This window comes from Dromiciops gliroides, chromosome 3, assembly GCF_019393635.1.
Source record: "Dromiciops gliroides isolate mDroGli1 chromosome 3, mDroGli1.pri, whole genome shotgun sequence".
Lineage (NCBI taxonomy): Eukaryota > Metazoa > Chordata > Mammalia > Microbiotheria > Microbiotheriidae > Dromiciops > Dromiciops gliroides.
In genome coordinates, this window is record NC_057863.1 from 534,397,203 (window position 1) to 534,469,291 (window position 72,089).

At 40.8% G+C, this 72,089-nt stretch overlaps 1 protein-coding gene and 1 long non-coding RNA gene across 2 annotated transcripts; one reads left to right on the top strand and one right to left on the bottom strand.

The window, feature by feature from the left end:
- Positions 1–19,712: 19,712 nt before the first annotated feature.
- On the bottom strand, positions 19,713–34,652 carry PLET1 (placenta expressed transcript 1). The gene is made up of 4 exons (XM_043990423.1): positions 34,457–34,652; positions 27,843–28,044; positions 24,186–24,247; positions 19,713–19,834 (listed from the first exon to the last, which is right to left on the bottom strand). The coding sequence occupies exons 1-4, from the start codon at positions 34,650–34,652 to the stop codon at positions 19,719–19,721; spliced, it is 576 nt and encodes a 191-aa protein (XP_043846358.1). The 3' UTR covers positions 19,713–19,718.
- Positions 23,144–39,680, top strand: LOC122745259. Its single transcript, XR_006355444.1, has 4 exons — positions 23,144–23,401; positions 23,644–23,764; positions 34,535–34,846; positions 39,220–39,680. It is a non-coding gene; the product is annotated as an uncharacterized LOC122745259 (long non-coding RNA).
- Positions 39,681–72,089: the final 32,409 nt, after the last annotated feature.

The following is a 72,089-nucleotide window of genomic DNA, read 5'->3' on the forward strand; positions in this document are numbered from 1 at the left end:
GCTGAGCCTAAACTCAGGATGACTCATCTTCCTGAGTTTAAATCTAGTCTGAGACACTAGCTGTGTGACCCCAGGCAAGCCACTTAACCCTGTTTGCCTCAGTTTCCTTATCTGTAAAATGAACTGGGGAAAGAAATGGCAAACCACTCCAGTATCTTTGCCATCTCCAAATGGGATGGCCATGAAGAGTTAGACATGACTGAAGATGAACAACAAATTCTCATCTATCAGCCTAGAAACCATATCAAAGAAAAAAATGAAATTAGTCTGGCATGACTTCTTAAGGAATCCCTTCTGGTTCCTATTGATCACCACTTTCTTTTCTAAACTTCTTATAAACCATTCACTTAACAGTCAGTTTGAAAAATCTGGTTCATCCACTTCTTTAGAAAACTGAGGCAACATTTCACTCATCTCCAGATCATCATTCCATAGAGATCACCAGCAGTGAGCAACAGTCATGCAATAATAATAGACATTTACAAAATGGTCAACGTATATTTTTTTCATTAGAATCTTATGCAACCCCATGAAACATGTATTATAGGTATTGTGATGTCCATTTTTTGGATGAGGAAACAAAGGCACAAAAAAAATGAAATAACTTGTCTATTAGGGTCACATAGCCAGTTGTCAGTGGTGAGATTTCAACCCAGGTCTTCTGACTGCAAATCCAGTGCTATAGTTACTATACAGTTGTCTCACATTTTGCTAGATTCCTCCCCCAACCCACACCCATCATACTTATGTACCTATATCACAGGGCTGTGAGGATAAAATGAGCTTATACACGTAAAGTTCTCTGGGCCTTTGATTTTTTTTTTTTTTGATGGGGCAATGAGGGTTAAGTGACTTGCCCAGGGTCACACAGCAAGTAAGTGTCAAGTGTCTGAGGCCAGCTTAGAACTCAGGTCCTCCTGAATCCAGGGCTGGTGCTTTATCCACTGCACCACCTAGCTGCCCCTCCTTTGATTTTTTTTTTTTTTTTAGTGAGGCAATTGGGGTTAAGTGACTTGCCCAGGGTCACACAGCTAGTAAGTGTGTTAAGTGTCTGAGGCCGGATTTGAACTCAGGTACTCCTGACTCCAGGTCCAGTGCTCTATCCACTGTGCCACCTAGCTGCCCCCTCCTTTGATTTTACTAGTATAGGGAACTGCTAGGAGAATGTGGCTCTGTGGCTACTTCCCAGCCATCATTCAAACCATCAACCTGAGTGCCCAGAAGGTGACTAATTATTTTTCCTCTGAAGGTTTAAGGGCTAACCCTGAGGGATCAAGCAGAAGTGGGGGGATTTCTTTACTTTTGTTCCTAAGCCCTCATCCACTGTGCTCCCCACTAATTATCAATTAGCCAACCAGAGTTAATTAGCTTTTTGGAACGGGTATTTACTGAGGTGGTACAGGAAACAATTTTTATGGAAACAACACCCCCTCCCCAGAATGTCTGGGGCATATTCTCTACTTGTACAGTTAAGGCCACTGGGGAAAATGGGCTCAAGCTGAGACAGAACATGTGACAAATAGGTAACATAGCTAAGGGTTCTGGAAGTCCTTTTGTCCCTTTATGGAGTCCTCATGAAGTTTCTTTTTGGTGGGTATAGTTCTCTTCAGGGATCCTGAGGGTCAGCACCTTTACAGAGTCCTGAAGCTGCCTTTCTTCTAGCTCGTCCTTGGTTCCTGAGGAAGATGCTGCTATTTTCAGCCCAGTGCTGTTCTGGGAACACTACTACCAACATTGATGGGAAGTTTAGGTCTTTCAGAGCTTACACGGTTACTCCTTACTCAAGGTTGGTGGGAGACAGAGATTCTCCCCTCATATCTCTTTCCCTCCCCCAAGGGAGTCCCTTTCTGAGGTTTGGCTGGAGCTGCTCTACCACTATTATGGTCTGCTACTTGAATACTGGATTCTAAAATGGTTTGCTGGGGCCGCTAGTTGGCACTGTGGATATAATACCAGCCCTGGAGTCAGGAGAACCTGAGTTCAAATCAGTCTCAGATACTTACTGGCTATGTGACCCTGGGCAAGTCACTTAACTCCAATTGAAAAAAAAAATGGAAAATGGCTTACTATTTTATCCAAGCCTCTCAAGGAATCATGCCTGATTTTCTTCTACCAAATACAAGATAGTTTCTATGTGGGCTCATGTGATTTCATTCAATTTGTACCTGGTTTATACTTTTGATTGATTGATTCAGTAGAGGTATCTAGGAATTCCTCACACCTAAGTTATGCCTTTAAGATTATGCCACAGTTAAAGACATGTTCTCACCTGATAAAGGTATGTAGAGCATCTTGTTAGTTACATTAATGGGGGATGAGGAGTATGGCATACACTTCTTATGAAAGGAAACTCCTCTTACCAATGCAATTACCTTCTTTGCAATTTATTATCTTAGATAATTGACTAGAGCATTGAATGGTGAATTTAATTGCCCAAAGTCACATACATAACTAGTATGTGTCAGAGGTGTGTCTTGAACCTTTGCTTTCTTGGCTTTAAGGCCAATTTTTTTATTCACTATGCTCTGTGTATCTGTGCATGTGTGCATATATTTGTGTCTGTGTATGCAACCATATTTATGCACACATATATGTACATGCATATACACATACACATATGTACATATTTATTAGTTATTATTCTGGTACCAGAAACATGAACTCAAGAGAAACTATCCATTGTTTCTTATTTCTATCTCCTTTAGCTTGACCTTCATTTCTCATTTGATAAACTAGCCACTCATGGGTAGATTTTTTTTCTCCTACTTTCTCCAGTATGAAATGAAGAGGGTAGATGTAGGAAAGAACAAATTAAATTCTGCGTTCTTTCCTGTCTGCTGAATTACAGTGTCTGCCCTAAGCAGTGGAGTTATCCTTTTCTTGTGTTTCTTTCCTGGAAGATAATGTAAAAAGACACAGTTCTTGTGGCTCCTTGTCACCTTTTCATATTTGCCTTTGTTTATATGGCCCTGTTTCCATTATTCCATAGTTTTTGTTTAAAAAAATCTGAGTTCATGGAGCATTCCTGAAATCACATTGGTCCCTTTAACTGCCTCCCCTATTTCTTTCTTATTATAGCAATCAATTAACAAGGATCTGTTATGTGCCTGTGTCTATGCTCAGCATTGGGGATACAAAGTCAGAATTCATTAGTATATAGTTAGAAAATTTTTTTGAGCTGTGTGATTATAACTTGTATTTTCTTTAAGTTGTCTCATCTCTGAAATACCAGCTGAAGTTTCAGCCTCATTCTACCATTTCTTTCCTTAATTGATTAACTGATAATTTCCTTAATTGATTCCTCTAGAATCTCACCTTGAACCTGATTACTAGTCTGTGAGATGTTTTCTTGTACTTTTCACTTCCTCCTCTGTCCAGAGGTCCACTTGTACAGAACAAGCTGATGGAGGACTGACAGTGTTGGGGCTGCCTTCGGTCTCACTACTAAAGGAACCGTTGACTGATATTGATGGGCGGTGGAACCTAGTTTGAGCCTTGTTTTGTAAATTTGATAAGATTCAAAATGAAAAGCTTCTCTGTGGGAAAATTGGAACACTAATCCATTGTTGGTGGAGCTGTGAACTGATCCAACCATTCTGGAGAGCAATTTGGAATTATGCCCAAAGGGCGATAAAGCTGTGCATACCCTTTGACCCAGCAATACCACTTTTGGGTCTTTTTCCCAAAGAAATCATGGAAAGGGGAAAGGGACCCACATGTACAAAAATATTTATAGCTGCTCTTTACGTGGTGGCAAGGAATTGGAAGTTGAGGGGGTGCCCATCAATTGGGGAATGGCTGGACAAGTTGTGGTATATGAATACAATGGAATACTATTGTGCTGTAAGAAATGATGAGCAGGAGGAGTTCAGAGAAACCTGGAGGGTCTTGCGTGAGCTGATGATGAGTGAGATGAGCAGAACCAGAAGAACATTGTACACAGTATCATCAACATTGAGTGTTGATCTACTATGATGGACTATATTCTTCTCACCAATGCAATGGCACAGAAGAGTTCCAGGGAACTTGTGATGGAAGAGGATCTCCAAATCCAGGGGGAAAAAAAAAAAAGAACTGCGGAGTATAGATGCTGAATGAACCATACTATTTCTTTTGTTTTTGATGCTGTTGTTTTTTTTTCTATTTTGAGGTTTTTCATCATTGCTCTGATTTTTTTCTCTTATAACATGACTAATGCAGAAATATGTTCAATGTTATTATGTGTGTATATATAAATATATATATATATATATATATATATATATATATATATATATATATATATATATATATATATATATATAACCTATATCAGATTACCTGCTGTCTAGGGGAGGGGAGAGGGAGGGGAGGGAGGGAGAAAAATCTGAAATTGTAAAGCTTGTATAAACAAAAGTTGAGAATTATCTTTACATGTAATGGAAAAAAAATAAAATACTTTATTAATTAAAAAAAAAAAGAAAAGCTTCTACTCAAATTTTGACCAGCTGTCCTTTGGTGTGGGAACAACTCCTTCTAAAGAATGAACTCTAACATGTAATTGGGGAAAAAATATATTAAAAAAAGAATGAACTCAACTCTTGATGTAATGTTCTCATTTTGCAGTCTGGTGAAGCTATGCACCCTTTTTCCAGAATAATCTTTGTAAATGCATAAAATAAAATGTATAAGATTACACAGGAAACCAGTTGTGTTAGAATATTAGAAAATATTAAAATGTTTAATTATTACATTATTTATTTGTATATTTTTAAAAGTTCACAGATACTATGTTAAGAATCCTTGCTTTACTGGGCCTTTTTTCACAAATGTTGGTGAGCAATTCTTCTGTTTTATAGAGTTGCCTGGGGGAATTGAGAATTTAAATGATTTGCCTAGGATGTGTCAGAGGAAGGACTTGAATCCCTGTTTCTCTTGACTAGAAAATTGGATCTGTCTATTAGGCCATGCTGCCTCTCCATTATGACTTGCCTAGGGGGACATAATTTCTAAGTGTCTGAGGCCAGATTTGAACTGAGGTCTTCCTGACTCCAGGCTGTGCACTCTATCCACTATGCCATCTAGCTACCCCCCACCCCCAATGAGAAGGCTGGCCCTAGATAACTTCTGCAGGCGTTCTTAACTTTTTTTGTGTTCTGGACCACTTCTGAAAAATGTTTGTAAATATATAATGCAAAATGTAAATGCAAAATGAAAACTCCAAGCCCTTACCGTTTTCCAAAACAACACACCGCATTCCTTTCCATGGATACTAACATGAGTAGATAGATTGGTAGGTAGGTAGATAAATGGATCCTTTATTCAGCACTTATTACATGCCAGGATCTATGCTAAATCCTGGAGACAAGAATAAAAACAAGCAGCAGAGCAGTCTGTGTCTTCAAGAATCTTACATTTGAAAGGAGGAAGACAATAGATACAAGGTAGTTTGGAAAGAGGGGTAAAGACTGGAGATGTCTAAGAAGTTCAGGGGAGCCCTGGAATGGAACAAGATAATGTCCAGGGTGACTCTAGGGGTGGAGTTCCATTTTTAGGTGGGGAGTTTAGATATAATGACCCAGAGACAGCCTAGAGAAATCCTAAAGTGACATAATCTGATTGGAAAGAACAGTTGACCTAGAAGTCTGGGACCTGGCTTCTAATCCTAGTTTTGTGACCTTATACAAATCACTTAAACATTCTGGGCCCCAGTTTCCTTATCTGTAAGATTAAAAGGTCTTTGTTGTTTAGTCTTTTTCAATCCTGCCCCCATTTCATCCATGACCCCATTTTGGGTTTTCTTGGCAAAGATAGCTGGAGTGGTTTGTCATTTCCTTCTCCAGCTAATTTTGCAGATGAGAAAACTGAGGCAAACTGGGTGAAGTGCCCTGCCTATGGGCTAGTAAATGTCTGAGTTTGAATTTGAACACAGGTTTTCCTGAATCTAGGCCTGGAGCTCTATCCATTGTGGCAAGTAGCTGCTCCCCAAAACGAGGGTGCCCTTTGGTAACTTTTTCAGGGGTTCTTAACTTATTTGTGTCATGGACCCCTTCTAAAATGTTTTTAAATGCATAAAAAAATACATAGGATTGCAAAGGAAAACGATTAGTTATCCCTTCCACATTGCAATTTTCCCAGTCATGGTTTTGCTGTATCACAGGTCAGCATAAGAAATCAAATGGGTATTTTTTGGGAGTTTTGTAGAAGCCCCAGATGATACTCTTATGACCAAATTACTTGACCCAAATTTGACAATAAAGTACTGTAAACACCCCATAAAAGAAAAAAGAAAAAAAAATCAGACTTCTCTGCTACCAAGGGAGGGCCAAAAAATTTTATATGAATTTTCCAAATCGCAGGGACACCACGTTGATAACCACTTCCCCCCTCTCCCCTGCTGATGTGGGATAACTGTAGACTGAAATAGTTATCAAAATATTTGTTTTAAAAACCAAATTCACATAGCCCAGTTTCAGAACCTCTAGAAGATCTCTCTTAGTTGGAAAGTCTGCTTTCCATTTCCACAGCTAAATGAGTTGCATTTTGTACAGCCCCTGGGGGCTAATCTAATTAAGGATTAGAAGCTAGAACTCTGCTCCTTTATCTCCTGGGTAGACAAATGCCCCATTATAAAAATACCAGGTGGCTGCTGCTTATTTGTCCAGCTTTCCTGGCAAATAGCCTGTTTTCAGGCTATCTTACTGACCAGGTGTCCATGCAGAACCATAAACACTGTTCTGTGCTTGAAGTTTGCATCCCTTCTCCATCTACTGACTTCCTGTAGAGGGTCTAGCCCAGGTAGGGCTTCAGAGGAACTTACAAAGAACTTTTTTTTTTTTAAAGAAAACCACTCCCATTTGTTTGGCTCCCCCTGAACATTCTGCCTTGTGGACAGTATAACAGAACTGATCAGCACTAGCTCTCAACCAATACATGTTATTCAGCAAACATGAGTTTGGACTGATTTGTTACCAAAATAATACTCAGTAATATTTGAGATGAGTGGGGGATGGCAGGAGGACTCCTTTTCCTGAAGGAGAAAATAGTGCCAAGAAAGGGGAGAGTGAGAAAGAGAGAGACATAAAGAGACAGAGAGACAGACAGACACAGAGAGACAGAATGAGGCAAAGAGACACAGACAGAAAGGAACAGAGACACAGAGGGAGACAGAAACAGAGAGAGAGAGAGACAGAGGGAGAGAGACAGACAGACAGAGATAGACACAGAGAGAGGAAGAGAGAGACAGAGACAAAAGGACACAGAGGGAGAGACAGACAGGAAGGGACAGAAAGAGAGAGAGAGAGAGAGAGAGAGAGAGATATGAAGGAGAAGGAAAGAAGGAAGAAAAAAGGGAAATAAGGAAAGGAGCTTTTGTTCTTTTTTCTTTCTTGCCACTATTTTCTCCAGGAAAAAGAGTCCTCCACTTACCTGAGAAATAAGAAAGGAAAGACTTAAGTGATTGAAAACCAAAGAAAAAGATCTGTTGTAAATGAAAAAAAGGTACCCTCCCCCCAACACAGCATATAATTTTACATTATTGATTTGTTGCAGAAGGAAAGGGGCTGAACTTGATGGACTTTAAGGTCTTAATTATTCATCCCATGAAAACAAAACCAAGAGGCAGAAGACCTGAGTCCCAGCGATGGCCCTGTGACTTTCCAGCCCTCATTAACCTTTCTGTACCTCTGTGTTCATGTGGGTAAAATGAGAGCTAACAGTATTTGAACAACCTCCTTAAAAGTTGTTGTAAGGATCAAACAAGCTAATTTATATAAAATTATCCTGTAAATTGTAAAGGGTGACCCAATAGGGAAAGAACTGGAGGTTAGAGCTAGGAAGGTCAAAGTTCAAGTCCAGTCCCCCACAGACTTGTGGAACCTCTCAGATTCCAGGCAACTGTGATAATTTTCATTTTTGAAATATATTGTTTGATGTTGTAATTAAAAGTGATAAGACTCCAATATGGAGTCATTTAAGCTAAGTGATCCTAATGACCACAGACATATAAGCAATGACAGACAGACAGACATCCTGTACTTTTCCACTATCCTGACTCCTTCTGACCCAATGTCAAACATATAAACAATTGTGGCTCCTCATTGGGTGAGGCTCCCAGATGACTGCAATAGCTTTGTGCTGACTGACTCCCAGGTCTGGTATCTACAGTTACAGATTTAGACCCTCACCCAGTTTCTGGTCCTGAGTAGGAAACTCCCTCACCCTAGTATGGTGTTGATAAGTGACCTGGGGAATTTCCCTTTCACATTTAGGTTTGATTAGGAATCCCCTCCCACCCCCAATTCATATCTGTCATCCAAAATCTGTTCTCAACTAAGTTCATCTTTAAGGTATAAAACTTTCCCACTCAAAAATCCAGCCTCAGATACTTCTTAGCTGTGTGACCCCGGGGAAGTCATCTAACCTCTGTCTGCTTCAGTTGTCTCATCTTTAAAATGAGAGTAATAATATCACCTACCTCCTAGGATTCTTGTGAGGAACAAATGGAATAATAATTGTAAAAGTCCTTAGCACAGTGCATGGCACGTAGTAAGCACTTTATAAATGTTAGCTAGTATTATTTTGAGTTACCATGGGCCTGTGTGACTGAATTTCTGTCTGTGTTGCCATATAGCATGTATGTGTGTGCTTTTGTTTTTACCCACTTGCTGCTTCTGTGTGAGCTTCACGAGTTCTAGTTTTCTCAAACCCAGGTCTTTGTTCTAACCCGAGTTGTGAGGCTAAATAGAGTAGCAACTCTTAAAGTCTTAAAGCCCCTAGAGAGGGCTACCATAAGACACTATGTAAAATTATTCTATACATACTTTTATTTATCAGTTTTTTTAATCTGGAAAAATGACTTATTTTCTCACAGTTGTTCTTAAAACTATTGCTGTTACTGGATAACATTCTCTTGGTTCTGCTCATTTCACTCTTCATTATTTGTGAAAGTCTTTCCATGTTTTTCTAAGATCATTGAACTCATCATTTCTTATAACACAGTAGTATTTCATTACCATCATATACCACAACTTGTTCAGCCGTTTCCTAAGTGATGGGCATCGTTGGAAGTCTTTATTTCAGTGAAACCACCAGTCCCAGTCCCTATCCCTAAATAAAAATGTTATATTCCTACCTTTCCCTAAGAGGGAATAGAGGTCACATGACTTCCAACAAACCCTAAGGGCCTGTCCAAGTTCTTTGGTCCTATTGAGCTTTTGGCTATGTTGAATATTGTTCTGAAACAACTAATCAATTCGAGTTTAAAAATCTTTGTATTCTGTGGAGACCTTTGTAGTAAAAATATTTGAGCCCTTAAAGAAATCAGTTTTCTTTTCCACTTTCTAGGTGTAATTCATACACCTTCAGTGAAGAAACAAAAAAGATATTTCCATTGTGCCAAATGCTGTCTGAATGTTAATTGAAATTTGCAAATGGAGGATTGGAAAAGGAAGACTGGGTGTGTGGGAGTTGGAGACTGCTCTTCTATTGTTTATCAGGTGGAGACCAGTTTATGAAAAGGCTTCTATTTATTTATTCATTTATTTTAAGGCAATCTGGGTTAAGTGACTTGCCCAGGTTCACACAGTCAGTAAGTATCTGAGGCTGGATTTCAACTCAGGCCCTGCTGACTTCAGGACCTGTGCTTTATCCACTTTGATACCTACCTGCCCCCAAAACGCTTCTATATAATAACAGTTGGCATTTATCTCAGAGCCTCACACGCCTGTAAAGAAGGTAACTTCATTCCAGTTTTACAGCTCAGGAATCTAAGGCATATAATAGTGAGGTAATTTGCCCATAGCTAGTAAATGTTAGTCAGTATCTGAACTCAGGTCTTCTTGACTTTAAGTCCAACTCTGTATTTATTATACTATTCTACTTCTCAAGGAATTTCTTTTCAACACTTCAGATTCATAAAATTAGTTATAAGGGACCTTGGGGGAGTTATCTCATCCAACTTTCCCATTTTACAGATGTAGAAACTGCTACTCTTGGGGTTAAGTGACTTGTCCACAATTCTGCAGATCCCTTTCAAATTCAGCTCTTTCTTCACTGCATTGTGTTATCTATTCACCCCTCCCCCATTTTGTATCAGAAAAGAAAACCCTGCAGAAAGGTAAAACTATAAAAAAATCCAAAACCTAGAAAAGTAAAAGTAACTTGTTCAAGGCCACTGAGCTAGCTACTGCTGCACCCTAACTCCTAATCCATTTGTTTTTATACTAAACATTCTGCTTCTCTACTTTCTATTCAAACTGAGCCACCCAGTTCCCTTTATCCTCCTAAAAATGCCTAACTTCAAAGAGTAGCAAGCAACACCTCAAAGGACCTTGCTTTGTGGCCAAATTCTGATGGTTGGGTGATTTCTTTGAAAAGTATGATGCTGGGTCTTGCCAGACTGAACCAGTTCTGATTTATTGCAGGATGACATCTGAAAGGAGAATCAGTGTCCAACACCCCCCTCCCCCCCATCCCCAACTATTTGTTGTGTAAGCCTGGGAAAGCCAGACTCTGTCCTTGTAACATAGGAGTAGTCAGTTAACAAGGGTGTCTCTGGGAAATGAAGCTGCCACATAGTTAGCATGTATATAGCTAGGGAGGTGGGCTTGCGTTATTAAGAAGTTTCAATAACAGCATTCACTCGCTATCACTTTGTATTAACAAGGATCATAGATTCAGAAGTGAGGCCCAGGGAGGTTTAAATCCAAGATCTCTGACTCCAGAACCAGGGCTCTTTCCAATCTACCATGTGGCCTAAGTTTTTGTTTATTTATTAGGTTGAATTTCGGTGGGGTGTGATAACTCACCATCCAGGTTCTTTCTCTTTCCCTTATTATTTTCTTGAAAGGAACTATACTATTTTAGCCACTAGTAGGCAGCTAGGTGTTGCAGTGGATAGAGTGCTTTGCCTGGAGTCAGGAAGGCTCATCTTCCTAATTTCAAATCTAGCCTCTGATACTTAATAGTTCTGACTCACGGCAAATTACTTAACCCTTTGCAAGTCACTTAACCCTGCTTGCTTCAGTTTCCTCATCTGTAAAATGAGCTGGAGAAGGAAATGGCAAACCACTCCAGTATATTTGCCAAGAAAATCCAAAATAGAGTCACAAAGAGTCAGACACAACTGAAGATGACTAAAACAAGGCTCATCAGACTCCTCCACAAGATTTGCTTACACCAAATATACTTTTCAATTTCAATGAATGTGTACTATGTTCTGATGATATACAAAGCACCGTGTTACATACTTTTTTCACACTATCTTGTGAGATGTACAATATAAGTCGTGCTAATCACTATTTTACAGACATGGAAACTGAGGCTTAGAAAAGTTAAATGACTTATCCAAGGTTACATAATTAGTAAGCATTCGAGCCAGAAGCCAGATCCATCTTGTAATCTAGTGCTCTTCCTACCATTCATCCCCTCTCCAATCAGTTAATCACCATGTTCCAGGCACTGTGCTAAATCCTGGGCTACAAAGAAAGATTAAAAACAAAACCAACCAACCAAACAAATAAAAACCAAAACAGTTCCTGCTCTCAAAAAGCTCATAGTCTAAGGAATTAACTTTTGCTTTCTTACTACTGTAATGAGATAGTAGAAAACCCAGAAATATCCTATCCTGCTTCAGTTTCTCACTCTGTAAAACAGGGAAGAAAAATTCCTACCTTCCTCTGACTTCCTAGAGTTGCAGCAGACTCACAGCATAATGGAACTGACTAGAGGCAATGGAAAGAGCACTGGATTTGGAATGAGATGCCCAAAGTCTGACTCCCAGCTCCAGCCCTTATTGCTTCTATGGTCCTAGGCAAATCACTCCATCTTTCTTTGACTCAGTTTCCTTATGTGTACAATAAGGGAGTTAGATAAAATTATTTCTAAGGTCTATTCTAGCTCATGAAACGTGAAAGGATGTGATCTTCCAAGAAAAAGATTCACATAAATTACCATCACCATTATGAATTGTGGCGTCTCTCTGCTAGCCTGTGCTGGACCCTGTGGCTATGCTCTAGCTCCTGGGTGGTGAAGTCCTCTCAGATTCTGTTTAGATGCTGCAATGTTTGTTCCCCCGAGGCAGAAAACAATAAACTTGGATTTCACAGGAACCATCATGGGGCCAAAGTAATTTGTAGCTCTATGGGGTATCAATTATATTTGAAGTTATCAACCTCCATGCTGCTCTAAGTGGTGTGTTATTACTGGTCAGCCAGCATTTTAAAAGTTTTCCTGGTGAACCCGATGCTAAGAGCTCAAGCCTTCAGCTATCTAAGCTCTTTAAGTAGAAAGGCACGACCTATTTATGTATTTATTAAAGTTTTATTATTGCCTTTTGCTCCTATCTCACTGTTCTTCTTCCTCTGCTCCAACCCTCCCTCCTCACACTGAGCTGTCTCATGGAATTAAGAAACACATTTAGAAACATAAAACTGACAGATCCTATTGTGTAGACCACATCCATTTGCTCCACCACCGCTGAGAGGAGGGGAGGTGGGTTTCATTCTCTATTCACCCAGGCTGAAATAAGTCATTAGCTATTACAACTATCCATCAATCATCAACAAGCATTTATTAAACTCCTACTAGGTTCCAGGTTCTAGGCAAGCCCTCTGGATATTAATAAAAAGAATAAATTGATTTCTCTTAGTGGAGAGCTTACATTCTAATTGATGGAGTGGGAGGTATAGATAACAAGTACAGATGTAAGGATATGCATCACAAATAGAAAGGGAATAAATACAAGTATATACACAGTAGTTAAATAGGAGATAGTTTGGGAGGAAGAGTACTAACAGTTGAGGGGAATTCGGAAAGGATCTCTGCAGAACATGGTGCTTGAGATGTGTATTAAAGGAAGAGTTGAGGAAGGGATCCATTCCACCTGTGGGGAATAGTCAGGGCAAAGACACGGGTAAGGGCATGGCACATGTGAGGAACAGAGAGAAGGCCAATTTGGCTGAATTTTAGAATTCTAGAGAGGAAATGATGTCTCAGGAAGCTGGAAAGAGAGATTGGGGCAAAGTTGTGAAGGGCTTTAAAGGAAGGCATTTATATGGCCAAGAGGCCATAGGAAGCCACTGCAGTTGATTGAGGGCTCCATATTTAAAGAACTTCATTTGGGCAGCTGTGTGTGCGATAGACTGCAGTGGGGAGAGATTTGGGGCCAGGAGACCAATGAAAAGGCTGTTGCTACGACCTAGTTGAGATTATGAGAGCCCGAACTACCATCTAGGGGCTGTGGGAGCAGAGAGAAGTTGGACCCAAGAGAGCTTGTAGAGGTCAAAATGGGTTTAGCAACTTCGTAGATGTGTGGGGTGGGGAGAGAGATGAGAAGTTGAGGATAATGATGAGGTTAATCAAAGTGTGGACTTAATGTTTTTTCTTGCTTTTCCCAGCCAGGCTATTCCATCTTTATACCCAGACTGTCACTCCACAAAGTCCATATAATCACAGGATCTCAGAGTTTGAGAGGATTTCAGAAGCCAACAAGTTCCATCTGTGCCTAAAGTACCAGTGCCCCTCTACAGTAGCCCTTAAGAGTGATCTTCTAGGGGCAGCTAGGTGGCACAGTGGATTAAGCATCGGCCCTGGATTCAGGAGGACCTGAGTTCAAATGTGACCTCAGACACTTGACACTTACTAGCTGTGTAACCCTGGGCAAGTCACTTAACCCTCATTGCCCTGCACAAAACAAAACAAAACAAAACAAAACAAAACAAAACAAAACAAAAAAAAGAGTGATCTTCTAGTAGTTTCTTGAACCCCTCTAAGAATGGGGAATCTATTACTATCTCCTGAGTCCATCCATTCCCCGTTCTTTTGTGGTAGCAAGTAAAAAACAAACAAACCACAAATAAGTTTGCATCCATCAATTGGGGAATGACTGAAAAATTATGGCATAATTGTAATAGAACATTTTTTATGTATGTAAAACATTACCATATTTGCCATTTTGTACAAGAAAACCTGATTAAAAGAAAAAAATGAAAGAAAGTGAAAAATAGTGTGCTTCACTCTGTTCCATCCATATCAGTTCCTTTTTTGGAGGTGGATAGTATGTTTCATCATTAGTCCTTTGAAATTGCCTTGGATCATTGTATTACTGAGAATAATTAAGTCATTCACAGTTCTTCATCAAACAATATTGCTGTCTCTGTGTATAATGTTCTCTTGGTTCTACTCACTTCACAATACATCAGTTCATACAAGCCTTTTCAGGCCTTTCTGAAGTCATCCTGCTTGTCATTTCTTATAGCACAATCATAATCCATCACCATCATATACCACAGTTTGTTTAGCCATTCCCCAATTGATGGGCATTCCTTTGAGTTCCACCTGAGCTTACCATAGTGCCTGGTGTATAGTAGGCACTTAATAAATCCTTGTTGACTGACTTACTGATACTGACAGTTAAGCACTTTTTTCCCCTTTACATCAAATCTAATCATATTTCTTTGCAACTTCCACATATCGCTTCTATTTCTTTCCTCTGGAGCCTAACAAAACAAAATCTCCCTTTTACATGTCAGCCCTTCAAATATTTGAATAACAATAAAGGAAGAGATAGCAGTTTTATAGTGCTTTAAGATTTCCAAAGGACCTTACATATATTATCTCATTTGATCCTCACAAGAACCTTGTGCCAGAGGTACTATTTTTATCCTGATTTGGCAGGTAAAGAAACTGAAGCAGACTTGCCCGAGGTCAGACAGTGAATAAAAAGTGTATGGCAGGATTTGAATTTTATTTGAAGTCACTTTTGGCTAGCCATCCTTAATTGATCCTCTTATGGCATGGCCTCCGGATCTTCATCTCCTGGTTCTCCTTTGGACTTGCCACAGTTTGTCAGTGACTTCCCTAAAATATACCCAGAATTGAACATAGTATTTCAGTTTTGGTCTGACTAGGGCAGAGTGCCAGTTGACTTACCTCTTTTATTCTGAACACCTCATAATAATTTCCCACCAATTAGGGTTGATAAACAAGGACTAAGATTCAGTTTATGCCTGGCCAAATATAGTAGGAGGAACCAATGTACAATGACTACTTTAAAAATACTTCAAATTATGCTATGATACAATGCTGTGTGCTGTATGGTACATGTGTATGTATCTGTGTGTGTGTGTGTGTGTGTGTGTGTGTGTGTGAATTTTCTTATAAAGCATTGTAGGTCCTTCATAGGATTGGAATCTGGAAGGGAGCTTGGATGGCATTTAATTCAATGCCCTCATTTTATAAATAAGGAAACTGATGTCCCAAAGGTTAAGTAACTTGTTCAGGGTCACACAAGAAGAAAATTGCATAAGAGCACTGGAAAGTGGGGGTGATTTGAAACCAACAGATTTGGGGAAAGATAAGCTACTTAGCTATACCATTAGTAGAAAATACTATTCAATTCCCCTCCCCTTTACCCAAATAAAACATTTTAATAATTTCCTTTATTTTACAAAAACTTATGTATACCCCAAAACACCTAATATCCCACATCTCAAATCCCATAAAATAAAATAAAAAAAGATATAAAAGTTAGGAGGAAGAAAGGGAAGGCTAAAAACATATATATATATTTGGTCTATAAAACCCAGAAATGAACTAGCTCAACATGACTCATCCTTTTTCTAGTAAGTTTCTAAATTCTCTGAACCGTGTAGCAGAATCATAAAAACTTAGAGTTGGAAAGGCAATCAGAGGTCATTATAAGCCCCGCTTGAGTGAGTATTCCCTCTGCATTATCCCTGTTTGGAAGATGATAAGATATAGTCCATGCCCTCATGGAGTTTATGGTCTAGTGGAGGGGGAGGTGACATATGTACAGAGAGCTACAGTCTATAATAATATTACATGATAAATATGTTAAGGGATACAAAAGCAAAGTAGTATGTGAAGTCTTTTTGGGAAGCCCTGATTGAACAGGAATGGATCAAGGAAAGCTTCATAGAAGATGCATCATAGGTGGTACAGTGGTTAGGGTACTGGATCTGGACGCAGTCATATCTGAGTCAAAATTCACTTACTAGTTATATGACTGGGAAAATTACTTACCTTCTGTCTGTTTCAGTTTCCTCATCTGTTAAATGGGGATCATAATGGTACCCACCTTTCAGAGTCGGTGTGAGGATCAAATGAGATATTTGTAAAGCACTTAGCACAGTGCCTGGCTATGGTAGGTGTTTAATAAATACATTTCCCCCCTCAACTAGCTAGTCATGTAAAAAGAGAATAAAAGAGAGGAAAAACATTTCAAGTCTGGGGAACAGCATGTACAGAAAAGCACAAAAGTATGGGGTATTGTCAGTGGATAAAGAATAATCTGATTTGGAGTATAATAAGAGATAGGGCTTGAGTTGTAGGATGATGCTAGAATTTTGAGGGCTTTGTATGTCCTTGATATAAATAAACTTTAACCTTCTTAAATTGGCAATTTTTGGTTATTGTTCAGTTGTTTTTTTTCCAGTTGTGTCCAACTCTTTATGACCCCATTTGAGGTTTTCTTGGCAAAGAGACTGGAGTGGTTTGCCATTTCCTTCTGCCAGCTTATTTTACAGATAAGGAACTGAGGCCAATGGGGTTACGTGCCCTGCCCAGGGTCCCACAGCTAATAAGTGTCTGAGGCCAGATTTGAACTCAGGAAGATGACTCTTCCTGATTCCAAGCCCACTACTTTATCCACCATGCCACCTAACTCCCCACCTAAGATGGCAATAGGGGGACACTGAAGGATTTTGAACCAAACAATGACATGGTCAAATTCTTGGATTCAGGAGGTCCTGAGTTCAAATCCGGCCTCAGACACTTGACACTTGCTAGCTGTGTGACCCTGGGCAAGTCACTTAACCCTCATTGCCCTGAACAACAACAACAAAAAGCTCCATCTGACACTAGTATAAAAGATGAATTAAAAGAGAGGATAAAATAGAGGGAAGAAGATTTGTTTGGAGATTATTGCAGTAGTCTTAGTGGGTAGTAACCAGTGCCAATGATATTAGAGAGGAAGCTATTTATATGAGAGATGCTATGGAGGTAGACTGTAAATGATGGAATGTGAGAGGTAATGGAGAAGAAGAATCAAAGCAACCCCAAGGTTTTGAACATATGAAAAACCTTAGTTTGATGCATGTTGATGTCCTATAGATAGAAATGTGAATCTGGAACTCAGGGTGGATATGATGTCTGGAGACGGATTCTAAGCCATGGGAGTAGTAATATCACCAACAGAAAAGAGTTTCTAGAGAGAAGAAGGGCTGAGAATAGAACCTCATTGTGGAAATATCCACATTAAGAGATTGGGGAGGGGGCAGCTAGGTGGCTCAGTGAATAAAACACTGGCCCTGGATTCAGGAGGACCTGAGTTCAAATCCAGATTCAAACACATGACACTTACTAGCTGTATGACCCTGGGCAAGTCACTTAACCCTCATTGCCCCTCCCCCCCCCAAAAAAAAGAGATTGGGGAAAGGATATGGATATCAAGAGAAGGTGGGACCGTAGAGGAAGGTATCAGTAAAAGGTATTTTAGGATCATAGATTTTTTTTTTTGGAAGCATTCTGAGAAGTCATTTCATCCAACCTTCTGATTTTACATATGAGGAAACTGAGGCCCAGAAGAGTTAAGTGATTTAGTCACACAGTAGTATGTGATAGAGTCAGGTTTGAACTCTATCCAAACACTTTATGTGTTTTTGTTAACACATTCCAAACCTAGTACCATTTCCACTATCCCATGGCTGAAGGCAAGGGAGGAAAGAGAAGCCAGAAGAAGGAGGGGAAAGAAGTGTCAAATGCTTTAGAGAAATCACACAGAGGAAGGTAGTGTGCTACAGTGGAAAGGGAATTGCTTTGGAGTCAGGGGAGCTGGGTTAAAAACCCAGGAGACTAGATGACCTTTAAAACCATTTTCAGTTGTGTGTGTGTGTGTGTGTGTGTGTGTGTGTGTGTGTGTGTGTGTGTGTCAGAGAGAGAGAGAGAGAGGGGGGGGGGTTGACATGAGGGCATAAATACTACATATTTCACAATTTTGCCAAGTACTGATGCTGGTTGACAAGGGTTAGAACTTGATGTGAAAGGGAAAGAGCTGCTACAATGGGATTTCAGCCTTCTACCAAAGGAAGAGAATATTTGTGGGGTGGGGTTTGGGACCTGCTGCGATCTCTGAAAAGATACCCAGCTGGTAGTCATTTGATAAATGGTGAAGATCAGTCCTGGACAAAGAACCAGCAGATTTACTAGTTTATTTCTTTGTTTCCAAGGCAAAGCTTCCTAGATTATTAAGAGTCACTGCTATGCTCCCTCAGTTGCCATGGTAGCCAGTTAGTCCAAGCTTACATGAATAAGGATATCACCTATTTGCACAAGGAAAACCTTAACATGGAGAGATGGGGAGTAGTATTAGGGTATACAGCACAGGAAAGAGATACATAGAAACTGAGAAAAATAGGAAAATTGGGAAAACTACATAGTTTTTAGGAGACAGAAAAAGATCTTTTTAATTTATATTTTTATAGGTAGAATTATCTACTCTCCCCCTCCCCCCAAAAAAGGCTCTGAGGCAGCTGGAAAAGAATGTTGGTTTATTGGCTTAGCAAAGAAATTTGACCATTTGTGGCATGTGCTAAATGAAAACAAAAACCTTTATTTAATACATGGCACAGAAGTGTTTTGTTTGTGACAAATTTGATTCTAGGTACCTTATAGCTTCTTTATAGATATTAATTATGCAAATTGACCTAAAATAAATTATTTGGGAGAGTAAATGGCCAGTTTGTTCTATAGAAAAAATGGATGTTGAGATATTATCAACCATTGTGGCTGGCCTTGAACTTAAAAACAAAACAGAAGAAAAAGAAACACCCTAATTCCAAAATACTTAATACCAATTTCCTTATACCCTGATTTATAAATAAGGAATGGGTATCATATTCTCTGTTTTAAGTGAAAATGAATAGGGATTATACTAGGATTTTTATTGTGTCAATTTATGTAGCTTATCCTTATAATTCATTTGGTGCAATATTGAAAAAATCATTGAAAATGAAAGGAAATTAGTTTTTAAAATCACCACTCTTTGCCTCTCCTCCTCCCCTCCTCTCCCGTAAGACTGGTTGACCAAACATCATCTTTTCCTGTGTTGCCCTTCATAAACTTGCCAGTTTGAATGAAATGAAGTAGCAGAAGATGAATATAGTAGAAGAAATGAAATGAGAAGCAGGACTGATTTCAGCTCATTTCCTTTTTTCCTCAATAAATTAAACATGCTATCAAATGCAAACATTTTAAATAATCTGGATATATTTGGACCAGAAATATGATCCCTCCTGGCCCTTCCTTCCATGACTTTCAGGAGTGCAGGGGAATCATTTGGCAGCAAGGAAGAGTTGGATGAGCATGGGATTGGCCATCAAAGTGATAACTCAGGCTCAACCCTAATTCACACTCTGGCCAAATGGCTACTGCTGTCATCCATTCCGTTTTTACCTGGCTTGCCTGGATAGAAGAAGAAAAAGCCTAATTTCCAGTTCCAGAGATCTATTTGGCTGTCTTACATAGCTTAATTTCACCTGCCAGTTGATTGTTAAATCCTCCAGTACTGTGTGCAGAGTGAATCTTCTGTCTCTGCTACAGTCAGACTTACATTGTTGTAATAGTCATACATTATGGGAGTGTGGAATCTTCATTCACATGGTCTTCACACCTTGGCTCAAGAAGGAAAGAAGGCCAGTGGTGCCAGAGCATGTGCTTCCTTAGGAGATCAGTTTGCTGGTGAAATAGACGAACAGGAGCTGAATGATGTCAACCACTGAACTGTTGTAGGCTTTCTGGGCAGAATTTTTGGGGGTGGTTAGCGATGGGGTTGAGGCTGGAAAAGAAAGACCAGACGTTAGGATCACCGCTAGGCAGGTGGATAGAAGCGCTATTAAAAGGTTAATAAATCTACCCGAATTACCACATTGGCTTGTTATGAGAACATTCTGTGTACCATAAAGCACCAGAGTAATATAAACTAATGTAATATTATAACTAGATATAGTGTTACTATAATGCAACACTATAGTAATGTAACCATTTAAATATTAACAACAATAATAAACAAACAGGATTACCAGCATATTGGAGGGGAGAAATTATTTTGGTGAACTTTGGCTTCAAAATGTTAATTTGGTTATTAATTCTGCTTCATTGTTATTCTTTTTTAAAAAATTAATAAAGTATTTTACTTTTTTTCGTTACATGTAAAGATAGTTCTCAACTTTTGTTTATACAAGCTTTCCAATTTCAGATTTTTCTCCCTTCCTTCCCTCCCTCTCCCCTCCCCTAGACAGCAGGCAATCTGATATAGGTTATATATATATATATATATATATATATATACATACATAATAACATTAAACATATTTCTGCATTAGTCATGTTATAAGAGAAAAAATCAGAGCAATGATGAAAAACCTCAAAATAGAAAAAAACAACAGCACCAAAAACAAAAGAAATAGTATGGTTCATTCAGCATCTATACTCCGCAGTTCTTTTTTTTTTTCCCCCTGGATTTGGAGATCCTCTTCTATCACAAGTTCCCTGGAACTCTTCTGTGCCATTGCATTGGTGAGAAGAATATAGTCCATCATAGTAGATCAACACTCAATGTTGATGATACTGTGTACAATGTTCTTCTGGTTCTGCTCATCTCACTCATCATCAGCTCACGCAAGACCCTCCAGGTTTCTCTGAACTCCTCCTGCTCATCATTTCTTACAGCACAATAGTATTCCATTGTATTCATATACCACAACTTGTCCAGCCATTCCCCAATTGATGGGCACCCCCTCAACTTCCAATTCCTTGCCACCACGTAAAGAGCAGCTATAAATATTTTTGTACATGTGGGTCCCTTTCCCCTTTCCATGATTTCTTTGGGAAAAAGACCCAAAAGTGGTATTGCTGGGTCAAAGGGTATGCACAGCTTTATCGCCCTTTGGGCATAATTCCAAATTGCTCTCCAGAATGGTTGGATCAGTTCACAGCTCCACCAACAATGGATTAGTGTTCCAATTTTCCCACAGCTTCTCCAACATTTATTATTTTCCTTTTTTGTCATTTTAGCCAATCTGATAGGTGTCAGGTGGTACCTCAGAGTTGTTTTTATTTGCATCTCTCTGATCATTAGAAATTTAGAGCATTTTTTCATATGGGGATAGATAGCTTTGGTTTCTTCATCTCATTGTTATTCTTAATGTTAATAACAATAGTTTACATTCCCATGGTGCTCCTTTCAAAAAGCATTTGAGGTAGTATATTGATATCCCCACTCTGCAGATGAGGAAACTAAGGAAGGTGACTTGTTTGTCATCACACAGCTGCTTTTGACTCCAATGCCAAGGCTATTTCTATTACATACTTCATGTGTCTTTGCTTTAATACTGGAAATGGCTTGGTGGTACTATGGATCTCTATCCCCTGGGCTTGTAGTAAAGAGCCTTTAGACAGTTACTAGCTATGAAACCTGCCTTAGTTTCTTCATCTCCAAAATGGGGATGAAATAGGACCTACCTCTCAGAATTGTGAAGATAAAATGAGGTAGTATTTAGAAATGTTTTGCAAAGTTTAAATGCTAGCTATTAATTATTGTTTTTATATTATAAATCTTTCAAAGTATACATTATTTTAAATCTTAGGATCAATACTATTTGTAATGGTATTTTCCACCTTTTCAACTTGTTTCAAAGGACTCAAGAGTATTGAATGTAGATCTAGGGCTAAAGGTTGATCATTTCTATGATCAAGAGGGTAATACTCTCTCGTAACATTAAGGATACCACACTTGTAGATTTTCTTAGGATCAAGGATCCATATGCAAGCATTAGGCTCTTCCAAATACAGTGAACAAAATGATAATTTGATTCTCTGTGCCTGGAACTTTGGAATAATCAAGGCATATATAACCTAGGCTGATGGGATACCTTGACCTGGGCTTTCTTGTTAAATTCAGAACTTTTATTTAGTAGAAACAAGGCAATCACTCTACAATGTTTGGGTGTGTATATGAGATTTTGAGGGCAGCTAGGTGGCACAGTGGATAGAGTGCTGGGCCTGGAGTCAGGAAGACTCATCTTCCTGAGTTCAAAGCTGGCCTTAGACAGTTACTAGCTATATGACTCTGGGCAAGTCACTTAACCCTTTTTGCCTCGGTTTCCTCATCTGTAAAATGAGCTGGAGAAGGAAATAGCAAACCACTCCAGTATCTTTACCAAGAAAACCCCAAATGGGGTTAGGAAGAGTCTTTTATGATGGAACAACAGCAAAGGGAATTTGAGTTTACAGAATAAGGGGAAGGGGGACTTCTACTGGCCTACTTAGCAACATGCTTTCTTTTGAGAAGAAGCATGGCATACTGGATAGAGGAGCTGGCCTTGGAGTCAGAAAGACTTAAATTCAAGTCCTAATTATGACATATACTGACTGTGTGACCCTGGGTCACTTAGCTTCTCAGAGCTTTAGGCCAGAGATGTCAAACATGAGTGACCCACAGTACTCTGAATGCAGCCTGAAACCAGATTACAATGTAATTGGGAAATATTTAATAAAATACACAAAAATATAAGAAAACATAGATAATGTCAACATGTAGTTTTCTAAGATAGTCTGTACCTGCAGGGATCCTCAGAACAGTTTAGTACCTTTCCTCCCACCCTCACCCCCTTCCCCTTCCCCTTAAGAGTTTGACACCATTGCTCTAGGGAACTTTCCAAGACTCTAAATTCTGACCCGTATTGTAGAGTGGGGTTTCTTCACCTGGGAGATTTGTATGGCAATGGAATCACAGGCCAGTATTCCTAAGCCTTCTTTGACTCTGGATGTACACTGCAGTGCTGTCACTTTCTGGCATTTTGTGACTTCCACTCTTGTCATGCTATACAATACTTTATTCAGCATTTTCTTATGACAAATGTTTTCTTGCTATCTCACCGAGCAGGTAGGTTTGAGCATAGCACCGGGGAGGTTCCAATCCTCTTTTCACTGAAGGATTTTGTTGACTTGGAAGCTAAGAGGTAATGACTAGAAACAAAACTATTTTCTTTCTTAGCCCTTTATACCCATGGAATTTACAGGAAAATAAGCTACAGTTAAGAGGAAGGAAAAGAGCAGATGCTAAACCTTGCCAGCCAGAGGAAACACTAAGAGAAGGGGCTTGTGAAATGTAATTGCATGTGGTTAAAGGCCCCTGGGAATGTTCTGGGTTGCATGATCTCTAACCACTTCTGAATTTGTTGTTGAAAATGGATTTTCCCTTTAACGTGCTTTATGACAAGTGGTTAGCAGGACTACTGACTTTTCACTGCATTTTTCATCATTAACTTTGAATCCTGTACTGCTGGTTACCAATGAGGAGGGAATGTTATTGGATCAGAAGCAATCAATTTCTTGTTTCTAGGTGAGCCTTTTAATTAAAATTTTAATTGAAAAAATGACTCATGTGTTGCATTTGTGACGCCCATCTAAACAAATGCTCCAGAAGAGGAAGAACCAGCTTCCTAAGACAGAAGAGGCCAGGAAGGCTGCTTTGGAATCCAGCTGTTTGGATGTGACTTGGAAGGAAAAACTCATTTCCCAAGCTAGAAGGGGGGTGGGGTTGTAAAGAACGAATAATTGATACTTCTTCCTGGTGCCCTATAGGGATTCCAATTAGCCATCCCAGCTAGAGATGAGCAGATGAAGTGCAGCATAATGGAAAGACCTGGGAATCTGGAGTCCTGCATTGTCTCCTGGCTCTGCCACTGCTACTCTGAATAACCTGGTGGGTAGTTTGCTTGTCCTCCTTAATTTTTTCATCTGTAAAATGACAGTGTTGGACTAGACGATTTTTAAAGTTTCCATTAGCTCTTGCATTCTTAAACAACAACAACAGCAACAAATCACAAATTCCCTTCTATTTCAAGCCCTTCAAAACCTAAACTGACTTCTCACTGCAAAGCTAGGCTGTGATTTCATAGGCATAGGGAATTCCCAAGTAAGAGAACTACTTTTCTCCGGACTGTTCATCACCTTCTTTGCAATTTAAATTCTAAGAGATTTACCTAGAACTCTGACAGATAAATGACTTACCCCTGGGGTCATTTTAGCCAGTATATATGTCAGAAATGGGACTTGAACTGGTTCTTTCTGGCTTTGAGGCCTTTTTCCAACCCACCACGCCAAGACACTCCAAAACAACTTACCTTTCCTGTCCAGTTTGAGTGAAGAGAAGGTGGCCCCATAGTCAAAATAGAAGGTAAAGGCCCTGTGGGAAGGTAAACAACAGGAGATGTGGGTGAGAAGCTGGATCTATTTGGTGTCTTCTTCATGGAGAAAAGAGTTCAGCTAAGACAGGTAGAAGAGCCTAAGAAAAGCTATGTTACTAGAGAGCTATCACACTGATCAGACCCACAGAAAACTTGAATATGGGACTGCCTTCCATTAGCATCTTAACCATGAAACAATCCTCAGAATATCCCCTTCAGGGAAGCCTTCCCTGCTGGCCCAAATCCACTCGAACTATTCTTGCCCTTTCTCTTTCTATAGTAGAATGCAATTAGCTCCTTATTACCTAGAAGCTCGCTTTGTATTTTTTCATCTGAGATAGCAAAGAAGGCATAGCCTTTTATTATGGCAGTATAGAATGCTGAGGTTCACCAGCTGTCCAATAGCAATGATAATCAGTGCTACATCACAAATTGTTTCCTAGGTATGTCTTATCTCCTCCAACTAGACCTTGTGGTCAGGTACTGTATCTTATAATTCTTTTGTGGCCCAGAGTGACTAAGAAAGTACTAAAAAAACAGACTAGGTGCTCAATAATCACTTATTAGCTCTCTATGACTGGTTGATTCCATGCTGCTTCTCCCTCACTTCCCACCATCCTGTGTACTATTAGCTTTCAATTAGTGTGAAATATCAAACAAGCCTCATAAAGCATTTGAATTGGTATTTCAGGATAAAAATATTTGTCTTCTACTAATCTCAGTTCATAGGAAGCATTCAACAACCCTTGTTTATAACTATTTGTGAAATAAGGATGTTGCATTATATGGGAGGGGCAGCTAGAGAGTAGTTAATCTGAAAAAAAAAAGTGGGAATCTCAGTGGATTACGTTTAAGATTAATGAGTCAACAGTAGGATTATTGTTATTTTGTTCAGTTGTGTTGTTGTACCCAGTTCTTTTTGTAGAATGTGGATGTGTAGAATAATCATTCTTCGGTTTGGGTTGAGTTTAGAGCTGGCAAGGATTTTAGAGATTGTTGTTATTCAGTCATTTTCCAGTCGTGTCTGATTCTTTGTGACCCTGTTTGGGATTTTCTTGGCAGAGATACTGGAGTGCTTTGCCATTTCTTTCTCCAGCTCATTTTACAGATGAGGAAACTGAGGCAAATGGAATTAAATGACTTACCCAGGGTCACACATCTAATAAGTATCTGAGGGCAGATTTGAGCTCAGGAAGATGAATCTTCCTGAATCCAGACCTGGCACTCTATCTACCGTGCCACACAGTTGCCCCAACTATATGATATGGTGGCCTAACAAGCTAATGGCACTGCTGTATTAAGAACAGAACAGTGTCTAGAATTAAGAGGTAATAGCTCTAGAGTATTCTGTCCTGGTTAGACCGAAGTAGGAGTATTTTGTTCAGTCCTGGGCAGTATATTTTGGGAAGGAGACTGATAAGATGGAAAGTGTCCAAAAGAGGACCACCATGATGGTGAATAGCCTCAAGTTCATGCCATATGAGAAAGTTGACCAAAAAAACTGGGAATACTTAACCCAAAGAAAAGACTTGTGGGGAGTAGTGGGGAGTGGGGGGAGGGAACAGGACAGTCTTTACATATTTAAAAGGCTGCTGTGTGGGAGAAGGATTAGACTTCTGCTTAGCCTGAGAAGGCAGAATAATCAAGGAATGGGTAGACATTGCAAAGAAGCAACCCGAAGTTTGATGTGAGGAAAACACTGTAAGAATTAGAGTATTCTACAAGCAGAACAGGATGGGTGGGCAAGGGAGGAGGTAGTAGGTTCTCTTTGACAAGAGGTATTTTTTTAAAGGTGAGTATTAGATTGATCGATCTGTCTATCTATCTATCTATCTATCTATCTATCTATCTATCTATCTATCTATCTATCTATCTATCTATCTATTGCAGGGAAATGAGGGTTAAGTGACTTGCCCAGGGTCACACAGCTAGTAAGTTTCAAATGGCTGAGGTTGGATTTGAACTCAGGTCCTCCTGAATCCAGGGCCAGTGCTTTATCCACTGTGCCACCTAGCTGCCCCAACGAGAGGTTTTAAGGCAAAAGTTGACTACTTGGAGGCTGAAAAAGTAAAGATATTTTATAGAAGGGGTTCTTGTTTAGGTATGGATTGGAGCACATGGCATTTGAGGTCCCTGCCAGCTTTGAGGTGTTATAATTTCCAAAATGGAAGCTAGGGCAGTTAGGTGGCACAGTGGATGAGGCTCTGTTTGCCTCAGTTTCCTCATCTATAAAATGAGCTGAAGAAGGAAATGGCAACCCACTCAGTATCTTTGCCAAGAAAACTCCAAATGGGGTTGCAAACAGTAGGACACAACTGAAGAACAACAGTCTCTAAAATCCTTGCCAGCTCTACACCCAAGCTAAACTGAAGAATGATTATTCTAAACATTCACATTCTACAGCACTAGGGAAAAGACAGTGTCTGTCAAAGGATATTTGAGTTATCAGAAATTTCTGAGAATTGGAGCTGTTTATTTGGAAGAGAGAGGCCAATGGGAACTGACAGCTTTGCTTCTAGTCAGTTACAGTCTGAGTTTTCTTCCATTTCTATCTGGGGGTATGGAGGCTTTAATGATCTGGAATGAAAGGGGATATGTTATCTTACCTAGTCTTGTCTGGCTGCTGAATGGCTGCTGCCATCCTCAGACTGGCAGGTCATTTTCACTTGAGATTCTGCTCCCCTGAACCACTCTACAGACAACTCACTGCCCTCTGAAAATATCCAGCCCTCCCCTCAAACTATCTAATGCAACTGAGTAGGAGACGGAGTGCTTGGCTCTGCTCATTGTCCCGCTGCCACCAGTGAATGTTTATCAGGTGCCCATAGTGACACCGTAAGTCAAGTACTCACTTTCATGGGGGGAAAAGATAGACTCAAAGCATGTGTGGGAAAGCTCCTGTGCCAAAGGGTGGTTCTTAGTAAGAAACTCAATAGCTGCCAGGAGACAGCGGGGAAGGAGACAGAGTTAAGGTGCAGTGGGAGGCCCCTGTTAGCCTCCAGGCAGGGCTTGGCTCAAGCATTTTTGGAAGAGGACCTAATATTAGCTTTATCACAGTGACATCACTTATTCAGTTCCTGAGCAGTTAAGAAATGAATCGGTTTTCTCCATCTGTTGTTGCATCTACTGATCTTCTAATAAGATGTTACACTGAAAAATAAAACAGCACGGTACAGAGGAAAGAGCATCCACTTTGGAGTGAGACCCTTGGTTCAAATCCTGGGTCTTATTAACTCTGTGACTTTGGGGCATGTCACTTCAGGTCTCTGGGTAGATGGGGATATTAGGACCCCTTCTGGTTTCAAATCTATCATATATAATAGAATGTATATGTGTGGAAAATATATAAAATATATATGAAAAATATATATTTACCACACAGAAGGATTGAATGTAACTGTGTCTAAATATCACTGTATATTGTTCAGATCATAGCTGATTCCTGGGGTGTAAATGAATGAATATTTTCGATCTATTCTGAATTGTCATTAGCTCTTACTGAAGAAAACCATAGACCCTTCCCCTTTTACTACCCCAGTCCCCCCGCCCCCAAGCCCAAACTAAAACTCTAAATAGATCAGAAGAGCTTCTTACCGTATCTCAACTTCCATGATTTCTGAGCAATTAGGGGATGTCCAGTTTGCCTGGAAGGTGGTGCCATTGAAATTCTTCACTTGGTAGAGGACAGAGTCATTGCACAGGTGATCAGGATTTTGCCAATGGCCGACTGACTTGTTGTGCTTGTCCACAGCTTGCAGGATCACAGAATAGAGGTTCTCATTCCCAGAAAAAGTCACTAGGAGGAAATAATAGAAAAAAAAAAGCTGTCTGTCTTCCAAGGAAAGACATAGGAATTTTGAAGACCTGAATGAACACAGTTGTATCCTGCATCTGGAGAGGCCAGCTGTGATCACCCCAGGCTTTGTAATTAGCAGCCAGCTGGGTGTGCAGAAGGTCAGATGGCAGCCTTTGAGCAGCTAGAACTCTTACCACACCTAGCGCCCCTCAGACTTACCTGGTGCCGTGCCCTTCCACCTCCACGTGGGTACAGAATCACCCTGTTCACAAGCCAGGGTGGTCCAGTTCTACAGGTCCTGATGTATACAGGGAAGGCACTTGGGAAATATTTGTGGATTTGATTTGGGGTGGAGGACATAGAGAAAACTTTGCAGCCTTATTGTGAGTGTTTTGGGGGTGGAGGTGGTGGTAGAAGGTACACTTGATTTGGAGTCAAAGAGTTTGAGGCTCAGATAGATTTATTAAAGCACAATGATAATAAAGTGACATCTTACTTAGTGTATTGAAGTTTGCAAAGTGCTTTACATACTTGAGCTCATTTAAGGCTTCAAACAATCCAGTAAGATAGGACTATGGATATATTTTTTTAATTAAAAAAAAGGTTTCTTTTTTAGGGCAATGAGGGTTAAGTGACTTGCCCAGGGTCACACAGCAAGTAAGTGTCATGTCTGAGGTCAGATTTGAACTCAGGTCCTCCTGAATCCAGGGCTGTTACTTTATCCACTGTACCACCCACCTGCCCCTGGACTATGGGTATTTTGATCTCCATTTTTACGTATAAGGAAACTAGGGCTCAGAGGTAAAGGAATTTCCCTTTGGTTACACAGGTAGCAAGTGTCAGAGGAGAGATGTGAACCTAGGTCTTTCCGACTCCAGTTTCTTACTCTACGTAAGGGGCTGCTAAGTTGTTCAGTAAATAGATGAGTGCCAGACTTGGGGTTAGAAAGACAGGTTTGAATTCTCAGGCACTAACTAGCTATGGGACCTTGGTTAAGGCATTTAACCACTCTCAGCCACAGTTTCCTTAAGGGAACAACAATGGCACCTACTTCACAGGGTTGTTGTGAGGATCATCACAAATTATATGATATACTTGAATTGTTTTGCAAACTTTAGAGCAATATATGTGTTAGTTTTTATTAGTGATTATTTTTGTCATTCAGTCATTTCAGTGGTATCTGACTCTTTTGTGACCCCATGTAGGGTTTTCTTAGCAAAGATACTGGAGTGCTTTGCCATTTCCTTCTGTAGTTCATTTGAAGATGAGGAAACTGAGGCAAACAGGGTTAAGTGACTTGCCCAGGGTCACACAGCTATTAAGTGTCTGAGGCTGGATTTGAACTCAGGAAGACAAGTCTTCCTGATTCTAGGTCTGAGACTCTATCCACTGTGACACCTAGCCGTTCTATTAGGGATTTTTAGGATGCTGCAGTGCCCCCTATCCCTTCCATCCTAGAACCTTTGCAGGGGGCTTTAAACTTCAGCATCCCCCAAATCCTGTGAAATGGGTATAATCATCTTATGGGTGAGGAAACAGAAGCTGGAGAGGGTTAGAAACTCTTCCATTGTTACACTACTAATAAATGTCAGAATCTGGATTTGAACCCAAGACCATCTGACTTGAAATCTCACACCTGATCTTGTGTAATACCGTACTGCCTCTTACTGTCTGTGCTACTTTGGGTAAGTCACATACCCTCTCTACCCTAAGTTCCCTTTGTCTATAAAATGGAGGGATCACTTAAACTCTCTGGGCCTCACTTTCCTTATCTGTTAAAAAAAATAGATGGGGTAGGACTTGATGTCCTAGTTCTTTTGTGGATCTAAACTTGGGTCATAAGCTATTGTCTACTCCTTTGAGAAGAACTATCTAGCTGGATGCTCTGTACCCAGATGGTGCTTAATAAATGTTTGTCCCATAGATCAAAGGCACAGAGAGAGTCCCTAGGGCTTTTAGATGAACTGCTTAAGCTCAAACACTTATTCCCCAGGGACCTTATCAATCTCCAGAGGACTGCCTCATATTTCCTGCACATAAAAAAGAGAAGACATTTATATTTAAATTCCACTGAGCACAGATCTTTTCTCCAGTATTTTCTTACAGATAAAGTGGTAGCTCCTCTAGTCAAGTCTGGCCCTGATGCCTCCTCATTGCACAGTGGTGACCCTGGGTTCCTAAAGATTGTGAGAACTTTGTAAACTGGGGCTGTTGCTACGAAGCTGTAAAGTCTTCCATTACAGGCTTGGTGAGGACCCAATCTAGGTAAGATGGAGAGTTTTCTCATTAGAAGAGGATTATTATTATTATTATTATTGTCATCATCAACAACATTATAAAACTAAGTTAGGTGTTGCAGTGGATAGAGTGTTGGACCTATAGTCAGGAGGATCTGAGTTCAAATCCGGCCTTAGATACTTACTAGCTGTGTGACCCTGTACTATTTGCTTAACCTTGTTTGCCTCAGTTCCTCATCTGTAAAATGAACTGGAGAAGGAAATGGCAAACCACTCCAGGATCTTTGCCAAGAAAACCCCCAAATGGGGTTTGGAGAGTCTGACGATGGGAACGACTCAACAACAATCTCATAAAATTGTTGGTTCAATTGCATTTTATTTTAGAGAGAATACTCACAGATGAAACCAGATCTTTTGAAGCAAAGAGGAAGAGGTACATATCCTTAAACTGATGGGCCTGAGCTGACTCATTGAGGAAAACCTCTTTATCTGTCCTATCTCTATATGTCACAGCTGCTCTGGTGATGTGATGAGTATTGGAGTCATCTCTGACTAAACCCCTTTGCCTAATTAGTCAGCTGAGCCTGCTAATTCTACCTGAATGCCTTTAGTCATGCCAGTCTCCTTACTCCCACATGACACACCTTTCTTCCTCATTTCCACTCTCAGTGTCTTTGCTCACTATGTCTCCTCCTTACTTATTCAACTCCGACCCATCCTTCAAGGCCCAGCGAAATCTCTTCCAGGAAGCCTTCCTTGATGATTTTAGCTGTCACTTATTTACCCTTTCTCTGAATTCTCACAGTATTTTATAGTCTATTCAACAACAATAATGATAGTTCATATCAATATAGTACTTTAAAGTTTACATACATTATTTCATTTGATTCTTACAACAACCCTATGAGGTAGGTACTGTTGTTATTGTGATTATCATTTTACAGTTGAGGAAACAGAGGATTAGAGATTTGCCCAAAGACATTCAGATGGTGTCCGAGGCAGGATTTGAATTCGGTTCTTCCCAAATCTAGCATTTTATCCATTACACTTTCATGCTTTGTGCAATGTGATTTGGTTTTGAATTATGCACAGTCTTGTAACATTCATTCTTTCTTTTTTTACATTTCATTTATTTAATTTTATTTGATATTTTGTCCATTGATACAACTGAGACTGAATAATTAAACCTGTTTTGAGATGTAGTCTCCAGATTATTAATCATAATTAAGTTCCAGGAAAAATTGTGACAGCCTGAGCTTTGCAAATACTCTGCTTTCTTTTTTCTTTTTTTAAAAATTTTCTTTTTTTTAATAATAAAGTATTTTATTTTTTTTCCTGTTACATGTAAAGATAGTTCTCAACTTTTGTTTATACAAGCTTTCCAATTTCAGATTTTTCTCCCTCCCTCCCCTCCCTTCCCCCTGTAACATTCATTCTCGTTTCAGTTATATTCATTTTTTTTTTTTTGGGCTGGGCAATGAGGGTTAAGTGACTTGCCCAGGGTCACACAGCTAGTGTCAAGTGTCTGAGGTTGGATTTGAACTCAGGTCCTTCTGAATCCAGGGCCGGTGCTTTATCCACTGTGCCGCCTAGCTTCTTCCCAGTCCTATTCATTTTGCAGCCCCCTTGAAGGGAAGGACTGTGCCTTTTACTTCTGAAGTTTTTAGTATTGAGTACTAAGATTAGCTGACAATGGGAAAAGCATTCCTGTCTATCCAGCAGAGCATAGAAGCTTAGGACTCCATAGGGAATCTAGACAAGCCACATTCTCCCTGACTGGACAGTAGAGAAACTGAAGCTGACATCCAGATAAATGTAACTCTACCAACACTGGTCTGTTGACTTGTTCGTGGTGGTGCTATTCTTCCTTGAATCTGTTAAAACCACAGGTATCCTGACTACATAAAGACACAGTGAAAACTTGCAAGCAAAAGATTCCACACCACTCCCCCCCCCAGATATTATCAGTGTCTTTCTTTTGTCCCTTTCCCTTCCAGTTCTAGTCAGTCCCAATTTCTTGCTGCCTGCTCATCTCTCAGTCCAGTCAATAAGCCTTTAAATGCCTACCATGTTCCAGATTTGGGCCTGAGGCCCCTGGCTCATCCATTTACTGACTGTATCAAAGATTCAACTATAAGGGGGAAAAAAGTAGACTCCTGTATAAGCCCAGAACTCCTGTTTTGTCCTGGACCAATCTTCCCTGGAGAGAGATGAAATATATACTGTGTGTTCTCTACTTACAGAGGGGCAGCAGTAGTCTAGCCTTGGCACCAGGAAAGACCGGAGTTCAAAGCCCCAGATCTAGCACTTAGTAGCTTTGTGACCCCTGGGTAAGTCATCTTGCTCCTCTGAGACTTAGATCCCTCATGTAAAATAGAAAATATAATACTTGTACTGGCTACCTCACAGGTTTGTCATGAGTCAAGGCATGACATAAATGTTAGCTTCTGTTACTATAGAAATACAGATTTAAAATAATGTTTTACTGAATTTTCCTTTTCCTCTTGAGGGAGCACAGTGGATAGATAGAATACTGGACCTTGGGTTGGGAAGACCTGAATTCAAACCCTAAATCAAACACTGACTAGTGGTATGACCCTGGGAAAATAATTTCATCTCTGTCTGCCTTAGTCTCTTCACCTGTGAAATGGGAATAATAGCATCTACCTCCCAGGGTTGTTGGGAAGAAGAAAAGTGCTTTGCAAACCCTAAGATTCTATATAAATGCTAACTATATACAGGTTGTTCCAAGTCAGTGCAGCTTTAAGCTATTAAAACTTAAAACTCTCTCTCTCTATCTATCTCTATTTGTATGTGTGTGTATTCAGACACGAATGTGTAGCTATCTATAAGTCCTTCAAAATTCTCTGTAACTGCTCTCACGTTCTCACACAAGGAATCTTGGGGTTTTCTCTCCTTTACCACCTCCTCACTTCCCCAAATTTCATTTCTTCTTCCTTTTCACTCCCTTCACAAGTTATGTTCCTTCTAAGGTCCTACAGTCAAAACTCTCTTCCAGGGACCAGTCATTTAATACATGTCATATTCTTGTTGGTTTCTGTGATTCTGGCTTCTTTCCTGTTTGGTGAGTTCACAATGCTGCTTCTAAAGTCAACTTCTTACTTCGTAGTTCAAACTGTATTCGTCTCCTAGATCCTTACTAAAGCAATATTATGGATAGGAGTGGGGTGGGAGAGCCAGTGGGGTATTGTCATTACCTAGAATATAGGCATAGCTACTGCCCAGATATCACCTGCAAGGTGGTATGGTGGATAGAGCACCAGGCCTGGAATCAGGAAGATATGAGTTCAAATCCACCCCCAGACACTTACTAGCTGTGTGACCCTGGGCAAGTTACTTAACCCTTATATGTCTCAGTTCTTCATCTATAAAATGGGGACACAATGGAGAAGGAGATGGCAGACCATTTCAGTATCTTTGCCAAGAAAACCCTTCATGTAGAGTTGGATACGACTGAGTGACTGAACAATCCCCATCTAGATAAATACAATCTGTAGGGCTTAGAAGCTGAAGGACCCCCAAGAGAAAAATCAGAAAGTGACTATCTCTACTTGTAGTTTCTGTCAGTTCAAGAAGTTACTTGTAGAATACTACAAGACCCCTAAAGCTTCATCTACACACACAAGGGAGTTTCCATAACTCATTCTATTGAGGGTTCATAACTCTTGTGGTCGTGGGTCTGCCTGGGGAAAGTACAGAAGACAATGGACAAAAAAATATGCTATTATTATTGTTGTTGTTGTTGTTGTTGTTGTTGTTATTGCACTTTAGAGGTGGAAGAGACCTTAGAGATCATCCTCTTCATTTTAGAGATGAGGAAACAGAGTCCCAGGGAAATGAAGTGATTTTTGCTGTTTCGCACTGCTATTGTGTCAGAGACAGGATTAGAACTCATGTCTCCTGACATCCTAACCAGGGCTTTTCCCATTATACCACGGCTTCCTTGAAGAGCAAGGGAGACAGTCCTTGCCATTTTCTTCTTCTCTCCCTTAAATGTAATTTCAATTACTGCCCTAGTAGCACAACACCCCCCCCCCCCATGGCAGGGGTGAAATGTAGAACTCGGCATATTTTGTTCCCACAAAACTCCAAATCTCTAGCCATGTGCCTCTGTGACAGAGTCCAGGACTGAAGAACCAGTTGATTTTACTTACCTGTGTAAGTCTTGTTGGTTTTGTAAATGTTTGAATCTGCCGTGATGGAGAGGTTGCTGCTCATGTTGGTTGTTTCAGGGAAGATACAGTCTTCTGGGGAACTTAGAGCCAAGCCTGGAAAAAGTAGCACCTGGAGGCCCAGCAGCTGCAACAGCAACAGCAGCAGCAGCTTCAGGACAGAGCTGAGGGCTGCCATTGTCTCTGCTTCTGTCTGAGAAACACCTGCCTACACCTGCAAGGAGAGAGAACTGTCCTGTCTGAAGCACCCTCCTGCTTATACCCTCCAGGGCAGGATGACGTCAGGCAGTTGCAATTTTTTCTTCCCACCCCTTTCCAAAAGGAGATTGTTTCATGACTCTGGAACAAGATTTCACCAGAAGTAATTTCCTTGTAAGTACTGGTTTCTTTTTTTTTTTTAAACGAGTGTCACCTCAGATCAAGAAGAAGACACCACAGGGTCTAATTTCTTTGGTATTTCACTTCTACGCTCTGTTTCAGTGGGTATTATTTGAAATGAAAACAGAGCAAGTGCCCACCTTTCAGCTCTGGTTGACTCCTTAGCCCATTCTTCAGAGCAACTTCTTCAAACTGCTTCCAATCCTCTTCAGAACCAATTGCACACTTCACTGCCCGTCTGTTTCCCTCTCAACAGATAACTCCTCTAAGTGAGAAGCATGAGGCTCTCATGCATACATACCTTCAATTCTCTTCCTCCCCTCCTCAGTATTTCTCTATATTTTCAACCATTCGTTCTTCTCTTTCCAAAAGGCAAAGTAAAATTGAGTTGTGAAGATCCAGAAAACTCTATCAGTGTGGCAAGATTGTAGAGACAGCTTGGTACAGTGGGAAGCACACTGAACTTGAACTTGGAGCCAGGAGACCTCCATCCAAGTTAGTGATATGACCTTGAACAACTGATATCATCTCTTTGAGTCTCAGTTTCCTCATCTACAATGTTGGGATGATATTTGTCCTGCCTATATAGAAATATATGTATAATGCGTATCTATGTGTATACACATATACAATATATGAGCTGTTGTGGGAGTTAAATTGAATATATGTGAAAGTACTTTGTAACCATGGCTGTAAGGTAATAATTCCCATTCTGAAAATATATGGTGTTAAAAAAGCCCAACTGAATTGTTTTCTATTAATAGGTACTTGTTTTATTTACCAGGCACTTTCTTTCTTTCTTCCTTTCTTCCTTCCTTTCTTCCTTCCTTCCTTTCTTTCTTTCTTTCTTTCTTTCTTTCTTTCTTTCTTTCTTTCTTTCTTTCTTTCTTTCTTTCTTTCTTTCTTTCTTTCTTTCTTTCTTTCTTTCTTTCTTTCTTTCTTTTTTACCAGGCATTTATTTCAATTTTTTACTTTACATTGTTCATGATGGGAAGAGAGAAGAGAGAGAAAGAGAAAGATGGAAACAGAAGGAGAGAGAAAGAGAGAAAGGGAGGGAAGAAGAGAGGGGGGAGGGAAAGAGACAGAGATAGAGACAGAGAGAGACAGGGAGACAGACAGAGAGAGAGACAAAGAGAAAGGAAGGGAGGAAAAGAAAGACAGAGGAGAGATGGAGGGAGGGAGAGAGACACAGAGAGAGAGACAGGGAGAGAGGCAGAGAGAGACAGAAAGAGACAGAGAAACAGAAAGGGAGGAAAAGAGAGGTAGAGAGGAGAGATGGAGGGAGGGAGGGAGGAAGGGAGGGAGAGAAAGAGAGAAAGAGAGACAGGGAGAGAGAGAGAAACAGAAAGGAAGGGAGGAAAAGAGAGACAGAGGAGAGAGGGAGGGAGGGAGAGAGAGAGAGAGAGAGAGAGAGAGAGAGAGAGAGAGAGAGACAAAAAAGGAGAGGCAGAGAGACAGAAAGGAAGGGAAGAAAAGAGAGACAGAGAGAAGGAGGGAGGGAGCAAAGGAGAGAGAGAGGGATTGAGGGAGGGAGGAAGAAAGAGAGAGAGAGGGAGAGAGAGAGAGAGAGAGAGAGAGAGAGAGAGAGAGAGAGAGAGAGAGAGAGAGAGAGAGAGAGAGATTTCATTTGTCTCTTTGGTCTATGATGTTTTCTATAGTAGCTTCATGGCATAAGAATGGTACTAAAAATCAAAACAAGGTTTTTACATTTTCACTCTAATTCTTATGATATATTTTTTGCAGGATATTTGAGAGAAGGAAGTAAATTTCCTACAAATTAGTAAAGTGGTATTCTACTTAGGGACAGTTCAGAATAGTGGAATGGGTTCTGGACTTGTAGTCAGAAAACTTGGGTTCAAATCCTGGCGCTGACACATATTACTGTATGACCCTGAGTGAGTCACATTATCTCTCAATTCACTCATCAGTAATATGAAGACGATAATACTTGCACTTCCTATCTACCTCATAGGGTTGAAGTAAGGAAAGTGCTTTGTAAGCCTTTAAAGTATCAAATAATTTTTTATTATTATTTGTGGGTAGTTTGTAGAATCAGTTTCTTCCTTTTGTTGAAATTCAGGACATTCATTCATTTCTGTTCTTCATCCCTCTCCTTCCTTTCTCCCTCTCTCCCCTCCTTCTTTCCTACCATTATTCCTTCTTTCTTCCCATTTGTCTTCCTTCCTTCCTTCTTTCCTTCCTTCCTTTCTTCCTTCTTTCCTTCCTCTCCTTTCCTTCATTTTTTTCTTTTCCCCCTTTCTCTTCTTTCTTTCACTCCTTCCTTTCTCTCTCATTTAAGTATCCATTATATATAAACACTATGCTAGGTGTGGCATATAAAGATTTAAATAAACCTTAGTTATATTTTTCTTCACAGAATTTGCTATCTAAGAGGGGGATCCGTTCTGTACACACCCAAATAATTCTGGTTCAAAATAAAATAATAGGTGAATAGGAAAGTTGTAAGCAAAATGCTTTGTGAGGTATGAGGGGGGAAGATCATTACTTATGGAGTGAAAGGAAGACTTCCTGGAGAAGGTAGTATCTCAGCTGGCCTTTAAAGTATAGATAGTATATTTCAACAGATGAGGTAGGGAAATGGGTGGTGGTGAAGTGCAGCATTCTAGGCACAAGGAACATAGAGGAGAGACAATGTGGAGGTATATATGAAGAACAATGTATATAGTTTAGTGTTCTGGAGTTCATAAAGTGTGCAGAAGAGAAGAGTGTGAATGAAATCACAAAGATTGAATGATGCAGACTATGAAGGTGTATTTGAATGTTGGTGTAAAGATTTCATGGAGTTATTGAAGGGTTTTGAGCAGACAAGTTACACGATCGGATCTATGCATAAGGAAGATTAGTTGTTTTCAGTATGAAGGATGGAATTGTAGAGGGAGAGAGATTTTCAGATTTTGAAACAATGGGTAGAAGGTATAAACTAGCAATGTTTGATTCACCTTTCTAACGGATCCATATTCAGTGGGATAAGCTGCTTTCTTAAGTAGTAAGCTTTCTGTTATGAGACGTTCACTTTTCTATGCTTACCCTTCTATTCTATGTTACCCTTTAGCTCATTCAGCATGGATGAATGATCATCTTTACTTTCGTTCTCTCAGTTACCTGTCAGTGTCTGTAGTAAGACCCTATTCTGGCAGCCAAGAGGGGCTAAAAGTACATGGGTATGCCTGTTAATAGAATCATGGGAAAGCCATAGAACCACATCATCACCATCAACATCATGATCACCATCCTCATCACCATTACCACCACCACTGTCATTGTCATCACTATAGCTAATATTTGTTTATGCCTGCAAAGCAACCTCTATTTTATCTCATATAATAATTTTTTTTGTGGGGCAATAAGGGTTAAGTGACTTGCCCAGGGTCACACAGCTAGTAAGTGTCAAGTGCCTGAGGCCGGATTTAAACTCAGGTCCTCCTGAATCCAAGGCCAGTGCTTTATCCACTGTGCCACCTAGCTGCCCCCTATCTCATATAATATTAGAGCTGAGAGGGACCTTAGAAGTTTCATTTTATCAAAGAGGAAATAGACCTAGAAAGCTGAAGTGGCATAGTTGACAGTGGAGCCAACACTTGATCCTATGTCTTCTTAGTAATTTTTCAGAGCTCCTTCTACTTCATCATATTCTTCCTTTAAACAAACCAACAAACCATTTATACTTCCCTTCATTCAACCACTATTATGTGCCTACTCTGAGACAAAGGACTGTGCTTGATGTTGTGGGAGATAAAAAGGTAATTGATCCTAGACCATGTGGAATTTATAATCTACCAACCAATATATAAAAATGAATGTCTTTCTTCTTCACAGTAGTCACCTAAGGATTCTGTACAGTTACTTCAATGATGCTGAAAACATATTTTGAGATTTATTTTTTGGAGTGATTTTTAGAGTCTCTGCCCTTGGTCAGAAATGTAACCAAATCATAGAAAACACGGTGCTATTTCAGGCCCGTCTACTCTACAACATGGTTTCCAGGAATGCATTGCTCTGACAAGCAGAGACTTTCTCCATTTTTATTTACTTATTTTTTTTTTTTTTTGCAGGGCAATGAGGGTTAAGTGGCTTGCCCAGAGTCACATAGCTAGTAAATATCAAGTGTCTGAGGCCGGATTTGAACTCAGGTCCTCCTGAATCCAGGGCTGGTGCTTTTTCCACTGTGCCACCTAGTTGCCCCCTGGGACTCTATTTAAGCAGAGCCTGGATATCCTTCTGTTGGGGAAGCTACAGGACAGCGGAGAATTAAATTAGATTCCTTCAAAGGTCCCTTTTCATTAAAAAAAAATGATACATTCCTATGACTAGTAAGCCCCTGGATAATTAATTTCTTTTTACTCAAGGACAAGAGACTGCAATTTAGAAGAAAAAGCTGGACATGTTTGGAGAAAAGAAGATTTATGGTTGGCTTCAAGAATTTGGGAGGACTGTCACGTGGAAGAGAGATTTGATTTCTTCTTCTTAGTATCGCAGCAGAACTAGGAGCCAAGGTTGGAAATTGCAAAAAGGACAAAGTTTATGCAACTAGAAGCTCCTGGGCCAATGAAATCACAGGACACACACACATACATACATACACACACACAAACACAAACAGGCAACATGACAAAAAGCACTGTGGTAACAGGAGGGGAGGGTATGCTGGCTCTAGAAGCAGGACGCTTAGTTCTGACATCCAGCTCTGACCTATTCTCCCTGGGTAGCTCTGGGCAAGGTGTTGTCACTTTCTGAGCCTTAGTTTCCTAATCTGTAATCATAAGAATACTTAACATGGTGAATCTTAAAGAAAGTGTACAAATAAAAGTAAACCAAAAAATAAAATAAAATAAAATAAAAGTGAGCCGCTGTTCTTTGTCTTCTTTGGAGAATCCAGCAATTACCTAGAAAAGACAATTGCTTCTTTACTGTTCAACTGGAAAATTTATAAATGAAGGTATCTTGGGTCAAGATGGTCATTGAGACAGGAGATAACAAGAACGGCATTGGTATTGTTCCATTAATCAGAAAATTCTAGTTTTGAAGCACATAAGGGTAGTGACAGATTCTTGGCCAGAGAAGGAGATATCTCCTAGGTGTGGCTAGGAAGCAAAACAAGCAAGCATTGCAAGCATAAGCAAACAAACAAACTCCCAACATAACAGCTCAACAACAACAACAACCCCAAACCAATTTATCTTGAGAATAAATGCATAAGAAGTTGTGCAGTAGTGGCTAGAGAGCTGATCTTGAATTTAGGAAGACCTGCTTCTAATGGGCAAGTCACTTAGCCTCTCAGCGACCCAGGCACTTATTCTATGTTATAAGCTGCAGAGATCGGCTTCCCTGCAACCCTAGAAGATGGAAGTTTCTCACCAGGAATTCCTTATATTTGTCCACAGGTCTAATCTCGTACCATGTATCTTGAGAACATTCTTCATTATAGCATGGCTCTTGGAAGCCAGATCAGGACCCTTCATCTCCTGTCCATATCCTTAGCTTACATAGGCAACAGGCACTCACCATTAATTTAATCTCAAGTGCTATTGGTTTCTGTCATTAATTTTGACTAAAAGGGTCTAAAAACACTATTATGGGCAGTGAGTTCTGGAAGCTTTTACCCTTTCCCCTCTCTTTCGTGTTTGAGTGATTGGGCATGCATGTTAATGAATAAGTCTGACGGCAGGCAGGCTGGACAAGGAAGAAGAAAGGCCTGGCATGAAGTGGTGGCAACCAGAGGAGGCTTTTGCCTTTTATCCTTCAGGGAGCTGTGCCAAGATTGTTTAAAACTTGTATTCACCTTTTCTGAGAACCTGGTGGGTGCTTCTGCTATGAAACTGGGGAGAAAATAACCAGGAAATTATAGAGGGAGAAAATACTGTCACACACATAAGAAGAAGTAGAAGATCTGGGTTCTGAGTCTAGGCTCAATTTATTCATCAATAAGCATTTACTAAGCACCTACTGTGTGTCAGGCACTGGGCTAGGTTCTGTTGTGTGTGTGTGTGTGTGTGTGTGTGTGTGTTTTGTGAGGCAATTGGGGTTAAGTGACTTGCCCAGGGTCACACAGCTAGTGTTAAGTTTCTGAGGCCGGATTTGAACTCAGGTCCTCCTGAATCCAGGGCTGGTGCTCTATCCACTGAGCCACCTAGCTGCCCCCATTTCTGTTGTTTATTAACTGAGTAACCTTAGACAAGTCACTTAGCCACATTAGGTAGTGAATAATTTGCTAAACTGAATTGAAATTGAGCCGGAGGTTTTCTGGTCTATACAATGGAGAATAAAAATATTCTACCTCATAGAGTTGTTTGGGAGAATCAAATCAGATGATGTATGTAAAATGCTTCAAACAACAAAGTTCTCTATAAATATATATAATATATGTATATATACATGTATATACATATATACACATGTGCACACACACATATATGCATATGTATGCTATTTTTTTACTCTGGAAAGGGAAAATATGTTTGTGAAAATTTGTTGACAATCAATAAATGAAAATATAAACAACAAATGAACTTCCTTAATGAAAAAAAATTGTTTTTGGTTTTTTTTTTTTTGGCCAGACCTGTGATTTCATCAGTAAATAGAGCTCCTAGATAAGGAAATTCCCTGAGCCAATGCAAGTCGGAAATCTATCTTCCATTTTTGGTCTTAGAGGATTGCCTGGGGGCACTGAGGATAAATGGATTGCATAGGGTCTCACAGCCAGTATAAGTCAGAGTTGGTACTCTAGCCCAAGGCATCCTGACTGTAAGACCAGCTAGCCATATACTGTGACATGCTACTTCTCTATTTGTTTATGATATCCTAAATAAGTTAAGCTGGTGGAGAGGCTTCTGTGTGTATATGAATGTGTATGTGTATATGTTATGTACGTCTATTTATGTGTGCATGTGTGTATATGTGTGAATGATGGTTATCTAGATTAGAGGGAAGGGCCTTAGGTCTTATGCTCTCCTATGGCTTTAAAGACCTCAGTAGGGAAATTTTGTTTCAACTCCCTTATGTAAGCTTTGGGACTTTATATGGGTAGAAGGGAAGTGGGGTTTCAGACACAGTAGAATCAGGAATATGAGTTATGACTCTTAGAATTTCCAGCTGGAAAGAACCTTGGAAAAATCTTCATTTTGAAGATAAAGAAACAGGCTCAGAGAATCAAAAAGACTTGTCCGTGGTACCATGAGTAAAAGCACCTAAGTTTGTGCTCACCCCAAATGTAGCTGAGGTCTTTCACTCTCTGACCCTTGATCGGCTATTATTTATTACTGCTACAGGTCCTTTGCAGTCTTGCCTCTGTGGTTCTATTTACTTTTCTCTAAATGTCTTGTATTTTTAAACAGAGCAAAAGAATTAGATTTGACAAAAGGATTTATTTAAAGTCCATCCTTTAGTCTTAGGAGTAGGCAATTTTATCAGCAAATGCTCTGAAGAGATTTTTCTTCTATTTTTTTTTTTTTTTTTGGTGAGGCAATTGGGGTTAAGTGACTTGCCCAGGGTCACAAAGCTAGTAAGTGTCAAGTGTCTGAGGTCATATTTGAACTCAGGTCCTCCTGAATCCAGGGCCAGTGCCTTATCCACTGCGCCACCTAGCTGCCCCTCTGAAGTTTTTAACTTGCTTCTTGAATTCTTTGAATGTGACTTTAGACCCTCCAATGTCTTATCTTTCACATTTCCAGGATGAAGCCATGTCTTTCTTCTAAACAGATAAGAGGTCCAAACAGAATTGCAAAATGGTGATGTGAGGTGGTTGTTATTCATTCCTTAGCCATAGATTTAGAGCTGGAAGTAAACTTAGAGGTTATCTAGTCCAATTTCTTCATTTTTCAGATGAGGAGACTGAGGCCCACACATGGCCACATGGGTAGTAAGTAGTAGAACTAAGATATGAACCCAAGTCCTTTTGTTCTACATTCCAGGTCAGGAACTCCTGGTCTACTTACAGCTCAGTTTAGTCAGTCAAACCATGATGCTTGATTTTTTTGGTCATCAGTGTAGGGGATTTCATCAGTATAGGACACTCCTAGACAAGAAAACTCCTTTACCCAATGCAAATTGGCAACTTATGTGCAATTTATAATATTAGAGAATTTCCTGGGATACTGAAAAGGTAACTGCCTTGCCCAGGGTCACATAGCCAGTACATGTTATGTGCATGTGTTTTTAAGTGTGTAGTATGTGCCAAGCACTGTGCTAAGAACTAAGGATACAAAGAAAGGCAAAAAGCTGGGGGGGAGGGGAGTCTCTTGGAGGGGGACACTAACCCTATATCTTGCTTCCCTGTCACTACTGTAGCTTCTGCCACCTGTATCAGTCCTAGAAGGCATTAGACATAGTGGCCATAATCTTCTCTTCCTGTTTCTCCTTTGTACAGAACCTCCTGTGCTCAGAGAGATGTCCCTATGCTGTGTGCCCCATATATAATCCTTTGGGATATGATGAATCTGGCCCCTCTCCCAGTGAGTGTAGCAATTTGTTCCAAAGCCTCATGGAGGACACAGTTCAGTGTTTGGGCCTATCCATACATAAAGGCAATAAATATTTATCAAGTTCCTTTTATGTGTTAGGCAATATATTAACTGCCTCAAATATCATTTCATTTGATCCTGACAACAACAGCCCTGTGAGGTAGGTATCATTATCCCCATTTTACATTTGAGGAAACTGAGGCAATTAGAGGTTAGGTGGCTTGCCCAAGGTCACACAGGTAATAAATGGCTATGGCTAGGTTTGAACTCAAGTCTTCCTGACTCCTAGTCCAGTGTTCTATCCACTGTGTCACCGAATAGTCTATCATAAATGTAGATAAATAAGACATAAATATGGTATTTAAGTAAAGTATATTTAGTACAATAAATATAGATAAGTAAGAAATTTTCCCTTCCCTCCAGCAACATATGGTTTGGGAGAGTGTGATAAACTAGATAAACAGATTCGAAGAATCTGGATGGGACCTCAGAGCTTATCCAGTCCAACCCATATATGGTTGGTAATCTATTCTCCTATCTCCAATAGCCTCACTTCTTGAGAAAGGGAGCTCATTCCTTCCACAGGCAGCACATTCTATTTTCACATAGCATTAATTTTAGGATATGTTTCCTTGCATTGACCTGAAATCTTCCCCATTACAACTTTTACCTACTGTCCCTAGTTCTGTTCTCTGGAACCAGGAAGAATGAAGGGAATCCATCCCTCTTTCACATGATAACTAGCAAAGTTTTCACTTCTCCAGAAAGGCATGTCCCAAGTTCCATGGATAAGTATGCAAAGTTCCTTTCTTTAAGAGTGTACTTGGGGAATTTAATTTTCTATTGTTCTAAAGGTGAACATTTATTGGATAGCTAAAAATAGCTAATACTGTCAATCCTCTACTTTCATGAGGGTAACTTTCCTAGAAAATCTCGTGAAAGTAAAAAACTCCAATGTTCATACATTGAACCTATGGGAAACAGGAAATTAGGTTTGCAACCACCAAAAACTGCAATCTTTTGCTAGAGACTGCTGAAAAACACTTTTCTTCATGCAATTCTTTTCCAACAAAACATTAATCCTGATAAGGTGCACTTTTCCTAAAATAGTAACCATGAAACAACCCATAAAATGGAGGGGAGGGGAGAAGCAATGTAGGAGGGGATGAAGATGGGCAGAGGCAGCACTGTTTGCATCTGTATAAAATAGGGATAATAAAAGCTACCTCCCAGGGTTCTTGTGAGTATCAAATGAGATAATAATTATAAAGCACTTAACACAGTGCCTGGCACTTAGTAGGTCCTATATAAATATTAGATATTGTTGTTTTTGTTATTGTTAGTATTATATTGAGCTTGCATCCCACTAAAATTACGAGGTCTTTTTCACTTGGGCTGCTTTCTGTCCATGCCTTCTTCTTCTTGTACGCATACAGCTTTATTTGTGCAGTGTAGAGCCTTGCGTTTGTACCTATTGTATTTCGTGTTATTAGATTCAGCATGTTGTTCTAGTCTATTGAGACGAGTCTGAATTCTCATTCTATCCTTAAATGCAGTCACTCCCACACAAAAATAGAATTACAATACCAAATTAGACTCCCTGGTGACAAATGACTGAGCTAGGCCTTGATTCCATTTCTCCATCTCAAAAAATGGACATGACTTATTTATCTTCGCCTCAGAGAACTATTGTGATCATAAAAGAGAAAGCTAATTTGGTATGGGTTAAGAAACCAAAGGGAAATGCCCTAGTTGTTAAGTCTCTTTCTCTTCTTTTACAAAAGTAGCAAGTCAGAGGCAAATGGACTAGAGGCATAGCATCCACCATACTCTGCCCCAGTCAGACCACATATGGAGGACTCTGTTCAGTTCTGGGCCACTACATTTTAAGAAGGATATTGGTAACCAGGAGAGCACCCAGATGAGAGGCAATGGAAGACCATAAAGATCAGCTGAAGGAAGTGAGAATGTTTTGTCTTGAAAGAGAAAACAGAATGGGGGAAAATATGGTGGTCTCCAAGCATATGAAGGGATGTCAGAAGGCACAGCTATGAATAATGTTTAGACATTGCACAGAGACAGTTTTTGGCTTAATAAAGGGAAAATCTACTCAACAATTAGAACTATTAAAAATAGATTGAGCTTCTTCCAGAGGGTATGAGTTCCTTTTCTCTGAAACCCTTCCAGCAGTACCTGGATGACCACTAGTATTTAGATATGGGTTGGATTAGTTGAATTCCAAGGTCCCTCAAAATTCCCTTCAGCTACTTATTCTGTCAACCAATCAATCAACAAATATTTTTTAAGTGCCTATTGTCCCTGTGTAGGTTCACAATTAGTAAGTGACAAATTTGGGATTGAAAGCAATATCATTTGACTCCAAATCCCCTACTCTTCTTACTGTACTGTACTATGCTACCCTCTCCCCTGTCCTCACTTTTTGAACAGTGATTTTTGTTTGGATTTGTGATTTCAAATACATTAGTGAGATGTGCCTACTTTTATTTTTTGTTCAGTTGTTTTTCAGTCATGACCCCATCTGGAATTTTCTTGGCAAAAATACTGACATGGTTTGCCATTTTCTTCTCCAGTTCATTTTACAGTTGAGGAAACTGAGGCAAATAGGATTGTGACTTGCCCAGGGCCATACAGCTAGTAAGTGACTGAGGCTGGCTTTGAACTCAGGAAGATGAGTTTTCACTACTCTATCCACTCAGCCACCTACCTGCCCTGTCCTGACCTTTAATGTATTTATATTCATATGAGATCTTCCTATCAGTCTGTGGGTTGCAGTGGGGTGTGAAGCACATATGATGCCCACTCCTGTCTTTGCATATGATTGAAAAATAGCCTATCTGGTGACTATCCGTGCCCTCCCAAACTTAGTCAGTTTGGCCTCCTCCACAGACCTTAAGAAATCATCTGGTCCAGCTCCTTGACCCCAGGTAGATCTTTCCCTTGTCTGTCATGGGAATTTCCTATGAGAAAGGATGCAGGTAAGGGAGGAGGAAAGTTAAATCATTGACTTAGGCCTGCCCTTTGTATTACTTGCCCTTGGTCCCTATCTGATCATCACAGGATAATTGGGTGCTATACATCTAGAGGCCTTGTATCAGGCTGCACAGTTACCAGGCCTTTCCTTTGCATGCCTTTGGGATTAGTGGAGAAGATTAGGGAAGCTGGCCTCTTCTCCTTCTTAGCTGTACCCTCGCTTTCTTTTCCTTCTGTTTTGTAAACATAGGGCATTATTTTTAGATGCTTTTACCCTCACAGGCCAAAACCTTTTGTCCTTGTGGGATCATTCATGAGAAAAAAATGTTCTTCCTTCTTCAGAATTCCAGTTTAAGGTGCACAGGACGTAGTGGGTGGGGCAATTTTTGATGATTCCTACTGATGTGGGAACAGTTTCTGAGATTTTCTTGTCTTTTGTATTCTCTGCAAGCCCCTGAGCTGGGCAACACTGGAAGGTACCTTAGTGGTTACCCCCTTTTACAGACAAGGGAAATAAAGCCCAAATAACAACAACAATAGTTTTGGTTGTTCCATTGTTTTCAGTTGTGTCTGACTTTTTGTGACCCCACTGGGGATTTTCTTGACAAAATTACTGGAGTGGTTTGATATTTCCTTCTTTAGGTCTTTTTTTTTTTTTTTTGAGGCAATGAGGGTTAAGTGACTTGCTCAGGGTCACACAGCTAGTAAGTGTCAAGTGTCTGAGGCCGGATTTGAACTCAGGTCCTTCTGAATCCAGGTCCAGTGCTTTATCCACCGTGCCACCTAACTGCCCCCTTTAGCTCATTTTACAGATGAAGAAACTGAGGCAAACAGGGTGAGGTGACTTGCCCAGGGTCACATAGCTACTAAGTGTCTTGAGACCAGATTTGACCTCAGGTAGATAATTCTTCCTGATTCCAAGCCCAGTACTCTATCCACTGTGCCACCTAGATACCTAATAATAATAAGTGATAGCACTTAAATAGTGTACTTCAAGGTACACTATTTAAGTGTACTTGACATGTTACCTCATTTGATCCTTATGGTGATATTGCTACCTCTGTTTTACAGATGAGGAAACTGAGGTTGAGAGAGGTCAATTGAGTTGTCCAGGGTCGGTCACAGACTCTCTGAGGTAGGATTTGAACTCAGATCTTTCTGACTCCAAATTTATTGTTCCAGCCACTATATCACTCAGCTGTCACAACTAATAAATGGCAGGTCTGAGACCTGAAGTCATATTCACTGGTCCCAAATCCGACATTCTTCCTACTATACCATACTGCCTTCCTTTCCCTGTCTTCCTCATGTCTGATTTCATTGATTTAGGGAAGTCCTGGTAAGAAAACTCCTGCTACCATTACAAATGAGCAATTTTCTTCAAGTTTTTAGTCTTTGATGGTTGCCTTGGTACCCTTAGAGGTTAAGTGATTTGTCCAGGATTGTTTTTTATCCTTCATTATTGAAGAGGACCAATGACATCATGGGTGATATTTTAACTTCCAAGTGAATTGTATTGAAGTGAGACAGAGTTGCACAAAGTTATCAACCTCATTCCTTTCTTCCAGAATCATTGAAGTCTAGTGGCAAGACAAAAGTCAAGATGAGTGGCGATGCAGTGGGTGACCTTGGCATGTCCAACATCTGACCTAGTTCTAAGCTCTAAGCCTTCCACGGCAGCTGCTTCATGGCCATTGGAAAAATTATTCTCATCCACCCATTCCACCAGAGGAAGTCTTCACATGATCAAAGTAGACATCCCCCTAACTCACCAGTGGGTTTGAGGCCTTTCAGTTACCCTCAGTCTGGTTTAGCCTACTTGCAGACACTGTTTTACCAGGGTGTGGCCACTGGGCATGCTATAGCTTCTTGGAGCCACAGGTGAGAGTTGGGTGAATCAGGTGGACACCAAAGGTGGATGAGCAGAGCTGCTAGGCCTCCTGAACACCCCCTATACTCCAAGTACATATCTGAAGAGGGATCTGAACCTGAGTCTTTCTGATTCATTATCCATCATGCCATGGTGCCTCTCTTTTGAACACCTTCAGTATTGCCGGTGGTGTTTAGGTTATTAGGTTCACAGGCTCAAAGATTTGGAGACTGAAGGAACCTTAGAGACTGTTTTCCAGATGAGGAATCAAGACCAAGAGATTAAATTACATACCTGAGATCACAGATAGCAGGGTTAGGATTCAGGGCCTCTCTACTGTTCTTTCTACAGTTCTATGTTCTCTCCCTTTTTTTTTTTTTTAATTTTTAGTGAGGCAATTGGGGTTAAGTGACTTGCCCAGGGTCACACAGCTAGCAAGTGTCAAGCATCTGAGGCCGGACCTGAACTCAGGTACTCCTGACTCCAGGGCCGGTGCTCCATCCACTGCACCACCCAGCTGCCCCCTCTCTCCCTTTTTAAACCAACTTTTTAATCAGTGTTGATTGTGGTATTTAGATCATAGGGAAAAGTTTTTCAAGACACTGAACCACTGGGAAGAGAGAAGGAAGCATAGTCATTTCTAAAGACAAGACATTGTTGTCCTTCATAGAAATCAAGATTTATTTTTTCTTTGATCATTTATTTTTCCTTTGATCATTTTTTTTTAGCCCTTATGTCTTAATCTCTATCAGGAACTTCCCCCAAGGCTTGTGCTGGGACAGGATGATATCTGCTTATTCAGGGAGAACAAACTGTAAATGCAAAGTCCTGAACATGGTCCTGGGCAGGATGGGGGGCTATGGGTGTTCACTGAACTGGGATTCTGACCACAAACAGAAGTCTTTATTATGTATGAGCAGCTCTACCAAAAGTCTACATCTTATTATTCCCTTCTCTCCCCACCCCCAGTTAAAGTCCCGAGGACCCAGTTCATACTCCTCTGCCTGGCTCTGAAGGCCCTCCATAATCTGCCTTTATACTATCTAGTCTACCTTATCTTCTGGAATTCACATTTTGTTGGTATCTAAGTGTGCCATGAGCATTGTATTTATTTCTAGTTCTTTGCCATTGTTTATATACCAGCCTTTTTCTGTCTGGGCTGTCCTCCCTCTTCCTCTCAGTTTATCTAGATCCTATGCATTCCTCAAAGTCCAACCCAACTAAATTAAATTAAATAACCAATTATTATGTGTCAGGTAACTGTGCTAAGCACTGGGGATACAAAAAAAGAAAAAAAGAAAAAAAGAAAGATAGTCCCTACACATCCTACACCCTGTATAAAGTATTTTTTTTTTGAGAAAATGCTAATCTTTTCCTTCTCACAAAATCATAGGTCCTAGACCTGAAATAGAGATTAGTTAGTCCAGTTCCCTGCCCAGTAGCTGAATCCTTTCCTTTTACAATATCCCTGAAAATAGCCATCTAACTTCTACTTAAACACTTCTAGTGACAAGAAACTTGCAAGCCATGTAGAAGCTGACTTTCAATTTTTAGCTTTATTTTCCCCAATTAATAAATTGATTTGTGCTCTTTTAGAAACATCGGGAAAAATCAGAATAATTTTTTCACTATATTCCCACTCATTTTAATCTTCCTTCTTAACAGAAGAAAAAATAATTAACATTCAAACCACAATGTGATCTTGGCTGATTGTATATTCATCATTCCATTTCCCTAGATCAAAAGATCATAGAGCTATACCTGGAAGGAATTTTGGAGGTAATTTAGTCCTACCCCTGCCTTTTACAAATGTGGAAACTGAGGCCCAGGGAGGGTCACTGTCGCACAGATTTTAAGCATCGAGGCAGGATTTGAATACAAGCCTTCTCACTTTTTCCTGCGACCAAGATTAGTCATTGCAATTGGTCTGAGTTTGATATAATTTTTTTTTTTGGGTGAGGCAATTGGGGTTAAGTGACTTGCCTAGGGTCACACAGCTAATAACTGTTAGGTGTCTGAGGCTGGATTTGAACTCAGATCCTCCTGAATCCAGGGCCGGTGCTCTATCCACTATGCCTCCTAGGTGCCCCTATAATTTTAATTGTGCATGTCATTCTCTTGGTTTTACTGTCTTCTTTCTGCATCATTTCATATGAGTCTTCCCATGTTCTCTGATTTCCTCATTCTGATCATTTGTTATGGTATGATGAGAGTGTTGTTTACAATTTGTTTAGTCATTCTGCAGTTGATGGACACTTACTTTGTTTCTAGCATTTTGCTATCACAAAGAATGCTGCTCTGTTTATTGCTATACATGAGACCTTATTTTCTGTCACTAACCTCTTTCAAGTGTATTCTATTTTCAGATATATTTCAGCCCTTTTCAGGGCGGCTCATCCATCCACCTTTGGTGTCCATCTGTCATCCAACTCTCACCTGTGGCTCCAGGATGCTATAGCATACACAGTGGCCACACCCCAGTAAAGCCTTCTTGGCAGACAAGCTGAACTACACTGAGGACAACCAAGAGGCCTCAAGTCCATTGGCGAGTTAGGGGGCTGTCTACCTCAGGCATGTGAAAACTTCCTCTGGCAGAATTGGTAGATGAGAACAATTTGTTCCAACAGCCTGGAAGGCAGCTGAAGCAGACTCTGTGGAGTGCTTAGAGCTCACAGACATGGAAGACTCCAAGGTCATTCACTGCATCCCAGGACATCGCCAGTCATCTTGACTTTTGTCCTGCCAATGGATTTCAATGACTCTGGAAGAGAGAGTGAGGCTGATGACTTTATGCAGCTCTGCCTCACTTAAATCCAATTCACTTGCAAGTCAGGGCATCACCCAGTGATGTCATTGGTCCTCTTTGAAAATGAAGGATGAACAATATTTTCATACAACACTAATTGCTAAGAAGTTCTCCCTTATATTGAGTCATCTTCCTCCTAGGGTTGTTGTATGAATATGATGAGATAATATTTGTAAAGTGCTATAGAAATACTAGCTATTTTTATTAAAAATCTGACTTTCTATAATTCCTATTTGTTGTTGCTCTTTAGCTTTCTCCTCCAAAACCAAGCAGAATAAATCTAATTCTAAATCGGCAGTTGTCAAAATATGGTCTGGAACTCCTGTGGTTCCTGAAATCTTTTTGGAGGGTCAGTGAGGTCAAATCTATTTTCATAATAACACTAAGACATTTTAATTTCTAATATTGTAAATATTGGTAGATTTAAGCCACAGGAAAAAAAATCTTTGAGAGGAAGGTTTGCAATAATTTTTAAGAGCATATAGGGACCTGAGACAGTTTGAGAATAGATATCTGGATAGCTCTTCAGATATTTGATAACTGATCATGTCACTGCAAGACAATGGGAAGAGCACACTGGCTGATGACCCAGATTCAAATCCTTCCTCAGACATTTGTTATGTGTTTGACCCTGGATAAATCATTTAACTTTTAGACCTCAGTTTCCTTATTTGTAAAATGAGGAGGTTGGACTAGATGACCCCCTAAGATCCCTAGGATCCTATAACTGTCTCTTCTTCAGAGTAAGCATCCTTGGTTCCTCATGTGACATAGTTTCATAGTTTCCCCAAACTGGTCCCCCTCCCACAGATGCATTCCAGCTTGTTTATGTCACTCCTGAAATGTGATGTCCAGAACTGAACCTACTAGATGCTATCTGACCAGCACAGAGTACAGAGGGATCACCACCTTGATACTTATTTTATGGCTGCTGAAGTTTGAATTCGCTGTTGGTTTTTATTTTTACTTTGTCTCTCAGTTACATTACACTATTGACTTCTAGTGAGCTCTTAGTTAAAACCATGGGGCCTTATTCATAGGAACTGCTGTCTAGCCACATCTCCATCCTATATGTCTACACCTGATTTTTTGAAATACAAAGTATAGATTGGATTTAGAGCTAGAAAGAATCCTAGAGATTATCTAGTGCAAGCCCATCATGTTACTGATCAGACCATCACAGGAACCCTCTGGCTCAGCCTGTACCTGAATGATGGCGCCTTTTGCAATATACCTGGGGAGAGGTTTTGTTGTTGTTAAGTCATTTTGGTCAAGTCTGACTCTTCATGATCCCATTTGGGTTATTCTTGGCAAAGCTACTGGAGTGGTTTGCCATTTTCTTCTCCAGCTCATTTGACAGACGAGGAAACTGAGGTAAACAGGGTGAAGTGAGGTGCCTAGAGTCACACAGCTGGTGTCTGAGGCCAGATTTGAACTCAGGAAGATGGTTATTCCTGACTCCAGGCCTGGTACTCTATCTACTCTATCTACTGTACCACCTAGCTGCAGGTTAGGTTAGCAGGCCTTTTTTTTCCCCCTGAAAACTTGTAGTGAGGGGAAAGTCATTCCACATTTGGATAGCTCTGGTCATTTGAAGAAATTCATTCACATCAAGCCTAAATCTACCTCTTAACAATTTCTATCCATTTCTTCAAGTTCTCCTCTCTAGGGACAACCAGAATACTCTAATACCTCTTATCCGTGACAGCTTTTCAAATATACAGCTAAAGGACAGATATATGTGTAACTGTCAGAATGTGAGCTCCCTGAGAGCAGGCACTGCCTTGCTTTTCTATTTTTATCCCCAGAGTTTGGCATAATTCTTTATACACAGTAAGTACTTAATACATGCTCATTCATTCATTCATTCATTCATTCATCATGTCTACCCTAAGACTTTTATTCTCTAAAGCAGTGGTATCAAGTTGGAATAGAAACAGTGCTAAGCTGTATATAAGGATCTCTGTGGGCTGCATATTGTTGACTTAGAAAACCACAAATTAACATTATCTAGCTTTTGTTATATTTTTATTTATTTTGCTAAATATCTCCCAACTATGTTTTAATCTTATGACTCACACTTCATATTTGATGCTTCTGTTCTAGAAGCTTATCCTCATAGGACATGATCTCAAGGTAGCTCCTCATCTTGGTCACCTAAGATGAAGGATTTGAGTCCTTGAGATATTAAGTGACTTGTCCAATATCCGATAAATAGTAAGTGGCAAAACCAGGATTCAAACCTGGGTCTCTGAACCCTAGATGAGTGCTATTTTTACACATTAGCTAGACAGTTTGTTTTTTTGACTAATCCCGTGTAGAGAATTCCCAGTGAGGAAGCTTCTTCTACCAATGCCTACATATATATGCATATGAACTTTTATCTTGTTGGATTCTCCAAAATTATATTAAAATCAAATATTACAACCTGTGTTTCTGACTGTGAGATTTTTCACTGTTTTTATTTGCACATGGGAACATGACATCCACACCCTCTTGATGCCCATAGATTGAAAACAGGCACCTTCAGCATGTGGAGGGAGGAGAAGCATAAGGAAATGGAATCCCCTTATATCCTTATATATCACCCAGCCAAGCCTCAGGCCTGCTGCTAGCTTTCATGAGATGTCTATTAAGGGCCTGGTAGGCTGTGAAACCTGTGGGTCCTGGGTGACATTCTCTCAGCTTTGACTCACCATCTTTGTACAAGAAGGGAAGAAGACCTGAAAATATGGAGAAGGGCCCATACCATGGGTTCTCTTATTCCCTTCAAAATACCTCTTTCCTTTCACCCCTATCCCCAACCCCTTCATTACCTTCTCCCCGACACCTGCCTCTCCTCTAGCTCTTCCTATTTTTGTTAGAGGCACCACTATTCTTCTGGACATCCAGCTTCACAATCTTGGAGTCATCCTCAAAGTTTCCCCATCACTCTTCTTCTATATCTAATCAATTGTTAAGTCTTACAGCTCTCCACCTCTCTGTCCCTTTATTTCCTCTCTCAGGACCACCACTCAAGTTCAGGCCCTCATCATCTGCCACTCAGATTATTATAAAAGCCTCTTAATTAGTCTTTCTTTCTTTCTTTTTTTTTTTTTTTAGTGAGGCAACTGGGGTTAAGTGACTTGCCCAGGATCACACAGCTAGTAAGTGTTAAGTGTCTGAGGCCGGATTTGAACTCAGGTACTCCTGACTCCAGGGCCGGTGCTCTATCCACTGAGCCACCTAGCTGCCCCCTTTAATTAGTCTTTCTTGCTTTGGGACTTTACCTTCTCCAATCTATGATCCATAATCTATGATAATCCTACTGCCATGGTCAAGAAACTTCAGAGGCTCTCATTGGCTTCTAGCTTAAAATAAAAACTCTTCTATTAGGCATTTAAAGATATTTCCAATGATCTAGGTTATATCTAGCCTCCCTTTCCAGTCAATGAACATTAATTTCCTCTACTGGGTCTACTTGTTCTTCCATTTTCTATCTCCATGCCTTCGCCCCTGCTGTTCCCTGTGCCTGGAATGCTCTCTTTTTTCCCTTCTACCTCTTAAGATCTCTAGTTTCCTTCAAGGATCTGCTAAGCTGCTACATCCTATATAAGGCCTATCCGGCTCCCCTCTCTATCTCCTGAAATTACTTTGTATTTGCTTATCTCTGTAAATATTACAAAAGAATGTATGTTCCTTGGGAGCAAAGACTGTTTACTTTTTGTGAACAGAGTCTCCCAAACCACCAAATTTGCTTCTCTTTCAGCCCTCAATGAGGGGAGAAATCGTTGTGAAGAAGGGTGCCGCTTTCTGATCACCACCAGCAGGGACTATTGACCAGCTGCCAACAACAGGCAGATAAGCACAGTGCCTTGGGAGTGGAAGCTCCCCCAAGGCCAATGGTCCTGCTTCTAGCCCAAGCCCTCAAAGTTAACATATAGGGAAGTGGAGAGGGGCCCAGGCATCTCCACTCACTGCCAAACAACACCATTCCCAGGGTAGGCAAGCCAGCCTAGAAGAGCCAGCATCTCCAGGCAAGTCAAACCACCACCACCGTGACCACCTTCTTCCCTCAGGTTCCAATGGAGAAAGCCTAGGACCCTGAACCCAAGAGCCTTGGGAATAGCAATGTTGCCAGTGCCCATATCTGTCATCCTGGGAAGTAGCCCCTGTGGAGGGGCAACTGCTCCTGCTGGTGCCTTAGTCACAACTATTGAAGATTTAGGATGGAAATCCTTGGTGTTGTCAAATGGTTCAACATCAGGAACTGATGTGATTTTATCAGGGGAAATTACATAAAAGAAGAGAAATTGATATCTTCTTTGCCACTGTGCCCAAAGGACCATTCGACTTTTCCATCTGACTAAAAACTTCCCCATTATCTCACCCATTAGAATGTAAGCATCTTGAGAGCCGGGCCGGGGGGGGGGGGTGCTGTGTTACTTTTCTATGTGTATCCCCATTGCTTTGCACATAGTAAACTCTTAACAAATGGTTTCTTCATTGAAATGCATTCTGGGAGACAGTTTGGTGCCGTGGAGAGAATGCAGGATCTAGAGTCAGAATTCCTGGTTTGAATCCCATCCTGGTTCTCCTACTTACTCCATGTCGTGTTGGGCAAATCCCTTGCTTCTCTGCACCTCCATCCTCATCTCTCATGTGAAGAGGTTGGACCAGATGACCTCAAGAGCCCTTTTAGCTTCAGACCTACTGATTCTATGAATTGCATCCTCAATATAGGATTAGGTGCCAGAATGAACGAAGGGGACTTGCTTTGTCTTTCAAATGATAGTCAATGCCCAGGACAACTGCCTTCCCCATCATCTCCATTTCACCCTTCTCTTAGTGTTCCTCTAAAAATGATTGATGTGCATAAGTAGGAACTAAGAAATGAAAATATGAAACTTCCTGAAATACTGGTTTTCCAGGTCAGCTGAACTACTTGTCTTTGATCTTCTACAGTGAAGCCTTGTCTGTACCTGGGAGAGGGTCTGTGTGTGAGTTGTTGACCCTGTCTAATTGGCTGCATTAATATTGAAGCTGTTGGGGGGTGGGGGGGCGAGGACATGTGTGGCATCATTTCCCAGTCTGTCATAATGGAGCCAGACAAGCAGAGGCTATTACTCTGATTTTATCAACCCCCGAGCACACACGGTGTCCTGGGCATCTGGCACAGACTTTCCAAAAACATGAAAAGAGAGAATTATGCTGCTGAGGCTATAGAGGACAACTCCCTGATAGACTCAAAGATAGGAGCCTGATGGAGGCGTGGAAGGGATAGTCAATTGGAGTTTCAGGGAGTCCAAGGTGAGACATTGCTCATGCCTGGGGATGAGTGATCTAGCACTTCCCCAAACTCCAAGCAAACACAAGCTAATGTGTGATTCTGTATAATGTCCTACATACCCATCCCTGTTACACACCTCAGCCTCTGGCCTCCTCTTGTGTCAGGATGAGCTGAAGACACAACCAGGAATGGTGAATCCACAGAAAAAGCAGCTTAGAATTCAGTTACCTGGATGGAGTCATGTGCCTCGTGGGTGTTTAATCACTGCTTCCTGCTGCTGATTAATAATAACAGCTCACACTCAGGCAGAGTTTTTTTGGTTTGCAAAACACTTTCCTCACAACAATGCCATGAGACAGTTAACACTAATATGAGCATCCCCATCTTTATAGATAAGGAAATTGAGGTTTAAGGAGGTGAAATTACTTGCCTATAATCAGTTACTATAGAATCAACCCTGGGATTCACTCAATGCCAATGCCTATTGGGGGGCAGGTACTTTACATCCTGGGGATAATATATACATATATATATATATATATATGTATATTCTTTGTCCTTAAGGATCTTAATGCCTATGAAGGTGGGTGGGGCAGATGGGGTCTTACCATTTGCTTTGCTGCTGCACCCTAAGGACCATGGAATACAAATGTGTTATACAAGGTTCAGTGGTTTCAGTTGTTTATTTTCAGCTGTGTCCAACTCTTTGTGACTTCATCTGGGGTTTTCTTTGCAGAGATAACAGAATGGCTTGCCATTTCCTTCTCCAGCTCATTTTTTTTTACAGATGAGGAAACTGAGGCAAACAGGGTGAACTGACTTGCCCAGGGTCACACAGCAAGTGTCTGAGACCAGATTTGAACTCAGGAAGATGAGACTTCCTGACTCCAAGCCCAGCTCTCTATCCACTGTACCACCTAGCTGCTCCTAATAATACAAGGTAGGGATTGGTAAGGGTGAAGGGGAGATTCAGACTACACGTTCTAGAAAAATTTGAGGCAGAAAACAACACTTTTAATGAAGGGAATTTGGGAAGGCTTTAAGAAGGAGGTAGTACCTGAGATGAGACTCAAAGGAAGAGAATTCTTTAGAATGCTTACAAAGTTCTTATAAGGAGGGAGTATATTTGATGCTTAGGAGAAAGTCCTTATGAATACATAGAGAAAGGAGTCGGTGTGCTGGGCTCAGAGAATTGCTGGTAGTCCAGTTTGGAGTTCAGGCACTGCCTCCCACAGGAAGTCTTGGCTAATATTGCTAATATTCTTTCTCTTCTTAAAAATCACTAGTTGGGGCAGCTAGATGGCGCAGTGGATAGAGCACCGGCCCTGGAGTCAGGAGTACCTGGGTTCAAATCTGGTCTCAGACACTTAACACTTACTAGCTGTGTGACCCTGGGCAAGTCACTTAACCCCAATTGCCTCACTTAAAAAAAAAAATCACTAGTTGATGAGGGTCCGTGGTGGAGTGCTGGCTGTGCAAGTGGAAATAAGGGGGGGCATATAAAAGATGTTGGCAAGGTAGAAATGACAAGATTTGGCAACTGATTGGATACACAGGGTGAGAGTGAGCAGTCAACTGACACCAAGATTGTAAGCGTGGATGACTGACAGCATAGTGGTAGGTTGGACAGTAATAGGGAAGCATATTTAGGTCTATTTTGTATTTACTTACTTGTGTTTATACTATACATCTCTCCCTCAGTAGAATGCAAGCTTCTTGAAGGCAGTTATTTTGATTTTTATCCTGTTATCTTCAGCATCTAAAGGCACTGTCCCCTTGAAAAAAGCAGGAATGCCAACCTGAGTAGCATTACAGGGCAGCTAGGCAGCCCAGTGGATAGAACACTAGGCCAGAATCAGAAGACTCTTCTTCCTGAGTTCAAATTCGGCCTCAGACACTTACTAGCTGTGTGACCCTGGGCAAGTCACTTAACCCTGTTTACTTTACTTTCCTCATCTGTAAAATGGCAAACTGTTCTTGTATCTTTGCCAAGAAAACCCCAAAGTGGGTTATGAAGTGTCAGACGTGACTGGAACAACAAAAACACAGAGCATTATGCTATCTAGAGGGAATCATTAATTCAAAACGTATTTATGAAGTGCTTACTATGTGCCAGGCACTGTGCTAACTCAGGATACAAAGAAAGGCAAAAGCACCATCCCTGCCCTCAAGGAGCTCATAGTCTAATGGAGGATATAACCTGTAAATAAATAGGCACATATAAGCTATATGCAGAGTAGATGGGAGATAATCTCAAGGGAAGACAATGGGGCAGTGCTGTACATGTGTGTGGGGCAATGAGAAAGGCCTCCTGAAGACTGTGGGTTATAAGCTGATTTCAGCATGTAAAGAATGAATTGTTATTTGAGGTTTTTATGCCTTGGCCGCGCACTGGCCTGGGGATCCTCAAACCGCACAGTGCTCCACCTACTGGTTGTAGCCGTTGCCATGGCGCTGGCATCTACGTCATCACCACTCGCCGACGCCTACATGGGCCTGGCAAAATTATAATGATTGGAAGCCTAGTGAGGGCAGTCATGTGACTGTCAGAGCGGCCATCCCATTGGCTGGGGCTGGTGTGGGGTTTTCTGGGATTGGGGGAGGAGAATTGGGCATTCTAGCTGGACGCTGGAACGATAGGAGGTCTGCTGCATATTCTTAGCTGATTCCTGGGCGGTGGTATCTTTTGAGGTTGTATAATTTCCTTTTCCCTATTTTATTTCCTTTCCCTTGATCCTACTGATCCTGTTTGTGTTTTTTTTTTTTAAAGTTCATTCTTATTAAAATAAATCCTGTTCTGTTTTGAGGGAGGCTGCTGGTCTCCTTCCTTGCCCCAATATTGCAGTGAGCCGCTTAGCTAACACTCCCCAATTAAAAATTGGTCCCCACAAGCAGAAGCCAGGGGAGCTATGAAGTGGTCAGGAGAGAGAGAATAGAGGAATGGGGGACAGGTAGTATGAAGATTCAGGAGGGAGAGGATAATGTTCAGGAAACACCATTTGGACTATTGTAGTTGGATAGTACATGGTGAAGAGTAAGTAGACTAGCAAGGTAGGAAGGGGCCAGGTTGTGAAGGGCTTTAAATGCCAAACAGAGAATTTTATATTTGAACCTAGAGGTCATAGGGAGTCATTGTAATTGAACGAGGGTGTGCGGCAACATGGTCAGACCTGCACTTTAGCAGGTCACCTTGGCAGTTGAGTAGGGGATGGATTGGAGTGGGGAGAGATGCGAGGTTAAGAGACTGTATGTAAGAGAAGCCTGTTGTAGTAGTCTGGGTGAGTTGGTGAGGGTCTGTCTATACCAGGGTAGTGGCTGTATGAGTGGAGAAAAGGGGGTGCATAAGGGAAACGTCATGAAATGGAAATGATGAGATTTGGCATCACATTAGAGATAGGGCTTGCAAGAGAGTGAAGAGTTGAAGATGACACCTAGGTTTCAAGCCTTAGTATTTGGGAGGGTGGTGGTATCCTCTACAGTAATTGGAAAGTTGAGAAAAGGAGAAGGTTTTAGGGGAAAGATAATGAGTTCTGTTTTGGGCCTGTTGAACTTAAGATGCCTAGGAGACATCCATTCAATATGTCCACAGTGAAGGTGGTGATGCAGGATTGGAGGTTAGGAAAGAAGTTAGGGCTAAATATATGTTAAGGAATCATCTGCATAGAAATGATAACTGAACCCATGGTTGCTGATGAGATCACCTATTCAAGGCATTGAGAGAGAACAGAAGGTTCAGGACAGAATGTTGGGGGAGATCCACAGTTAGTGAAGGACACTGATAGCAGAGGTGGGAACAATCAAAGAGTCCATACCCTTCATTTTAGAGATGAAGAAACAGACCCAGGGAGGTTAAGTGGTCCCTCAGGTTACTCAGCATCAGAGGTAGGTTTTGGACCCATAGCCTCTGACTCAAGATCCAGCCATCTCTAAAACAAAGGGAATGGATCTTCCACTCTGTGTGCCTCCATGCCTCCAAGATGATGCGTTTAGATTTGGGCATGTTTTGTTTGAGGTATCGTGGGATAGCCAGGTGGAGATGTCCAATTGGAAATTGGAGGTGGGGAAAGAGGTCATCCTGTATTTGGGGATTTAGATTTAAATTAATTAGCAACTGTTTGTGGAGGGCCTGCTATGTGTCTAAAACAGATTTGGGAGCCTGCTACGTAAATATGATCATTGATTCTACAGAAGTGGATACAACCCTTCACCTCTGAGTCTGGTGTTCTTTTTGACTCTCTACTTAAGGGAAATCTATTGTAGAATATCAGTCAGGAGGCCTCAGAATTCAACTCATCTAGGGGTTGTCTAGACAGTTAAGGCCTTCCAGGATACCTGTTAAGGGTGGCCCAACCTCAACTTTTCCCTGCCCCAGGGATTCCTGGCTCTACAAGGTCACTTTCTTTTACTGTCATCATCATAACACATCTTTCATTTAGTCTGAATTTATGATTTCATCAGCATAGGGAACTTCTGGTGTGCAAATAGCTTCCATGGATGCAAATCATCTGCTCTTTTGTGACTTGTCATCTTAGAGAGTTGGCTGGGAGGTGGGGGCCACTGAGACCTTGTGTAACTTGCTCAGATTCATTCAGGTAGCATGTGCAGGGGTCAGGATTCAAATCCATGTGTTTCTGACTCCAAAGCTAGCCTCGTCTTACTATGTTATGCTGCCTCTCATGGTTCTTTGTCCTTAGAAAAGTTTTTTTTTTTTCATATCTGTTATCTGTCCTCATACAGTTACTAGCTGTGTGAACCTGGGCAAGTCACTTCATCCTGTTTGCCTTGGTTCCCTCATCTGTGAAATAAGCTGGGGAAGTAAATGGCAAATCACTCTAGTAGCTTTGCCAAGAAAACCCCAAATGGGATCATGAAGAGCTGGACATGACTGAAATTACCGAACTACAAAAAAGTTTTAGTTACAAAGCAAAATATGATGAGATGATACATCTAAGGAGGAAGATTATTACAGACCAGGGAATTAGGAGACACATCATGGATGAGGTGGTATTTTATTTTATTTTAATCTCTCCCCCCCAATTAATGGTATTTAATTTTTCCCAATTATATGTAAATTTAGTTTCAACATTCATTTCTGTAAGACTTTAATTTTTTTTTTTTTTTGGTGAGGCAATTGGGGTTAAGTGACTTGCCCAGGGTCACACAGCTAGTAAGTGTTAGGCGTCCGAGGCCGGATTTGAACTCAGGTACTCCTGATTCCAGGGCCGGTGCTCTATCCACTATGCCACCTAGCTGCCCCAAGACTTTAATTTTTACATTTTTCTCCCTCTCTCCCCTCCCCCTCCTTCCCAAAACAGCAAGTAATCTGATATAGGTTATACATGTTTAATCATGTTAAACAAATGAGGTAGTATTTTAATTGGACTTTAAAATATGGATGGGGATTCATCCAGTAAAGTATATGGGAGAAGGCATTCCAGGCATAAGGAACTGTGTGAACAAAGACATGGAGGAATGAAGGTACAAGGCAGAGAGGGGTCTGAGGTATTTGGAGCATAGAGAACTGGGAAGGGAGTGATGTAAGACAAGGCTGTAAAAGTGAGGCAGGGTTGTGATGCTATCTCATTGTCTATGTGGAAGAAGAGCACATGGAAGAGGGACAAGTTAGTACTCCCCATCCTAGTCAAAGCTCAGAGAGCCCCCCTCTTCAGATCTTGGGTATTAGGCCTGTAGTGGTTAGGTGAATGAGGAAAGACTGCCCTCTTGTGGTCACAACAGTGAATTTCAATATTTTTGCCTCCTCAAGGTCTGTCTTGCTCCACCCAAGTATTCTTTTCAACCAAGCCCTGAAATGGGAGAACCTCCTGAAACTGTGTATCCATATGTTCCTGCCGTGGGGAGGCCATGGGACCCCCTCAGCTGATCTTCCAGCCAAGAGAGAGCTCTCTGACTCTGAAGTGAATCTTGGTGAGTGAAACATTTGTTTTCCTTTTCAAATTGTTCTGCTTTCCAGTGCCCAGTTCTAGAGAACAGTCCCACCCCTAGAATGACAGAATTTCAGGAATCTCCTACGATACTTCTAACTTCTGTGTACCTGTGTATACATCCATCCAGAACACCTCCAGTGAAGGAGCCCCCCTGAAGCAGCCCAACGAGCTTTGGCAGAGCACTCATTGGTAGGATATTCTTTGCTTCAGTAAATAGAAACGTACCTCTGTTACTTTCATCCATTACTTTTAGTTCTTCTCTTTGGGGCCTGGCAAACAAGCCTAATCTCTTTTTCACATGGCAGCCTTTCAAATACATGAAGGAAGCTATCCTGTCTCCCATAAATCTTTTCTTCTCCAGGTTAAACAGCCCCAATTCCTCCAAATCAATGCTTGGATGGTAGACCTCTAGTTCTTTCATCATTCTGATCATCCTCTCCGGGACACAGTACAGCTTGTCAATGTCCTTCCCAAAACGTGACGCCTGGAACCAAGCACAAGACTTCAGATAGAGTCTGAGCAGTCACTGATGAAAACGTTGGACAGCCATGCGGGGTTGAGGACAAATCTCAGGCCATTCCAGGAGCGAGTTTCCTCCAGGTCGACAACAATTCATTAATCATTTCTTTGCACTGGTTTCCTTACTAAGTAGTTTGCCTTCGAAGTGTATTTATTAGTCTGTGACAGAAGATTCATATTCTATGAGCCAGAACCCTTGGTTCATGTTCCAGGGATCTACTCTGCACTGAGGTGGAATGGAAATTTCCACTGCAGAGGACTTGAAAGGATATTTTTCATGGGCTTCCATGACCCCACAAAAGGGGAATGATGTAAGATGAAGCTGGAAAAGTAAGATGGTGCAAGGTTGTGATGCTACCTCAAAGGATCCCATGGGATCATGGGATCATATTCTTCCTTTTGTTTTTTTTTTTGGTGGGGCAATGAGGGTTAAGTGACTTGCCCAGGGTCACACAGCTAGTAAGTGTCAAGTGTCTGAGGCTGGATTTGAACTCAGGTCTTCCTGAATCCAGGACCAGCGCTTTATCCACTGTGCCACCTAGCTGCCCTGATCATATCCTTCCTACTTCATTTCCCATGATCAGTGCTTGGTAAGTGTAAAAGAAAGATATAAAGGAGGGACCATAATGTCTAAAGTAGGCTCCTGTAAAGACTGATCCTAGAGGGGCTTGGTTTGTTGACTGGGGAAGAATATGCCATGGGATACTGAATGAGGAAGAATAATTTCAGTGAGGGATCATAGGATCATAAATTTAGAGCTGAAAGGGAACTCAGAGGTCATATAATCTAGCCACCACATTTTAAAATTTTAAAATTTATTTAAAATTTAAATTTTATTATTTTCCAGTTGCATATTACATATAAGGATAGTTTTCAACATTTGTTTACACTGGATTTTTAGTTCCAAATTTTTCTTTTCTCCCCCTCTCCCTTCCCTCCCTCCTCCCCAAGATGGAAAGCAGTCTGATATAGGTTGTATATGTACAGTCACATCAAACATATTTCTACATTAGTCATCTTGTGAAAGGAAAATCAGAAAACAAAGGAAAAACCTCAAACAAGAAGGAAAATTAAAAAAAAAACAGTCCAAAAGTAGAAACAGTATAATTCAATCTGCATTCATAATTCACAGTTCTTTTTTCTGGATTTTGAGAATATTTTCTATCACGAGTTCTTTGAAACTGTTTTGTATTGTTGCACTGCTGGGAAGAGCCAAGTCTATCCCCATTGTTCATCACACCACATTTTACACAACTGAGGTTCACACAGGTACTAAGTTACAGAAATGAGATATGAATAAAGGTTCCTTGACTCCAAATCCAGCATACTTTACACTGTGCTGTCTGAGCTTAGGGATGAGCTTAGCATGTGTGTGTACTCTCCATTCCCATCTAGTTTATATTGTGGGGTCTGGAATGATAGCATCTTGGTGTCAGAAAAGACCTTAGAAGTCATCTAGTCCAATGGGAAGCCTCAAATTCCTCCTTTTCCTGTCCCTTTACAGCCCTATTGACTTGAGGCTTAATTGGACAAGCATGAGAAGAATCCTTTCTTTCCTTCTTCCCTCCCTATCCACCTGAAGAGACAAGAAGCTGGTGGTTGTGGGGAAGCTGTCAAGTTTTGGAAAGGGTTGAGGAATAAGGGTTAAATATATGTGTGGAGCAGGGAAAGGAGTTGAGTGGATTGACTCTTAGTTTCTATTAGTTGCCTTGGTTTCTGTGAAGTCCCTTTTGCCCTTTTGCTTCACAGTTCAGTTCATCTCACTTCTCAGACGTGGTGCTTATGTAAAGGGAAAGAGGCTGCTGCAATAATCACACAGACTGTGACTCCCTAATTAAGGGCCAGATGCCCTTCTTCATGCAGAGGTGCTGCAAGGCCACTCTTCTGGCCTGGCTCTGTGACTGCAGACAAAAGGCAAGTTGGCTTGTCAACATCACATTTATTTCACGTTAATTTCATGTCAAATGAGCCTATCTGGCCTTACTTAGACCTGGAAAGTGAGCAGAGCCCCTTGACAGGGTGTTCTGCAAGCCCTATGCCAGGGGTTGGGGAATGTTTTTCTTTTGAACTCTCAAAACTCAGGGAAAGACTATTGTACTTAATCCTTGAGGGCAGAGATTGTTTCTTCTTTGTCTTTGGCTCCTCAGGGCCTACCACAGTGACTAACACTATAAGTATGTACTTATTAGATTGATGCTCAGCTCAGTGCACTTTCTCCTTCCTTAATCCTTCAGTCCTTCAAAGATCTGGCATTTGCTCAATCCAAGATATTATGCAGATCACAATATAGCTCTGACTTAGTTGATGGTCTTTTAGAAATTTCTTTTAGAAATTTTGAAATTCATCCCCCTATCCACTGCTAACAGATGTACACAGTACATCATGGAACAAATCCAATGAGAGAAATGATTTTTTTCCTCTTATATTTATAATCAATTATTGAATTAGGACCAGGATTTTTTTTTCAGAATCCTATAGGTTATTCAGTCTCTAAAGGACATTGCTGATGGATGAGATTCCCCAAATCCTCGGGGTATATGCCTTTCCATCCTGGGTGGGAGACCCCACTCAACTAGAGAATTTTACAAATAATTTAATCTAATCTGTGTAAAATCTGGTCCACTGTCTTCTAGTCAGACAGGTCTGAGTGACCAAAGTCACATCTTCCCATCTCCTCATTAGAATGGGCCCACCTCTCATTATGATATTCATTCTTCTCATTAATTGTTAACAATTCAGAGTTGATCGCCATCCTCAGGAACTCCCACTCTTTCCAGGACATTTAAATATTGAGTGGGTTTCATGAGTGGGTCTTTGGCATTTGAGAATACCACTGACCCCTTTTATTAATTATCTGCTAGTATGATCAATACAATGATTGATTACCCAGAAACTATGTCTCTGGAACTTTTTATATGTCCAAAGCCTTTCCAGCCTAGGAGGATTAGCTGGTGTTTGTAGTTTACTGACTTCTGACCTTTAAGAATGCAGGGCCATCACCATCCCAAGATGAGAGAATGGAAGAGGACTTAATGGAACTTTTTCACTATTGTAATGACATATTATGTATGAATAGAGTGATATAGTGGATAGAGGGCCTTGGAACTAGGAAATCCTGCCTTTGACAAATACTAGCCAATCTGAAAACATTTATTAAGTGCCTACCATGTGCTAGACACTGTGCTTAGCTCTAGGGGTACAAAAAAAGACAAAAGATAGTCCTTGTTCTCAGGGAACTACTAGTCTAATGGGGAAGACTACATGTAATTAACTATGTACAAACAAGTTATATATAGGATAAATGGGAAATAATCAACCCCTCGAAGGCACTAGAATTGAGGGGAATTGAAAAAGGCTTCCTGTGGAAGATGGGATGTTCACTGGGACTTGAAGGAAGCCTGGGAAGTCAAGAGTTGGAGATAAGGCTGAGAGAATTCCAGGGATGGGGGATGTCTAATGAAAATGCTTAAGAGTAAGAAGATGGAGCATCTTGTTTGAGTAAATAACAAGGAAGCTGGCATCATTGGCATGCCATGTCAGGGAGAAAGGTATAAGACTGGAAAGGTATGTATGTATGTATGAGGGGGACAGCAGGTTTTGAAGGCTTTGAATGCCAAACAAAGGATTTTGTATTTGATCTGGGGGTTATAGGGAGTTTATTGAGTAGGGGAGAGTGCTCGACATAATCTTTTATGTTCTATAGGAAGATCACTTTGGTCATTGAATGGAAGATGGACTGGAGTGGGGAGAGACTTACAGCAGGGGGACCAACCTGCAAACTATTGCAATAGTCCAGGTGTGAGAAGATGAGGGTATGTACTAGTGGGGTGGCAGTGTCAGAGGAGAGAAAGAAGCATATATAAGAGATATTATGAAGGTAAAATCAATAGGTTGGATATGGGCAGGGGGAGATATTAAGGAGTCAAGACTGATGCCTAGTTTGGGAATCTGGGTGAATGGAAGGATGGTGGTGCCCTCATTGGTAATAGGGAAGTTTGGAAGGGAGGGGAAGACTTGAGGGAAAAGGTGAGTTTAAGATATTGACAGGATATCCAGTTTGAGATGTTTCATAGGAAGTTGGACGTGTAAGAGTGGAGGTCAGCAGAGAATTTAGGGCTGGACAAGTGGATTAGAGAATCAGCTCTTACACAGCTGATCTGCAAATTCCTTTTCAGGAATATTCTATCTTCAAGTCAGACAGTTGGCAGTGACCAGAGCCAGAAAAGCAGAGTCAAAAGGACATAGTCTTCATCTTAGCTTGCGTACAACTGTTAGCTTTTGCTGGCTGCCTGGTCGGGTGAAGATGGGATACTGTCATCTAAAAGAAGTTTAGCACTCCTTCTTAAGGAAGAGGTGCATCAGCTGCAGTAATAGGAGATGGTAGCTGACAGGATGCATACTGATGGCCCAAAGAGGCTGCATAGCTGAAGACCAGCAGGTGGTAGCAGAACATCTTAGCTAGTGCAGTAGCTGGGACCACTGGAGACCCCTAGTGGAGGAAATGAAACACTCAGGGAGAGCAGAGAGAATACTCAGGAGATGTGTGATGTCCAACAGGACAAAGCTTACTGATGTTAACAGAGGGCATGAGTCACCACATACACTCCCATTAGCACACATGTCCTCAGGCATAAGCCTTCTGTGACTGTGTCCCCATATGTATATTCCCTCGATGCATGCTCCACCCATATGTGCTCTTCCAAGGATGTCCCTTATTCACATAGGTTTTCTGCAGATGTGAAATCTTTTAACTGGTGGGATGGTAACCTGTAGAAGAGTGTTCTCCTGTGAGTATAGAGGAATCTTTTCTTGTTACTTAATTTGCTATGCTGTTTTTGTTTTTTGCGGGGCAATGAGGGTTAAGTGACTTGCCCAGGGTCACACAGCTAGTAAGTGTCAAGTGTCTGAGGCAGGATTTGAACTTAGATCCTCCTGAATCCAGGGCTGGTGCTTTATCCACTGTGATATCTAGCTGCCCCCACTATGCTGTTGTGGGGTTTTTTTTGTTTGTTTTTTTGGTGAGGCAATTGGGGTTAAGAGACTTGCCCAGGGTCACACAGCTAGTAAGTGTTAAGTGTCTGAGGCTGAATTTGAACTCAGGTCCTCCTGACTCCAGGGCTGGTGTTCTATCCACTGCACCACCTAGCTGCCCCCCGCCCATGCTGTTTTTTTTTTTTTTGTAGGCAATGGGGGTTAAGTGACTTGTCCAGGGTCACACAGCTAGTAACTGTCAAGTGTCTGAGGCCGGATTTGAACTCAGGTACTCCTGAATTCAGGGCCGGTGCTTTAACCACTGCACCATCTAGCTGCCCCTCCCCATGCTGTTTTAATAAAAGTTTTTTGCTTTGAGTTTGAGAAGCCTTTCTGGTTGGCTTGGTAAAGTAAGTACATTAATGGGGATTCATGAGCTAAGGTTTTGAATTAGATACTTAGCCAAAAAGTCCCTCAAACCTGGGTTGCTTTATGGCATAATGCTGGGCACTACATTTTGGGGGGTCTCCAGAAAACACCATCAGATATCCTTTGTGTTTTTGACTGATGCTCTGTTGCTCCCACTCAAAGTGGTCCTAACAAATTATTGGACTTGGGGTTAGAAACTTCCTTTTAACTCCTGTCAAATGCCAAAATTTCAGCGTGTAATCTCTCAACTCATTTCAGAGACACCCAATAGAACTATAAAGGAGCATTGTGGGACCAAAGCCACAAGGCTCCTGATAGACCCCTTAATGCTACTGTCAATCAACCTGGGATTGAGATCAAAAGAATTGGTTGAAGCTGGCTGCTCTATAATTGCTTCCTTTTATTCATTTAAAAGTTACTGTCTTAATTATGCATATTTCCAAGAAATTCTACCCTCCCTACAAAATCAAAACATTCTTTTCAATGTGATAAAAACCCCAGGGGACAAGTACTCCCCATGGCTGGAGTGGTATTGCATAAGGGATAGGTGAAACCAAGTTGAAAGCCAAATGTGTCTGGAGCTGTTCTTGACCTCTGCCCTGAACTCTGCAAGAGAACAAATCTATCCTTCAGGGGGAATGCTTAGTTTTGCCATTATGTACCTAGCAGGTTCCTTACTGGATTCTCTATTTGTCCTGAAAAGACTGAGAGGGGGAGATAAAAAGGAAGGATAAAAGAAATGGCGAAAAGCCTACAAGAAGAAAAGAAAGCAAAAAACCTAAGAAAGATAGGTCTTTCCTATCATTCTAATCTGCACAATGCTGCTGGAGGAGCAATTAGGGACAAACCATTATTATTAGCTTCAGTCAGGAGCATTATAGTCTTCTGGTATTACAGGTCAGTCCTGCCTCGGAAGCCTTAATTAGGCCTTTCAGTTTCTAAGGGAAACATCTAATTTGCTCATGGTAGGTGATTAATAATGCCTCTACTTCCTTATCACTCAATCTCTTCAAGCCCTTGCAAGCTGCCTAGGTAAAGTGTTTATTAATTGCTTAGTATGTGCTAGGCACTGTGCTAAACTCTGAGGACATAAATATAATCAAAGTAGACAGTCCTTGCTTTTAGGAAGCTTACATTCTAGGATGTAGGTGAGAAAGACTGGACTTTTCTTCTGAATGAGGAATTAAGCAGGAAGCAGAGTGTGTGACCTGGGAACTATGTGAAACAGTGGTTGAGTCACAGGAGGGAAGGTGGAAACATCTCTGGTGTGCCATTGGAAAGGGAGGGTGGGTCCGGGTTGTGATGAGCTTTCAATCTCAGACAAGACTTTCAATATCAGGTGGAAGAATTTGGATTTGATTCTAGAGGTCTTATACTAGAATTTGTTGAGTAAAGGGGTGACATGGTTAGAGCTGTGCTTTAGGAAAATCACTTTGTTAGCTCTGTGGTGGATGGACTGAAGTGGGGGGAAACTCAAGGCTGAAAGATCAAATAGGATAATATTGCAAAAGTCCTGGCAAGTGGTGACAAGGACCTGGGTTAGGGTTGTGACTGTGTGAGTGGAGAGGAGTGGACGTGTGTGAAAGACATTATGGTGATATAAATGACAAGATTTAAAAGCTGATTGGATATGGAATAGGTGAGAGTGATGATGAGATTGCAAACCTGGGAGACTGGAAGGATGGTGATGCCCTGAATAGTTTGGAGAGAGGAGTAGGGTTTTTTAGGGAAAGATAATGCATTCTGTTTTAGCCTTCTGAGTTTGAGATAGTTAGAGAACAATCAGTTCAAAATGTTTATAGGCTTTTGGAGATGCAAGACTGAACCTCAGAAGAGAGACTAGGGCTAGGTATACAATTGGGAGAGTCACTTGCTTAGTTATTGCTCACTCTACAGATGAGGAAACTTTGACCAAATCAAAATGAAACAACTTGCCCAAGGTCACATACTTAGTTTGAGGAAGAGCTGGGTTCAACTCTGGTGTTTTATTTCTAATTTCAGCACTCTTTTCACCATAGCATGCTGTTGTCAAATAATACAATCGAAAAGGCATTGCATTTGGTGTCAAAGGATCTGGGTTCAATTCCTGGTTTTGTAACTTCATATGTGATTTGGAGTGAGTTGCTTCTACTGTCTGGTGCTCATTTATAATAATAAAGATGATGACGACATTTATATAACATTTACTCTGTGCCAGGCACTATACTAAATGCTTTACGAACATTATCTTATTTGGTCTTCACAACAACCCTGAGAAATAGGTGCTATTATTATCCACATTTTGCAGTTGAAGAAACTGAGGCAAACAAAGTTTAAATGACTTGCCCAGGGTCACGTAGCTAGTAAATGTCGGAAGTTGAATTTGAATTCAGGTCTTCCTTACACAGGCCCACTATGCTACGTAAATTGAGAGGGTTGGGTCAAATGACTTCTAAGTCCCCTTACAGCTTGAGATTTATGAACTGGTAATTGAATATTGATTTAATGAATGGATTTTGTAAAATTCTCAGGGTGGGAGCTGGGGATACCCATCAAGTGTCAAATGTTAGGACTTTCAAATTTAGCTTTGCTATTATGGCTCATTTTTCTGTGTTGTGATTTGAGCAAGAGTCTCTTGATTTATCTGTGATATTTCTTCTGCAATTTCTTGCCATCCTTGTATGTGGTATGAACAGCAAACATATTTGGGCATTATCAGAGACTACATACTGTGAGACTGTCTGCTCTCTGTGGCAAGGGGCCATGTGTTATTACCAGGGTCTTCAAGGTTAAGAAGCAGCTAGTCTGTAAGTAAAGTCTTACAAAAACCCCTGCTTCCTTCCCCAGGCTCACACACACACACACACACATCCTTTCCACAGTGTCATACCATTTCCCTGACCTGGCACACATAACACAGCTGTTTCTCTTTCAGATTTCTCTGCTTAGGATGGTCCTGCCTCCTAGCCCTCTGTCCTTCATGGATTGCCAGATCACATCTTACTTTTCATTCTTTCCCTCTCTGTTTTTAATTCTCTCCAGTTTCTCCCTAGAGGAACTCCTTTCTAGGTTATTCTTTCTCTTTCTTTCTTCCATTCACTCTGGTTTGACCCTAGTGCACTAGAGAAACCATTTCCCTTCAATTTCTTTCAATTTCTAGGCTGTCAACCTGGGCCGGGCTTTTTCATCTAAGTTTATATTTTTCCAAGGTCGTGCCTCAAAGAAACTACCAGGTCTCTATAGACAAGGCCTGTGGGTCCGTTTGTATTTCCCCTGTGCTTCTGTCTTTTTCTTTCGATTAAGAGCACAAAACAAGTTCCAGATCACCTGGTTGGAGGTGGTGCTCTGTTATTTTAAGAGGAAGGAGTAAGAAGAAAAATCAGATGAATCAAAAAAGCAAATCATCAGACCTCTTGAAAGCTGGTTTCCTAGGGAAGGCATTACGAACTTTGTATTCAAGGGCTGCATCCTTTGTACTTGCAGATTGCTAAATTTTGCTGCCTAGGTTCATGTTAATTGCTTTTCTGGCACCAGCTGTAAATGGGGCTTCTGCAGCAGAGGAAGCTGCATGTCACTACAGAGTGGACACTGTCACTCAACAATGGGGATCAAGACCCTTAGTCTGAATCCTGCTCAATTTCTACCCCCTCCCCAAATATTTGGTATTTGGAGAGCAAGCACCTTATCTGGCATGATGACCTTCATCATCATAGGTTCCTGGAGGATGAGGTTTTAACTAACTGGTACTTCCCACTCCCCCAATTGCAGTGATTCAGAATTGTCATCACCACCCACCACTGCTATATATCCTTGTACTCTCATCCTCAACCATTCTATATCTCTCACTGTTCCTCAACCTCCTCTGGCTTCCCTTTCCATTGTGTTCTCTAGATATCCTGCTGTGTCCTTAATAAATGTCCTCATCACCGTGGGCTTGTTCTTCTCATCCCCTGCTAACTCTATTTCATGATTGCATCCTAT

Excerpts from the sequence above, each read along its gene's own strand:
- PLET1 (XM_043990423.1), bottom strand. The coding sequence starts at position 34,652 with ATGGCAGCCCTCAGCTCTGTCCTGAAGCTGCTGCTGCTGTTGCTGTTG. Across the intron at positions 28,045-34,456 it reads AACCAACAAGACTTACACAG|TGACTTTTTCTGGGAATGAG; the intron begins GTAAGTAAAATC and ends ATTTCCTCCTAG. Across the intron at positions 19,835-24,185 it reads ACTCAAACTGGACAGGAAAG|CCTCAACCCCATCGCTAACC; the intron begins GTAAGTTGTTTT and ends TTTCTTTTCCAG.